The 72,089-nt window shown below is 44.6% G+C and overlaps 1 protein-coding gene, 1 long non-coding RNA gene and 1 pseudogene across 3 annotated transcripts; all 3 read left to right on the forward strand.

Moving 5' to 3' along the window:
• Window positions 1-18,799: 18,799 nt before the first annotated feature.
• Window positions 18,800-23,407, forward strand: LOC123100446 (monosaccharide-sensing protein 2). 2 transcript variants are annotated; one of them, XM_044522383.1, is made up of 8 exons: window positions 18,800-18,976; window positions 19,327-19,449; window positions 19,594-19,701; window positions 20,378-20,947; window positions 21,058-21,335; window positions 21,647-22,156; window positions 22,555-22,742; window positions 22,869-23,407. In XM_044522383.1, exons 2-8 carry the CDS (start codon window positions 19,356-19,358, stop codon window positions 23,341-23,343), a joined length of 2,223 nt encoding a protein of 740 aa, XP_044378318.1. In that variant the 5' UTR covers window positions 18,800-18,976; window positions 19,327-19,355; the 3' UTR covers window positions 23,344-23,407. The 2 variants fall into 2 exon arrangements, with proteins under 2 accessions (XP_044378318.1, XP_044378319.1); XM_044522384.1 differs by lacking the exon at window positions 18,800-18,976 and adding an exon at window positions 18,985-19,117.
• Window positions 23,408-28,162: 4,755 nt separating this feature from the next.
• LOC123100448 (uncharacterized) lies at window positions 28,163-29,924 on the forward strand. Its single transcript, XR_006448401.1, has 2 exons — window positions 28,163-28,597; window positions 29,043-29,924. It is a non-coding gene; the product is annotated as an uncharacterized lncRNA (long non-coding RNA).
• Window positions 29,925-31,489: 1,565 nt separating this feature from the next.
• Window positions 31,490-44,487, forward strand: LOC123098843 (MLO protein homolog 1-like; annotated as a pseudogene).
• The last annotated feature ends 27,602 nt before the right edge of the window (window positions 44,488-72,089 follow it).

The raw sequence follows: 72,089 nt of genomic DNA on the forward strand, positions 1-72,089 counted from the left end.
TACTCCCACCGGGAGTAGGACTCCTCCTTTCCTTGTGGGAGTAGGAGAAGGGAAGGGGGAAGGAGAAAGAAGGAAGGGTGCGCCCGCTTCCCTAGTCCAATTAGGACCAGACCATGGGGAGGGGTGCGGCCACCTTTTGAGGCCTTTCTCTCCTTTCCCGTATGGCCCATTAAGGCCCAATACGAATTCCCGTAACTCTCCGGTACTCCGAAAAATACCCGAATCACTCGGAACCTTTCCGAAGTCCGAATATAGTCGTCCAATATATCGATTTTTACGTCTCGACCATTTTGAGACTCCTCGTCATATCCCCGATCTCATCCGGGACTCCGAACTCCTTCGGTACATCAAAACTCAATAAAACCGTCATCGTAACGTTAAGCGTGCGGACCCTACGGGTTCGAGAACTATGTAGACATGACCGAGACACGTCTCCGGTCAATAACCAATAGCGGGACCTGGATGCCCATATTGGCTCCCACATATTCTACGAAGATCTTTATCGGTCAGACCGCATAACAACATACGTTGTTCCCTTTGTCACCGGTATGTTACTTGCCCGAGATTTGATCGTCGGTATCTCGATACCTAGTTCAATCTCGTTACCGGCAAGTCTCTTTACTCGTTCCGTAACACATCATCCCGCAACTAACTCATTAGTCACAATGCTTGCAAGGCTTATAGTGATGTGCATTACCGAGTGGGCCCAGAGATACCTCTCCGACAATTGGAGTGACAAATCCTAATCTCGAAATACGCCAACTCAACAAGTACCTTTGGAGACACCTGTAGAGCACCTTTATAATCACCCATTTACGTTGTGACGTTTGGTAGCACACAAAGTGTTCCTCCGGTAAACGGGAGTTGCATAATCTCATAGTCATAGGAACATGTATAAGTCATGAAGAAAGCAATAGCAACATACTAAACGATCGAGTGCTAAGCTAACGGAATGGGTCAAGTCAATCACGTCATTCTCCTAATGAGGTGATCTCGTTAATCAAATGACAACTTATGTCTATGGCTAGGAAACATAACCATCTTTGATTAACGAGCTAGTCAAGTAGAGGCATACTAGTGACACTCTGTTTGTCTATATATTCACACATGTATTATGTTTCCGGTTAATACAATTCTAGCATGAATAATAAACATTTATCCTGATACAAGGAAATAAATAATACTTTATTATTGCCTCAGTCTCCCACTTGCACTAGAGTCAATAATCTAGATTACACAGTAATGATTCTTACACCCATGGAGCCTTGGTGCTGATCATGTTTTGCTCGTGGAAGAGGCTTAGTCAACAGGTCTGCAACATTCAGATCCGTATGTATCTTGCAAATTTCTATGTCTCCCACCTGGACTAAATCCCGGATGGAATTGAAGCGTCTTTTGATGTGCTTGGTTCTCTTGTGAAATCTGGATTCCTTTACCAAGGCAATTGCACCAGTATTGTCACAAAAGATTTTCATAGGACCCGATGCACTAGGTATGACACCTAGATCGGATATGAACTCCTTCATCCAGACTCCTTCATTTGCTACTTCCGAAGCAGCTATGTACTCCGCTTCACATGTAGATCCCGCCATGACGCTTTGTTTAGAACTGCACCAACTGCCAGCTCCACCGTTCAATGTAAATACGTATCCGGTTTGCGATTTAGAATCGTCTGGATCAGTGTCAAAGCTTGCATCAATGTAACCATTTACGATGAGCTCTTTGTCACCTCCATATACGAGAAACATATCCTTAGTCCTTTTCAGGTATTTCAGGATGTTCTTGACCGTTGTCCAGTGATCCACTCCTGGATTACTTTGGTACCTTCCTGCTAGACTTATAGCAAGGCATACATCAGGTCTGGTACACATTGCATACATGATAGAGCCTATGGCTGAAGCATAGGGGACATCTTTCATCTTCTCTCTATCTTCTGCAGTGGTCGTGCATTGAGTCTTACTCAACTTCACACCTTGCAACACAGGCAAGAATCCTTTCTTTGCTTGATCCATTTTGAACTTCTTCAAAACTTTGTCAAGGTATGTGCTTTGTGAAAGTCCAATTAAGCGTCTTGATCTATCTCTATAGATCTTGATGCCCAATATATACGCAGCTTCACCGAGGTCTTTCATTGAAAAACTCTTATTCAAGTATCCCTTTATGCTATCCAGAAATTCTATATCATTTCCAATCAGTAATATGTCATCCACATATAATATCAGAAATACTACAGAGCTCCCACTCACTTTCTTGTAAATACAGGCTTCTCCAAAAGTCTGTATAAAACCAAATGCTTTGATCACACTATCAAAGCGTTTATTCCAACTCCGAGAGGCTTGCACCAGTCCATAAAAGGATCGCTGGAGCTTGCACACTTTGTTAGCTCCCTTTGGATCGACAAAACCTTCTGGTTGCATCATATACAACTCTTCTTCCAGAAATCCATTCAGGAATGCAGTTTTGACATCCATTTGCCAAATTTCATAATCATAAAATGCGGCAATTGCTAACATGATTCGAACAGACTTAAGCATCGCTACGGGTGAGAAGGTCTCATCGTAGTCAATCCCTTGAACTTGTCGAAAACCTTTCGCAACAAGTCGAGCTTTATAGACAGTAACATTACCATCAGCGTCAGTCTTCTTCTTGAAGATCCATTTATTCTAATGGCTTGCCGATCATTGGGCAAGTCAACCAAAGTCCATACTTTGTTCTCATACATGGATCCCATTTCAGATTTCATGGCCTCAAGCCATTTTGCGGAATCTGGGCTCACCATCGCTTCTTCATAGTTCGTAGGTTCGTCATGGTCTAGTAACATAACTTCCAGAACAGGATTACCGTACCACTCTGGTGCGGATCTTACTCTGGTTGATCTACGAGGTTCAGTAATAACTTGATCTGAAGTTTCATGATCATCATCATTAACTTCCTCACTAATTGGTGTAGGTGTCTCAGAAACAGGTTTCTGTGATGAACTACTTTCCAATAAGGGAGCAGGTATAGTTACCTCATCAAGTTCTACTTTCCTCCCACTCACTTCTTTCGAGAGAAACTCCTTCTCTAGAAAATTTCCGAATTTAGCAACAAAAGTTTTGCCTTCGGATCTGTGATAGAAGGTATACCCAACAGTCTCCTTTGGGTATCCTATGAAGACACATTTCTCCGATTTGGGTTCGAGCTTATCAGGTTGAAGTTTCTTCACATAAGCATCGCAGCCCCAAACTTTAAGAAACGACAACTTTGGTTTCTTGCCAAACCACAGTTCATAAGGCGTCGTCTCAACGGATTTTGTTGGTGCCCTATTTAACGTGAATGCAGCCGTCTCTAAAGCATAACCCAAAAACGATAGCGGTAAATCAGTAAGAGACATCATAGATCGCACCATATCTAGTAAAGTGCGATTACGACGTTCGGACACACCATTACGCTGTGGTGTTCCGGGTGGTGTGAGTTGCGAAACTATTACGCATTGTTTCAAATGTAGACCAAACTCGTAACTCAAATATTATCCTCCACGATCTGATCGTAGAAACTTTTTTTCTTGTTACGATGATTTTCAACTTCACTCTGAAATTCTTTGAACTTTTCAAATGTTTCAGACTTATGTTTCATTAAGTAGATATACCCATATCTGCTTAAATCATCTGTGAAGGTGAGAAAATAACGATATCCGCCACGAGCCTCAACATTCATCGGACCACATACATCTGTATGTATGATTTCCAACAAATCTGTTGCTCTCTCCATAGTTCCGGAGAACGGTGTTTTAGTCATCTTGCCCATGAGGCACGGTTCGCAAGTACCAAGTGATTCATAATCAAGTGGTTCCAAAAGTCCATCAGCATGGAGTTTCTTCATGCGCTTTACACCGATATGACCTAAACGGCAGTGCCACAAATAAGTTGCACTATCATTATCAACTCTGCATCTTTTGGTTTCAATATTATGAATATGTGTATCACTACTATCGAGATTCAACAAAAATAGACCACTCTTCAAGGGTGCATGACCATAAAAGATATTACTCATATAAATAGAACAACCATTATTCTCTGATTTAAATGAATAACCGTCTTGCATCAAACAAGATCCAGATATAATGTTCATGCTCAACGCTGGCACCAAATAACAATTATTTAGGTCTAAAACTAATCCCGAAGGTAGATGTAGAGGTAGCGTGCCGACCACGATCACATCGACTTTGGAACCATTTCCCACGCGCATCGTCACCTCGTCCTTAGCCAATCTTCGCTTAATCCGTAGCCCCTGTTTCGAGTTGCAAATATTAGCAACAGAACCAGTCTCAAATACCCAGGTGCTACTGCGAGCATTAGTAAGGTACACATCAATAACATGTATATCACATATACCTTCGTTCATCTTGCCATCCTTCTTATCCGCCAAATACTTGGGGCAGTTCCGCTTCCAGTGGCCAGTCCCTTTGCAGTAGAAGCACTCAGTCTCAGGCTTAGGTCTAGACTTGGGTTTCTTCTCCTGAGCTGCAACTTGTTTGCCGTTCTTCTTGAAGTTCCCCTTCTTCTTCCCTTTACCCTTTTTCTTGAAACTGGTGGTCTTGTTGACCATCAACACTTGATGCTCCTTCTTGATTTCTACCTCCGCAGCCTTTAGCATGGCGAAGAGCTCGGGAATTGTCTTATCCATCCCTTGCATGTTATAGTTCATCACGAAGCTTTTGTGGCTTGGTGGCAGTGATTGAAGAATTCTGTCAATGACACTATCATCCGAAAGATTAACTCCCAGTTGAATCAAGTGATTGTTATACCCAGACATTTTGAGTATATGCTCACTGACAGAACTATTCTCTTCCATCTTGAAGCTGAAGAACTTATTGGAGACTTCATATCTCTCAATTTGGGCATTTGCTTGAAATATTAACTTCAACTCCTGGAACATCTCATATGCTCCATGACGTTCAAAACGTCGTTGAAGACCCGGTTCTAAGCCGTAAAGCATGGCACACTGAACTATCGAGTAGTCATCAGCTTTGCTCTGCCAGACGTTCATAACATCTGGTGTTGCTCCTGCAGCAGGCCTGGCACCCAGCGGTGCTTCCAGGACGTAATTCTTCTGTGCAGCAATGAGGATAATCCTCAAGTTACGGACCCAGTCCGTGTAATTGCTACCATCATCTTTCAACTTTGCTTTCTCAAGAAACGCATTAAAATTCAACGGAACAACAGCACGGGCCATCTATCTACAATTAACATAGACAAGCAAAATACTATCAGGTACTAAGTTCATGATAAATTCAAGTTTAATTAATCATATTACTTAAGAACTCCCACTTAGATAGACATCCCTCTAATCCTCTAAGTGATCACGTGATCCAAATCAACTAAACCATAACCGATCATCACGTGAGATGGAGTAGTTTTCAATGGTGAACATCACTATGTTGATCATATCTACTATATGATTCACGCTCGACCTTTCGGTCTCCATGTTCCGAGGCCATATCTGTTATATGCTAGGTTCGTCAAGTTTAACCTGAGTATTTCCGCGTGTGCAACTGTTTTGCACCCGTTGTATTTGAACGTAGAGCCTATCACACCCAATCATCACGTGGTGTCTCAGCACGAAGAACTTTCGCAACGGTGCATACTCAGGGAGAACACTTATACTTTGATAATTTAGTGAAGGATCATCTTATAATGCTACCGTCAAACAAAGCAAGATAAGATGCATAAAGGATTAACATCACATGCAATCAATATAAGTGATATGATATGGCCATCATCATCTTGTGCTTGTGATCTCCATCTCCGAAGCACCGTGCTTGTGATCTCCATCTCCGAAGCACCGTCATGATCACCATCGTCACCGGCGCGACACCTTGATCTCCATCGTAGCATCGTTGTCGTCTCGTCAATCTTATACTTCTACGACTATCGCTACCGCTTAGTGATAAAGTAAAGCATTACATGGCGATTGCATTGCATACAATAAAACGACAACCATATGGCTCCTGCCAGTTGCCGATAACTCGGTTACAAAACATGATCATCTCATACAACAAATTATATCACATCATGTCTTGACCATATCACATCACAACATGCCCTGCAAAAACAAGTTAGACGTCCTCTACTTTGTTGTTGCAAGTTTTACGTGGCTGCTACGGGCTTAGCAAGAACCATTCTTACCTACGCATCAAAACCACAACGATAGTTTGTCAAGTTGGTGCTGTTTTAACCTTCGCAAGGACCGGGCGTAGCCACACTCGGTTCAACTAAAGTGAGAGAGACAGACACCCGCCAGTCACCTTTAAGCAACGAGTGCTCGCAACGGTGAAACCAGTCTCGCGTAAGCGTACGCGTAATGTCGGTCCGGGCCGCTTCATCTCACAATACCGCTGAACCAAAGTATGACATGCTGGTAAGCAGTATGACTTATATCGCCCACAACTCACTTGTGTTCTACTCGTGCATAGCATCAACGCATAAAACCAGGCTCGGATGCCACTGTTGGGGAACGTAGTAATTTCAAAAAAATTCCTACGCACACGCAAGATCATGGTGATGCATAGCAACGAGAGGGGAGAGTGTTGTCCACGTACCCTCGTAGACTGACAGCGGAAGCGTTATCACAACGCGGTTGATGTAGTCGTACGTCTTCACGATCCGACCGATCAAGTATCGAACGTACGGCACCTCCGAGTTCTACACACGTTCAGCTCGATGACGTCCCTCGAACTCCGATCCAGCCGAGTGTTGAGGGAGAGTTTCGTCAACACGACGGCGTGGTGACGATGATGTTCCACCGACGCAGGGCTTCGCCTAAGCTCCGCAACGGTATTATCGAGGTGTAATATGGTGGAGGGGGGCACCGCACACGGCTAAGAGATCTCAAGGATCAATTGTTGTGTCTCTGGGGTGCCCCCTGCCCCCGTATATAAAGGAGCAAGGGGAAGGCAGCCGGCCAAGGGGAGAGGCGCGGCATAGGGGGGAGTCCTACTCCCACCGGGAGTAGGACTCCTCCTTTCCTTGTGGGAGTAGGAGAAGGGAAGGGGGAAGGAGAAAGAAGGAAGGGTGCACCCCCCTTCCCTAGTCCAATTCGGACCAGACCATGGGGAGTGGTGCGGCCACCTTTTGAGGCCTATCTCTCCTTTCCCGTATGGCCCATTAAGGCCCAATACGAATTCCCGTAACTCTCCGGTACTCCGAAAAATACCCGAATCACTCGGAACCTTTCCGAAGTCCGCATATAGTCGTCCAATATATCGATTTTTACGTCTCGACCATTTCGAGACTCCTCGTCATATCCCCGATCTCATCCGGGACTCCGAACTCCTTCGGTACATCAAAACTCAATAAAACTGTCATCGTAACGTTAAGCGTGCGGACCCTACGGGTTCGAGAACTATGTAGACATGACCGAGACACGTCTCCGGTCAATAACCAATAGCGGGACCTGGATGCCCATATTGGCTCCCACATATTCTACGAAGATCTTTATCGGTCAGACCGCATAACAACATACGTTGTTCCCTTTGTCACCGGTATGTTACTTGCCCGAGATTTGATCGTCGGTATCTCGATACCTAGTTCAATCTCGTTACCGGCAAGTCTCTTTACTCGTTCCGTAACACATCATCCCGCAACTAACTCATTAGTCACAATGCTTGCAAGGCTTATAGTGATGTGCATTACCGAGTGGGCCCAGAGATACCTCTCCGACAATTGGAGTGACAAATCCTAATCTCGAAATACGCCAACCCAACAAGTACCTTTGGAGACACCTGTAGAGCACCTTTATAATCACCCATTTACGTTGTGACGTTTGGTAGCACACAAAGTGTTCCTCCGGTAAACGGGAGTTGCATAATCTCATAGTCATAGGAACATGTATAAGTCATGAAGAAAGCAATAGCAACATACTAAACGATCGAGTGCTAAGCTAACGGAATGGGTCAAGTCAATCACGTCATTCTCCTAATGAGGTGATCTCGTTAATCAAATGACAACTTATGTCTATGGCTAGGAAACATAACCATCTTTGATTAACGAGCTAGTCAAGTAGAGGCATACTAGTGACACTCTGTTTGTCTATATATTCACACATGTATTATGTTTCCGGTTAATACAATTCTAGCATGAATAATAAACATTTATCATGATACAAGGAAATAAATAATACTTTATTATTGCCTCTAGGGCATATTTCCTTCACAAGGAGGCTAGCAATGATGGAAAGGTGAGAGTGCGTATAATCCATGGACTCAACATTAGTCATAAAGAACTCACATACTTATTGCAAAAATCTACAAGTCATCAAAAAACAAGCACTACGCGCATGCTCCTAGGGGGATAGATTGGTAGGAAAAGACCATCGCTCGTCCCCGACCGCCACTCATAAGGATGACAATCAAAGAACACCTCATGTTTCAAATTTGTTACACAACGTTTACCATACGTGCATGCTACGGGACTTGCAAACTTCAACACAAGTATTTCTCAAATTCACGATTACTCAACTAGCACAACTTTAATATCACTACCTCCATATCTCAAAACAATCATCAAGTATCAAACTTCTCTTAGTATTCAATGCACTTTATATGAAAGTTTTCATTATACTAATCTTGGATGCCTATCATATGAGGGCTAATTTTATAACCAAAGCAAATTACCATGCTGTTATAAGGAACTCTTAAAATAATATAAGTGAAGCATGAGAGATCAATAATTTCTATAAAATAAATTCACCACCGTGCTCTAAAAGATATAAGTGAAGCACTAGAGCAAAATTATCTAGCTCAAAAGATATAAGTGAAGCACATAGAGTATTCTAATAAATTCCAAATCATGTGTGTGTCTCCCAAAAGGTGTGTACAGCAAGGATGATTGTGGTGAACTAAAAAGCAAAGACTCAAATCATACAAGACGCTCCAAGCAAAACACATATCATGTGGTGAATAAAAATATAGCATCAAGTGAAGTTACCGATGGACGAAGACGAAAGAGGGGATGCCCCGGAAGCTTAGGCTTTTGGTTGTCCTTGGATTTTAACTTGGGGTGCCTTGGGAATCCCCAAGCTTAGGCTCTTGCCACTCCTTGTTCCATAATCCATCAAATCTTTACCCAAAAACTTGAAAACTTCACAACACAAAACTCAACAGAAAATCTCATGAGTTCCGTTAGCGAAATAAAACAAACCACCACTTCAAGGTACTGTAATGAACTCATTCTTTATTTATATTGGTGTTAAACCTACTGTATTCCAACTTATCTATGGTTCATAACCTCCATTACTAGCCATAGATTCATCAAAATAAGCAAACAACACACGAAAAAAAGAATCTGTCAAAAACAGAACAGTCTGTAGTAATCTGTATCTAACACAAACTTCCAGTAACTCAAAAATTATACAAAAACAGGAAGACCTAGATAATTTGTTTATTGATCTACTGCAATTGGAATCAGTATTTTATCACGTGCTGGTGATTTTCAACAATTGTTTTCGTGAACAGAAAGTTTCTGACTTTTTGCAGCAAGATCAAATAACTATCATCCAAGAAGATCCTATAGGTTTTAATTGGCACAAACACTAATTAAAACAAAAAACCACATCTAACCAGAGGCTAGATCAAATATTTATTGCTAGACAGGAACAAAGAACAAAATAAAATTGGGTTGCCTCCCAACAAGCGCTATCGTTTAACGCCCCTAGCTAGGCATAAAAGCAAGGATAGATCTAGGTATTATCATCTTTGGTATGCAATCCATAAGTGGCTCTCATAATAGAATCATAAGGTAATTTAATTTTCTTTCTAGGGAAGTGTTCCATGCCTTTCCTTAACGGAAATTGGAATCTAATATTCCCTTCCTTCATATCGATAATCGCACCAATCGTTCTAAGGAAAGGTCTACCAAAAATAATAGGCGATGAAGGATTGCAATCTATATCAAGAACAATGAAATCTACGGGCACATAATTCCTATTTGCAACAATAAGAACATCATTAATTCTTCCCAAAGGTTTCTTAATGGTGAAATCCGCAAGGTGCAAGTTTAATGAACAATCATCAAATTCACGGAATCCTAACACATCACACAAAGTTTTTGGAATCGTCGAAACACTAGCACCCAAATCACACAAAGCATAGCATTCATGATCCTTAATTTTAATTTTAATAGTAGGTTCCCACTCATCATAAAGTTTTCTAGGGATAGAAACTTCTAATTCAAGCTTTTCTTCATAAGATTGCATTAAAGCATCAACGATATGTTTGGTAAAAGCTTTATTTTGACTATAAGCATGAGGAGAATTTAGCACGGATTGCAACATGGAAATACAATCTATTAAAGAACAATTATCATAATTAAATTCCTTGAAATCCAAAATAGTGTGTTCATTGCTATCTAAAGTTTTAACCTCTTCAATCCCACTTTTACCAATTTTTGCATCAAGATCTAAAAACTCCGAATCATTGGGACGCCTTTTAACTAAAGTTGACTCATCTCCAGTCCCATCATTATCAAGATTAATATTGCAAAACAAATATTTAATAGGAGACACATCAATCACTTTTAGATCTTCATCCTTATTATCATGAAAACTAGAAGAACACGCTTTCACAAAGCAATCTTTTTTAGCACGCATCCTAGCGGTTCTTTCTTTGCACTCATCAATGGAAATTCTCATGGCTTTGAGAGACTCATTTATATCATGCTTAGATGGAATAGATCTAAGTTTCAAAGAATCGACATCAAGAGAAAATATCCACGTTCCTAGCCAACTCATCAACTTTAAGCTATTTTTCTTCAAGGAAGGCATTGAAATTCTTTTGAGAGATCATAAATTCTTTAACACTAGTCTCAAAATCAGAGGGCAACTTATTAAAATTTCCATAAGAATTGTTGTAGGAATTACCATAATTATTAGAGGAATTACTAGGGAACGGCCTAGGATTAAAGTTTCCTCTATAAGCGTTGTTACCAAAATTGTTCCTACCAACAAAATTCACATCCATAGATTCATTATTATTCTCAATCAAAGTGGACAAAGGCATATCATTAGGATCGGAAGAAACACTCTTATTAGCAAACAATTTCATGAGCACATCCATCTTTCCACTCAAAACATTAATTTCTTCAATTGCATGAACCTTTTTACTAGTAGATCTTTCTGTGTGCCATTGCGAATAATTAACCATAATATTATCTAGGAGTTTAGTAGCTTATCCTAAAGTGATTTCCATAAAAGTGCCTCCCGCGGCCGAATCTAAAAGATTTCTAGAAGCAAAATTCAATTCGGCATAATTTTTTGTATAATCATCCATAAATTCAAACCATGTGTAGGGCAATTACATATCATTAATTTCATCCTCTCCCAAGCTTGTGCAACATGTTCATGATCAAGTTGCTTAAAATTCATAATATCGTTTCTAAGAGAGATGATTTTAGCGGGAGGAAAATACTTAGAGATAAAAGCATCTTTGCACTTATTCCATGAATCAATACTATTTTTAGGCAAAGACGAAAACCAAGTTTTAGCACGATCTCTAAGCGAAAAAGGAAATAGCTTCAATTTAATAATATCATTATCCACATCTTTCTTCTTTTGCATATCAGACAAATCAACAAAGCTGTTTAGATGAGTAGCGGCATCTTCACTAGGAAGGCCGGCAAATTGATCTTTCATGACAAGATTCAACAAGGCAGCATTAATTTCACAAGATTCAGCATCGGTAAGAGGAGCAATTGGAGTGCTAAGAAAATCATTGTTGTTGGTATTGGAAAAGTCACACAATTTAGTATTATCTTGAGCCATCATGACAAGCAAGCAATCCAACACACAAACACACAAGAAGCAAGCGAAAAAGAGGCGAACGAAAGATAGGGCGAATAAAACGGCAAGGGTGAAGTGAGGGAGAGGAAAACGAGAGGCAGCTGGCAAATAATCTAATGCGAGGGATACGAGTTTGTGATGGGTACTTGGTATGTGACTTGTGCGTACACTCCCCGGCAACGGCGCCAGAAATCCTTCTTGCTACCTCTTGAGCACTGCGTTGGTTTTTCCCTTGAAGAGGAAAGGGTGATGCAGCAAAGTAGCGTAAGTATTTCCCTCAGTTTTTGAGAACCAAGGTATCAATCCAGTAGGAGACCACACGCGAGTCCCTCGTACCTACACAAACAAATAAGAACCTTGCAACCAACGCGATAAAGGGGTTGTCAATCCCTTCACGGCCACTTGCAAAAGTGAGATCTGATAGAGATGATAAGATAATATTTTTGGTATTTTTATGATAAAGATTGAAAGTAAAGATTGCAAAATAAAATAGATTGGAAACTTATATGATGGAGAATAGACCCGGGGGCCATAGGTTTCACTAGTGGCTTCTCTCAAGATAGCATAAGTATTACGGTGGGTGAACAAATTACTGTCGAGCAATTGATAGAATAGTGCATAGTTATGAGAATATCTAGACATGATCATGTATATAGGCATCACATCCGCGACAAGTAGACCGAAACCATTCTGCATCTACTACTATTACTCCACACATCGACCGCTATCCAGCATGCATCTAGAGTATTAAGTTCATAAGAACAGAGTAACGCATTAGGCAAGATGACATGATGTAGAGGGATAAACTCAAGCAATATGATATAAACCCCATCTTTTTATCCTCGGTGGCAACAATACAATACGTGTCGTTTCCCCTTCTATCACTGGGATCGAGCACCGCATGATTGAACCCAAAGCTAAGCACTTCTCACATTGCAAGAAAGATCAATCTAGTAGGCCAAAGCAAACTGATAATTCGAAGAGACTTGCAAAGATATCAAATCATACATAAAAGAATTCAGAGGAGATTCAAATATTGTTCATAGATAATCTTGATCATAAACCCACAATTCATCGGATCTTGACAAACACACCGCAAAAAGAGTTACATCGAATAGATCTCCAAGAAGATCGAGGAGAACTTTGTATTGAGATCCAAAGAGAGAGAAGAAGCCATCTAGCCAATAACTATGGAACCGAAGGTCTGAGGTAAACTACTCACACATCATCGGAAAGGCTATGGTGTTGATGTAGAAGCCCTCCGTGATCGATGCCCCCTCCGGCGGAGCGCCGGAAAAGGCCCCAAGATGGGATCTCACGGGTACAGAAGGTTGTGGTGGTGGAAATAGGGTTTCATGGTGCTCCTCGATGTTTTTGGGGTACAAGAGTATATATAGGCGAAGGAAGTCGGTCAGGAGAGCCACGAGGGTGGGGGCGCGCCCAGGGGGGCAGGCGCGCGTCCCTGCCTCGTGGCCTCCTCGTATGTTTCTTGACGTCCACTCCAAGTCCTCTGGATCCCGTTTGTTCCAAAGATCACGCTCCCGAAGGTTTCATTCCGTTTGATATTTCTTTTCTGCGAAACACTGAAATAGGCAAAAAAACAGCAATTTGCACTGGGCCTTGGGTTAGTAGGTTAGTCCCAAAAATAATATAAAAGTGTATAATAAAGCCCATTAAACATCCAAAACAGAATATATAATAGCATGGAACAATCAAAAATTATAGATACGTTGGAGACGTATCAGAGTGAATTGCAGAAGATCACCACATTGAAGCCTTGGTTTGCAGTAAACACTACTACGAATTTCTGCCAGAAAGCACTGATTTTGAGCTTAATCTTTTGCGAAAAACATTGATCGGTCACTTCGGATATTTTAACCACGATTATGACATGTGGATCCCACATTTGATGATGTGGCATAACAGTTCACGTTAGAGGAGGAATTTTCTAGATTTACAAAATAGTCCTTGTCATTTTACAGGGACACCCTTTAGTCAAAAAAAAAAGCAATCAGCCCGAAGCATCCGAGCAGAGCAGCAGCACGCCATGGGTCTCGTCGGCAGGAGCAGAAGAAGAGGGTACGGGCACAAGCGGGTGGGTTGTGCCTCGTCCCGCGAGAGGAACTCGGACGGGTCGGAGCTCTCCATCGACTCCGGCGTGCCACAGAACGCCTCCATGTCGAAGTGAAACGGGTCCAAGCGCGCGGCTGCTGCGTCAGTCGGCGACGGAGCTAGGCGCGCGGCTGCCTCGTCCCCGCGCTTCGCGTGATGCCTCCGCCCTGCCGCCGCGGCTCAGCACCGCCCGAACACCACCAACTGTCGGCTGCCATTCCCCTCGCGGACCAACGCCGTGACACAGCAGGTACCTCGTCCCCATCCACACTCCACAACCGCCTGCCGCACCGCCGCGGCCCACCACCGGAGGACGACCTGCAACTCCCTCGTCCCCATTCCTCCGCGACCGCAACTCCCTCGTCCCCATCCTCCGCCACCGGAAATCCCTCGTCCCCATCCTCCGCCGCCGCAACTCCCTTGCCAGGCTCAAGATTCTTGGTGGACTGCCGCGGCGCCGCAGCCCACCACCGAAGGACGACCTGCACGCTCCAAGATCCATGTGGTGGTCAGACTCGTGCGCGCACGCCACCGGTGATGAAATTAGGGAGTAGGGAAGGGCAGTGGTAGGGGAGAGAGATTTGTTGTTGGGAGGGAGGTTTTTCTGAAAAAAGACCAATCTAACATCATCTAGCCTGAACCATTACGCCACGTCATAAAAAAGGGCCCCATCTGTCATAATTGTGCTTAAAATAGCCTAGGCCACCGATCAGTGTTTTCTGCAAAAAATTAAGCTCAAAATCAGTGCTTTCTGGTAGAAATTCGTAGAAGAGTGTTTACTGCAAACCTAGGCTTCAATGTGGTGGTTTTCTGCAATTCACTCTCCTGGCCAGGCTCGTCGAACATCTTCTCACACTCGGCCTTTAGGCAGGCAAGCTTGTGGCGCTTGCCTCGCTCTGCTCCTTGGCGCGCTCGGCCATGACTTGCGCCACGACCAAGCATTGGTCCTTCTCCTCAGCTCAAGGGATGCCGAGGCGACATCAACGGGGAAGTTGAGCTTCTCCTGGATCCCAAAGAAAGCGGAGTGCCATGGCGTTGTAGCGTGTGTCGCCTCCTTCACAACGGCGAACATGCCAAGCCACACACATGCATTCATGTCTGGGTTACGGATCTCAGTCGCCCACTTTCCCCATAGCTGAAGCCTCATGCCCCGGTACTTCGGCGGCGGTGATGGTTGCGACGTGTTGGCCGGTGGGATGCACGGGACGCCGCGGTGTGGTGAGGAGCTCAGGGCGGCACGACATGAACGTGGATCTCAAGAGCAGATCCACCGGTGGGGGAGCGGCGGGGCTCAGGGCTGCTGTGGGAGTGGCGACGGCGACGATCGCCATGGAGGCGGATGGGACGGCGGGGAAGTTTCATGTAGCGACAATTGCCGTTCTCTTGACCGATTTTGGTCTTTTGGGTGGCGTGATAGGCTGGATCAAAAAATGGGTCTTGCTAACAAAATTTGGATCACTACCCAAATTGGTTGGCTCCATTCAAAATTGTGTCTGAGCCTGTTTTTGGGGAAATAACACAAAATTTCAGTTTTGGGGTTTCAAGGTATTTTTGGGGTCTATTATTGGAGATACTCTGGCCCAAGTCATGCACCTATTGCAACCGTGACTCGCTCCGCGAACTGATTGTAGCTCAAAGGTTAGGTTCCTTGTGGTTGAACCAATCCACTAAGGTTTAAATCCTACACTTAACTTTTTTTTTTGAAAAGGAGGATATACCCCTGCCTTTGCATTTGGATGATGCATGCAACCATTTTATTAATTATTCACAAAGACCTTACAAAGGTAATACATCAGTAAGTCTGAAGCCACCATCTTGGCAACGCCTGTCGCTACTCCTATCCTCTTGATGAAGGAGTGCCGGATGTCCGAGCCTAATACCAAGCAGGCATCGCACCAAAGCCTAACATCTAAAGCCGGATGCCCCATCCAAGCCACTATCTGGACTGGGCCACACACCGGTACGACGCACTCCCAGTGAGCAACACATGCGCAAGTAGCAAGGGTCATCACCTCCATCTTCCATCGATCCATCCTCAGAGCAGAACCGCTGCATCGACCTTGCCAGGCCTCTCTGTCATCGACGCCACCACATCCTACACTTGACACTGATGCTCGTATTTTTCTGTATTTATTTCAGGCTTTCTGGGGGCGTTCGTTTAGTGGCAGGAGACATTCCCGTCGGCTACGAGGCATATGTGGTAACTTCGTCAATCTCAAGATGTTTTGCCGACTTAGTATCTCGAAGATGCTCATATAGGTAGAATGTGCGTGCATTCATAAAGGTGTACATGCGTATTTGTGGGTATGTGGGATTTTACTTTGTTAAAAAAATTGTGACGCACTCCTCTCCCCCGGGACCGTCCCCTTGACTAAAGCACCCTGGTCACGGGCCGACCCAATAATGTTGTTAGCTCGATTTGTTTTTTGTTCGTTCTCTTCGCTCATTTTTTTAATATAATTTCAGAAAATTCTATAATATATAAATTTCACAAAGAATTTCTTCAGTTTTGATTTTTTTTTCTTCTTTTTAGTGTTAAAAATATTGGCACAACTACTAAAAGATGCTTCAACACGTAATTGAATATTTTTAATATATTTTTGATTTTTTAAAACATGTGCTTAAAAAATGTTGATCATGTATTTGAAAATTTTCAAAGGTATATCAAATAAATGTTTCAGTTGTATATAAAAAATATACAATGTGTCTGACAAAAAGTAGATGCCAAAACATGTTTTTGGAAAAATATATTAATCATGTATTTATTAATTTTTTACTCATGTAATTGAAAAGTATTAAACATGTATAAGAAAAATGTTTTTTATGTATATAAAAATGTGCAATCTGTAAGAAAAAGTAGACATCAAAACATATATTTGAAAAAATGTTAAATGTGTATAAGAAAAATATTTCTTATGTATTAAAAAATACATAATTTGTATGAAAAAAGCACACATCAAAACACACACACACACACACACACACACACACATATATATATATATGAAAAAATGCTAAACTATTATAAAATAAATGTTTGTACTGTATAGGGAAAATATAAAATCTATATGAAAAAATAGACATAAAACATATATTTTAAAAATATTTATCATGTATTTTAAAAATGATAAACATATATGTTGTATACAAAAAATATACAATGTATATGAAAAAGGTAAGAAAAGTCCAAAGAAGGCCGAAAGAAACTAAGGAAACTGAAGAGAAAAAGAAAAAGGCCGAAAAGAACAATGGAAAATAGTGAGAAATAAAGAATCCAAAGAACTAAGAAAGAAAGAATTAAAACTGAAGCATAAAAAAGAAAAACAAAAGGGAAAAACCAAAAGAAACCAACATAAAACAGTGGAACAATGTGAAATCAAAAAAAGAAACAAAGAAAATGGAAAAAAAGTAAAAGGAAAACCAAAAAACGCCAAAAAGAACGATGCAGAAAAGTGAACGCCGTAAATAATGATGCTACAGTAATTGTCCGACCAAGTACTGTATGTATGGTATCGTCAAATGCTTCAGGCGTGACATGCATACACGCTGCTTTAAGCGAGATATAGCTCTCACGGTCCAAAGGCAGGCACACTTTTTTCTTCAGTCTAACTAGGGATTTTATTCAAGGTTCAAATCGAAAGGGATACAAGCAACATCCCCATAAAATCCCTAGCCACAGATGTCGAGAGCAACTAGTTAAAGAGCGCTCCTTCGGGTGGCTCGCAACGATCAGCGCCACTTGGTGCACTCTCGGCCGCCCGCCATGTGTCGCGCTCTGGGCGCTCCCTCCGGATTTTGTTTTTTTTTCGCATGCGTTTTCGGCTTTTTAAACGGTTTTTTTCGACATTTTGGTTTTCCACCGGTCTTCCATAACTTTTGGGAAAAAAATTCCGAAAGGAAAAAAAATTTGCTCGAAAAAACGCGTTTTTCTTTTTCGCCTGAGTCACGATTTTGCTTTCGGAAAGGGAAAAAACGTGTTTTTTTTCTTCCACAAGAGGCACGGTTTGGTTTCGGCCGTGCCTCTCGAAAACGAAAAAAGACACGTTTTCAGTTTTTTTTTCCATTTCAAGAGAGGCACGGTTTTGGTTCCATGAGAGGCACGGTTGTGCTTTCACGAGAGGCACGGCCGTGCCTCTCGGAAATGAAAAAAAAACTTGTTTTCTGTTTTTTTTTCGTGAGAGGCACGGTTTTGCTTCCGCGAGAGGCATGGTTGTACTTTCGCCAGAGGCACGGCCTTTTTTTCTTTTTTTTTCCTTCCGCGAGAGGCACGGTTGTGATTCCACGAGAGGCACGGGCGTGCCTCTTTCGAAAAGGGAAAAACCCTGTGCTCCCGGTTCGGTTTTTCCGTCCGGTTTTTTTCATGAAAAAAAGTTTGTCAAACCTACCAACATGGGATCTAGTTTTGAAGATCTCGATGAAAGAAATCCAACGGTGAAAACGGTTCGAGATTTGGACGCACGGGTTAAGAGATAAAACGTTTTGAATAAACGAATCTACGAAAAAGGGAAAACTCTCATGTTGCGACAAGTGACGCACATGCAGCGCGCCACTTATCGCAACCTGAGAAAGTGGGAGTGATCTTTGCAACGAGTACTCCTTAACTAGTGATTTCGACAGATGGCACACTTTTATTTATACGTTTCGCCGCTTGACTGGGCCGTCTTCTGGCTAGCTGGACCGTGCCGCACACCGCTGCAGAATGGGCCGGCTTCTGTGGGTAACAGAAATTTGTTTGGTTGGAACAGAACGAAAGGAGGCTATCGATCGCGCTTCCTGGTAGAAGAGAAGGAATCTGAGGGGAACAATCCCTCAAAAAAAAAATATCTGAGGGGAGCAAGGAACGAGTTTCCAAACGGAAACACCAACCGAGAGAAAAAAAACGTGCTAAATAAGTGGACTCGCCAACCTCCCAACGCGAATATAGACTCCTAAGGATACGTACTCTGGAGACCAAAGAAGGGCAGCCAGATCCTGCAAACCAAGTCGCCGAGATCAGCATACCACGGCAGGCAGCGATCGAGGACGGAACGGAAGCCCGATCGCCCCTCGGGTGAGCACTTCTTCTCTACCCCTCTCCTCTCTCCCATCGCATGCAATGCAACCCCCTGACGCCGTTTGATTTGTTCTGGAGAATCTGCTTGTAATTTGCTGGGTTTTGGCGTCTGTGCTTTGGGTCTGGGTCTGCGTGGGAGTAAGAATCTGCTTCACCCTCTGGTCTCGATGCTAAGATTGAATCATATTTTCTTTTGCGAATAAAGATTAAATCATATGACGGCTCTTTGTTCCATCATCAAATCAATAGGAACTCAACGGGCGGCGGCTAGCTAGCTGCTGCATGCACACGAGCGATTTCTTTTCTCTCCCCGGTACCTAATTAACCAACAAATCTTCTCAATGCAGGCGCATCGGGTGTCTCTCTGGATTCGACCATGGAAGATTTAACGCGTCCTCTTGTGAGAGATTCGGAGGCTAATCTTCATGCCAAGCTCGCTCCCTCCGGCTCCGGATCTGGACTGCAACAAGGTAGTAATTGAAAGAAAACGATCGACTTGCTTGTGGTTTCAATGGCTTCACGACCGGCCAGCTTTAAGATCGATTCTACTAGTACTTCGCATGGATGATGACTTCTTTTCATGTCTTCTTCTTCTTCTTCTTCTCTGTGCGCAGCGTGTAAGAAGTTGCGTGATTTGACGACCGTTGATCGCGCGGTTCTTGTCGCGTTCGTGGCATCCATCGGCAACCTGCTCCAAGGCTGGGACAATGCGAGCATTGCAGGTGAAGAAACTCTATTCCTTGATTGTTTTACATTGCGTATACCGACCATCACATGTAGTTTCTTTGAGTTTATTCATAGGATTTTTGAGATCTAGCTAGTTGACAGGTTTTTGTTAAACATATTGACACACATTTGAAGTGGCGGGTGCTACACACATGCATGTTTGTGTGCCAAGCGACATCACAACTTAATGCAAAAAATAGTATTAGCTTCGTGTATGTGTGTCAATATTTTTAATACTTTAAGATATATGGTGGATTGACATCACGTACAGGTTGCCAATTCTAGCACCGCCAAACATTTTTAGGTAGCGCAGAGTCATTGCAGTTAGCAAATTCCACAAGGGTACCAAAAATTATTCTATGCACGGATGTAAATGTGCCGATCCACCGTGAACACGTAGCAGCTGTGCGTGCATGCACATCTATCTGCATATGCCCTCCAGATACAATTGCTTTTGTTGCGCCTTTCGCTTGCATGCATTCGGCCACCTGGCTTCTAATTATTTTCTTCTTCCGATTATTATGCATGACTAATACACGCTTACATAGTAACACTCCGATCATGATAAATATGGTGTATCATTGTGCTTTTTCCTAGTTTGAATTTTCTTCGAGAGGGGCTCAAAGTTGTAAAGTTTCACTAATTGGTTATGAACTTTTGTATGATCACCAGGTGCTATGTTTTACATAAAGGATGAGTTTAAACTAGATAGCATGCTAATGATTGAGGGGTGTATTATGGCCATGGCACTTTTTGGGGCAACAATAATCACAACACTATCTGGAATGCTATCTGATAAATTTGGTAGGTGGGCGATGCTACTTACCTCGGCGGTGTTGTCCTTTGTTAGTGCAGTATTGGTCATATTTTGGTCCCAACATGTGTATATGCTGCTATTCGCGAGGCTTATTCAGGGATTTAGCATTGGTTTGGCAGTTACACTTGTGCCATTATATATAGTTGAGACCGCGCCTCCTGATATGAGAGGAAAATTAAGCACATTTCCCCAGTTAAGTGGTTCAGTTGGTATGTTCTTGTCTTACTGCATGGTGTTTTGGATGTCCATGCTGCCAAAGGTTAGTTGGCGGATCATGCTTGGGATACAACTGATACCCTCACTAATATACTCAATTTTAACTATCTTCTATCTACCCGAGACTCCGAGTTGGCTTGTGAGCCAAGGAAGGGTGGATGAAGCCAAGATGGTTTTACAAAAACTACGAAGAAAGGAAGATGTCTCAGGTATATCTTAGATTCAATTACTTGAAATCAAGTCATCTTTTTTGCTCTCTTTATATGATGATTTGAAGTTTTTAGTTAGCATTGAATGTTATACATGGCTTTTATTACAGGTGAAATGGCAAGTCTTTTGGAGGGTACACAAGTTGGTGATACTCCGTCTATTGAGGAGTACCTAATTAGCACTAATGAAAGTATGTTAAGGGAAAAAGTGATTGGCAATGATGAAATAATAAAATTATATGGACTTCCGGAAGATTTGCATTGTGTTGCCTATCCATTGAAGAGAACAAACACAGAAGAAAGTGCCATTGGTCATTCTGTGAGTCGTGGAGCATCGTTCTATGACCCAGTTGTCAACATTATTGGGAGTATGCACGGGCTCCCTGAGGTAATGTAATCATTAACAAAGTTTCAATATTTCATCTAGTTAGCATTGGAGCTTTATATTTTACTTTCCTGGTTTGCAATTTTCAATACATGTGTACATACATGCTCAGCCATATTAATTTTTTAGTTACTTTATGATCTTCTTTTAAGAATGAATTGGGTCATAACGCATCATGTAATGAAATATTTATATTGCTCTATTATTTTACAAATGATTTGGATATTTAATGCTTCTCACTAATTCAAAAGTTTCTATTGGTTTCGCCTTCAATTTACTATTTTAACTAAGTACACTTCATTTTCATAAAACAGGTTGCCCACGGCATATTCAATGAATTAGAACAACAAGGTCCAATTGAAGGGGACGAAGAGAATCAGGAAGAGACCAAAGAGCATGAGCTAGAACACAACCGAGATGATACCTATGATAGCGAGCATGATTATCTTATTCAACCCAAACCTACGAATATAAATGATTTTGTTGTATGTCGCAAAAGCGGCCATATTGGTGGAGGTTGGCAATTGGCTTGGAAAATGTCATCAGGATATCATTTGGATGGGCAAATGGAAGGTGGCATGGAACGGGTATATTTGCATGAAGGAGGTGTACCAAGTTCTGAAAACCTACTAGATGCTCCAATAGACGGGAATTTCATTCAAGCGACTGCTTTGGTCAACAAATCGGTTTTTCATAAGTCTGGACACAATATTGGTATTCATTCACCTAATAAAGATTATAGAAGTACAAAATGGAAGGATCTGTTAGAACCTGGTGTAAAACGTGCATTGGTCGTGGGTGTTGGAATACAAGTACTTCAACAGGTAAAAATTTTAGGAGTGAGAACTAATTACTATGAGCCTATTTTAAAACAAAAGTATTGTGGCACTTAAATATCACATTACATCTTTTAGTTAGGTTGTCCTGACCGTCATTTTATTCTCCTATTTTTGGTGACTATATATAAACTTTGACTTGCATGTTGAATTTATACGTCTCATAACTAATATATGATATATGTATATAACCAAAGAAACATTTAGCCATATAAAGTAGGTGCACATTAATGATTCAGAACACTGTCTTTTATGACAATGCTATTTTTTTTGTGAGAACTCATCGAGCCCACAAGGTTTTATTAAAGTATTAATTTAATTTAATTTCTTATTTATTTTGTTCAATCTAAATTGTACACGATTTATTTTTCAATATTTTTTTGCAGTTTGCTGGCATCAATGGCATTCTTTATTACACTCCACAAATACTTGAGCAAGCTGGTGTTGGGGTTCTTCTCTCAAAGTTTGGCATCAACTCTTCTTCAGTGTCGATTCTTATGAGCGCTCTCACAACTTTATTGATGCTTCCTTTTATTTGCATAGCCATGTGGCTTATGGACCGCTCTGGAAGAAGGTATCCGTATTTGTTTACTACCACAAGTTACAAATAATTATTGCTAAAATTTAAGATTTACATCCAAATTTATTATTTCCAAAATAAAATAACAGCATAATAATTTCTTTTCACTGGCTCGTGCAGAAGGATACTACTTGTGACAATACCCATCTTGGTTGTGTCCCTCATTGTTTTGGTAACAGTCAACATTGTGAATCTGAGTGCTGAACTACACGCACTGCTCTCAACAATGAGTGTTGGAATCTATTTCTGCATATTTGTCATGGGTTTTGGTCCAATACCAAATATATTCTGCTCGGAGATTTTCCCCAACAAAGTTCGTGCTATTTGCTTGGCCATATGTAGCCTTATCTTTTGGATTTGTGACATCATTGTGACATATACCCTCCCTGTATTGTTGAGGTATATAGGTCTTGCGGGTGTTTTTGGAGTTTATGCCATTGTTTGTGTGCTGGCTTTTGTTTTCGTTTGTTTAAAGGTCCCGGAAACAAAGAATATACCTATTGAGGTCATAGCAGAGTTCTATGCACTTGGCGGGTCAGGTACCCAAATCATCCAAGAGAGGCAGAAAGAAAATTCAGAGAAATTATTAGCGTGACAATTAGGTTCATTAATATCTGTATTTTTATGGTGGCTTTAATATAATGGTTTCCGTGTGGTTTTATTACAATTAAATTTCCATTTCAATATAGTATTTCTTATTCTGTTAATCTTTTTAGGAGTAGCATAATACAAAATTTTGAATGCAAATCCGTGGAGGAGCAAGAAACTTTTAGTTTGGTGTTCAATTATACATATTTCACGTAGAGCAACGACTCACAAAATGGAGAAGTTAAAATTGATGACTTGGTGAAATATCGACATTAACTTCTTCTTTTGTTTAAAAGTGCACAACAGACATAAGAAACCACTGAGTTCTTATAATAGGCTGCCACCATATGATTAGCAAATCATGACATGACAAGGACTTCTCTAGAATCATCAGGTGGTAACTAATGTTACATTTCTTAGACATGTTATACAAATGACGGCAATGTCGAGAATCTTATGAAAAACTTCTCTAGAGTTTTTAAACTTTTAGGACACATTGCCTATCCAGGAAACAAGTGCACAAAATTACTCGTGTCAACTGCGAACATCTGGCAGACTATGTCAAGGCCAAAACTTGGAGATCCCTGCTCGTCGTCATCGATGCTTTGTGGGGGAGGGCGCCTTCTCCATGGCTCCGCACCTGCAGCACTGCTTGGGCTCGGGGGTGCCGTGTCCACGGCCATCACCACATCATCACCTATATACAACCTCGCAGCTATGGAGTGACGTACTTCCTCCGTTCTGAAATACAAGTCCTTTTAGAGATTCCATTATATATACAAAGCAAAATACACGAACTTATATTCTAGAAGACGTCTATATACATCCGAATGTAGTTTTTATAGTAAAATCTGTAGAAAGACTTGTATTTAGAAACGGAGGAAGTACGTGCTTACGATGGTCACTTGACTTTGATACGATCGCGACATGCTACAGTGTACCGGACCCGACCATTATCCTACTAGTTATTAAGTCGAGTTCCCAAAAGAAATCTGGTTAGAGCTAGCTATCGTGAGAGCAAACCAACTAGCGACTTGACCCCGTCTGTGTTAAGCGTGTACATGCTCACTAGTCACATGGATAAAGCGCTGGTAAGGCCTAATTCTTTGGTGGCTTAAAAGCTCACTCATCTTCTTTTCGACTTCTCTCATAAGCCTCCTTCCCATTCGATATGACTTCTAAATTAGTTATGGGGTACACATCAGCTCCAACAAATAGAGACGACAACTTATGCGAGGAGTTTTTTTTTCTTAACACCCAAACCATAGAACAACCATTCTACGGTATTTTCTATTAGAGTATTACCAATAAAATATTTACATGAAGAAAAGAAAAAGGAAAAGTAACAAAAGGGCTGCATAATACCACGACTCAGCGCCTGCATATAATAGCTGTATTGGCTCTCACAAGCGACAACAAATGCCTCAACCCTAGCTGCCTCTGGCCCGACCCTTCCCAAACCCCGTCCTCTGCCCCGCACCCACCCCTCGACATCGCTGGCGGCAAGCCTCTCCCCTTGCATGTGTGGTAAAGCTATAGTTCTTTTGACCTCGTCCCTCATCCGCTGGCACCAGATGTTCTCCGCATCAGCGCCAGATAGTGCTAAGCCTTCTCCCACCGTTCCTACGAGTTCCTCCCTTCTCTGCGAGAAGTGGTGCTCACGCGTCGCATTGTCGTGGCTCCGTATTTGATCACAAAATGAGATGCATATTTCGTGTCCTCCGACGGGTGGAGGTGAATATGGTGGGTGGTTTGCATCCTCCTTCATAACATCATGTTTGACATGGATGGAAGTTGGGGACTGTGCACCCCTTATGTCCCAGATCTGACCGCTTCCACTCAAGGTTGGACGGTTTCTCTCCCAGATCCACCATTGTTGTGAGAGTAGGGTGCGTAGAAGTAGTTGTCTTGCCTTCGACGGTGGTCGGCCATGACGATATGCGGTGATATGGGGGCGAGGGATCTTGGATGTCGAGGCAGCGGCCCTGGAAGGTGGACTGTGTGGCCTGGTTTCCGACGGGTTTTGTGGCGGCGGTGTTGGTTACCCCCTTGGATGTGTACATGATAGGGGCCAAGCGGATGGTGGTCTTTGGTGTGGCTGCTACCAGTGGTGGCAGACAGTCCCTGATTCGATTTGTAGGCCCTGATTTGCTATGGTGACCTCTTCTCATAGTGGACTCAATTGCTAGTGTTCCGCGGCAATGTGTGAGGGACGTTTCAAGCGAAACCTCAAGTTATTAGATGAATATAGATAAATGATTTTACCTAGGTTCGGTTCCTCGTGATGCGACGAACAACCCTAGTCCTGATTGTCTGAAATTATATATATATCGGTGAGTACAATGTGGGATCCATCGACTTGTACACTAAGTTGATGGGATATGTGGAGGTTGATCTCAGTGGGATGCCCAAGATCGGATCTAATCTATGTATAAATTAGGGCTTCGCTTCCATCATCTTGGTTATCAGATTATAAGTTGTCCGCTCCTTTGTCTTGGTCCCTCAGTCTTTCTACTCGACTTTGAGTAGGCTGGACGCATCCTTTCCCGGTCTCCTGGTTGCAAACTCTTTGGTCCTTCCAATCCTGATCTTTGGATCATGGGTGTTTCCTCCTCTGTCTCATGTGGTCAGTGGACTCCTTGCATAATCCTTGAAGCCAAGTCTGGATGAGGAGCTTGCTATCGAGGCCCTTCTCAACTGACTTGGGCCCTCCCTTCCAAGAGACGGGCATGTGGGCTGAGGGACTTCGTCCGATACCTTTCATGTTGCAATACAAAAAAGTTCCACTTTCCATCCTCAAGCTCCACATCAGCGGTATGAAGGAGGAACCCCTTGCTTCTCCCTGAAGTTGTTCATGTGGCCTCCGTGAATTCTTTTCTCCTTTCCCCCTTGTTTTTCAAAGGGCCATCGTTTCCCTTTGCCATTTCTACTTCACACGTAGTCCATGTGTCAGGGATTCCCTTATATTCACTATGGACGATGATGTGACCGCACTTATACCTGCACCATGCATGGTCGGGTTCCTGATGCTTGGTTTGCTGGAGAAATACCCGACGATGTCTCCATGACGGTTCAATTTTTGGGACCAGGTGGCAGGCCTGACGGTCCTGCTCCTCTTCCGGGTCGTAAAAGGCAAGCCCGCGGTGAGTAGAGTACATTATGCTTATCTTCTTTCGTATCCCTCGCACCCTTGTCGCTTCCGTCTCTCTTCCGCTTTCTCGATCTATTGTTAAGAGGAGACAACACAGATCACTAGTTCCAGTTGCAACACCGATGTGGTCCCCGTCATGGGTCATCGACCATTTCTTTGCCGAGAGCGCCTCACAGGGGTGGACCCGGCCTACCTGACCCCATATGCCCTTCTGGGATTGTTCCTCGATCTCGCGAGGGGAAAACCTTAATTCTGCTTGGTCATTTGTCGAGCGGATTGGGCTTTTCTCTTTCTCCCTTCGCGAGAGGGGTTATTGGGTTACTATGGGGTCCAGCTCGTGCATCTCAAACCCTTGCCCTTAACCTTCTTGGCTTTCTTCGTACATTTGTGTGAGGTTTTGCTGCAGAGGTGTCCAGAGCTTGTCGTATTTCATTACATCTTAGAGCTTCACACGTTAGATGGGGGTAACGGCCTTGTGGTTGCTCGGTCTTCCAACGCTGATCTAAGAGCATACCCAATAGGTGCCCTATAATAGGGCACCAAATTATGGTCGGAGCAGAATATGCAGCACATAAAAGTGTACAATACCCGGAAACATCCAACTCTAATAAATGCTCTAAATAGGTGTTGCAAAATATATCACGGTTGTGTTTTTGTGGATGCCCTATTTAAGGCACCTATCAGAGCAACAGAGTGATGTAAACAACACTTGGTGTTGCAAATTTGGGTGCCCCCTACCCTAATTTTTTTGCTCCAACCACCCAAGTGTTGCAACTTTGCAACACTTGGTGTTGTAATTTTGGAGTATTTTTTTTGCATACATGGCACCTATTGAACCAACATTTTCCCCCCTCATAATGTAAAAAGTGGTCCTACCCTATTTAGGGCACCTATTAGAGATGTTCTAAGGATTTTTCTCGACACCCCCGTGCAGGTCAGGGATGACGCAATGAAGTGGTGGTTTTATCACATTTTTCAAAGCTTCATTGCCTCTTTGTTAGTGTAAGGTAGGGGGTGGCCTATTTTTTCTAGGAAAAATAGTATTAGTTGCCCAATAACCAATCTCTTGAACCATTTGTTTTACGCATCAGCTATTTCTCAGTTGACCAAATTTATGAATTGTGTAAGTCGATTTTGCATAAGAGAGGAGTAAAGCCCCGAGCCATAGATAGGGTGGCCACTATCGGCCGCAACAGCAGGTCATCGACGTAGGGAGGCAACACGTTCATAAGTGCGAGTTCAAGCTTCGAAGTGAAAGCTAGGACCGCGACGACACGATGGAGGCGACAACGAATGCAGAGAGTGCCTGCAAGATCCGGGTGGTAAAACCGCTGACTATGGGTGTGGTAGCAGGCAGTTTAGCCGACACTAGTTTGGTGATCGTAGAAGGGCGAATAAGGTATGCGGGAGGAGGAAGATAAAGTCGCAACAATTCGGTTTCCAACTACCAGGAAAAAAATGCACTGAATGGAAAATATCCCACAAAATTGATGTTTAGACCGTTTATTGTTTTATGGCGCGTGCTATGCATCAATAGACAGATTTCCTGGGGTAATCATCTGGGTCGACAAACATCCGATTCAGGTGTCACCAACCATTGGATCTCAGGCTGCAAGTGGACACGGGCCGTCCACGGCGCCCACTTAAAAGCCCACATAATTTACGTTCATGGACGCCCAAGTAATCTGCGACATGAGAAGTGAGATAAGTGGGCTAGCCCACGGACGCCACATAACCCACTTATCCTAGTTCCCCTCTTCCTTCCTCGTTCCTCTTCGCTTTGCCAGGGATGCTAGGGTACGCCGCCGCATAGCGCCGCCGTCCGCCTTCCCTTGGCCGGCCTAGGACAGCCATCCACCCATTCCATGGACGCCACAGCGCCGCCATCCATCATCTCAATGGACGCTGCAGCGCCGTCTTCCACCTCCATCATCGCCACACCAGCGCCGCCGTTCACTTCCCCCACGGCTGCACCAGCGACGCCGTCCAACTCCCCCACGGCCGGACCAGCGCAGTCGTCCGTATCCTCCATGCCCGCCCCAACGCCGCCGTCAACCTCCACCATGGCCATCACCACATAGGTTAAGAAGAAAAGAGAGCCTGTGCTAGGGTAAATTGACTCTCTGTTCTGGAGTTTTCTTTAAACTTTAATCACCTCTTCTTCAAATGATTGCACATGTATTCAACAAGGAAACCCCTTTCCAACTCGTAGCATGTCAAATGATAATCAAGATTTTTAGCTTACCAATACAGTAGTCCAATTCAGTTCTGTTAACTGAAAACATCTCCCTTAACTCCCATCAGTTCAGTTTAGCTGTAACTCAATCGATGCAGCATGTAGCAGTTTTTATTTTGTGTAATGGCTCTATGTAGTTAATGTCTTCTCTGGTATAAATATGGTGTTTGTTCTATATATATTTTTGACATATCCAGTCATTTACCCTTCTGTCAGATTGTGCACTTTAGTACATCTTTGCCTAAAAGTGTTTCTCTATGTTGTATTTTCAGAATTTTGGCAAGTTCCGAGTGCTAATTCTTCTCTTTTTGGTAACTAGCTTGTACTTTGAGTTGAAGAAGCAAGTGTTCACCCCTTGGTCTTTGCACTGCTGCTGGAGTTGTGATGATGATCCTTCAGGGTGGATTCTCTGACTTTCAGTTCTTATAGAATTATTTTGAATGGTTGAGTAAGAGGTGCGCATTTGATATGGAAACTAACACTGTGAAGATGATTTGATCTGCAGAATTTTCTTCTCTTTGTTTTCTTGGTTTAATAAATCATGGCGTCTTTCACTATTTCTTTCAGTAGTAGGTCGCGGATTACAGATTATTGTTTCTCTTGATCAGCATCTGAATAAAGGCTGTCCTTACTAATTGTATTCTACTTGTCAACTTTGTTGCCCAAATACTTAAATGTTAGCTTAAGTGATGGAACAAAGAATTCTTGTTGCTGGTATGAACTCTGAACATGCAAATGCTGTCTATGATGATCTGATTCATGTGAATTTTCTAGTCCATAATGGTCATCAAATAGTAGCATCCAACTGCTAGCTCTAGCTTGTCAATGACATTGTATTCTGTTTTTTGTTATTAGCGTATCCTCGGTTGTCAACCAGCACCGACGGTTGAGTTGAAGACCACCTTCAAGTTCTAATGGACCTTCAGACTGTTTAATCTTGACAAGAAATATGAGCTGCTAATTCTTGAAGAAAAGGTGTAGCCTATGTACTGCAATTGAACATCTTGAATAAATGACAAAAGTTCATCTAGGCTGTAGTCTATGTACTGCAATTGATGTATTGATACAGATGGAAGCAGAGTATGTTATGTGTTGCTTATAACTAAGTTATGTGCTGTTATTGCCTCTGTACATGTGCGATTATGTGTTGTCATTGCCTATGAACATGTGGGATCACGTATTGTTATTGCCTCTGGATATACTTAGCTGACAATTTCATGTATGAATTATGTGGGCATGCAGTAGCCCACATAATACCACTTATATTATGTGGGTAGCCCACTTAGTCCCACTTAATTACGTGGGCTAATGCGGCAGGATGTGGGACGCCTGCAGGTCGTCCCACTTGCAGGCTGAATTGGATCAGGGACCGGGTCAACGCAGCAAGTTCCTTCTTCACGTCACATAAACACATCGCCGCATGTATGCCATGCAAGCATCACCCCGCCACTGCAGCACCATTGGACTCCTCGCAGTGTCACCGGCGTTGCAATCGCCGCCGCGCAACAACACCGGTGTTGTGGTCATATCCACGAAAACATCACCAATGTTGCGGTCGTATCCACGAAAACATGACCGACGTTGTAGCGGGAACATGGCCACCACAACATTACCGGTATTATTATCGTTGCCACGTAACATCCTTGTCGACTGTCGTCGCCATGGGAACATCGATGGCTTTGCACAGTGCACATCACCTTCGCAACATCATTGGTGTTGATGTCATCGCCATCGCAACACCAGCGATTCCATGCAGCAGAGGCCATACTACGAGCCGGCAAGCTCTCCCACCATTGCAGCAGCTGTCGCGCCGCTTGAAGCACATGCAGAATGCCGTGTGGCCCCGTTGCAGCGCCTTACAGGACCGTGGGGAGGGGGTTCTTGCGGTAGCTCACACATGAACGATGGGTCGGCCTGCAGCACTAGAGCCGACCACGGTGGCTCGCGTGCAGCGGCGGCCATCCCCTCCCAGCACGGTTGTCGTCGATCGCAACAGGCTGCATGACGAGCTTCGCCGGCCGGCGATGGGAGAGGGGCGGGGAGAGAACAGGAGGGGGCTCTCGGGATTTGCCGCTCGATGGCGGAACCGGGCGGTGCTTCAGTGCAGGAGGAGGGGGGCGGAGATAGCTGCCGGAGGGGCCCACGCGGCACGTGTCAATTGTCTGAGGCGGCCAGTCAACGCGTCAGCTGTTTTCGGTCTGTGTGTTCCTAGCGTTTCCGTTGTTTTGCTTTTTTTTTCGCACGACACAGTACGAGTTCCGCCTCTTTTTTTTCATTGATTGATAAATTTGGTGAGAGAGTCAGAGTCTGCGAGCGCCGAGCGTCAACGCGAGCCCAGTCCTCGGACATGACACAACCATGCACGTGTTTACTCCTTTCCCTCTTCTTTTCTGAAGAGCAGCCTCGCATTTCTCAGCCCTTTCGTCGCCGGTCCCGACTCCCGACACCGTACCCCGGCCGGGCGTTGATCACACGGCAGTGCTTTGTCTGCAACCACCAGCATGGGCGCGCCATGGCAACGAAACTGCGGTCACATGCATGCATGGATGCATACTCCGCCACCAAACTCTCCCAGTACTAGCACAGTAGCACCCACGGGCTCGCCGTGCATGGACCGCCCGGTGCCGAAACCGCAGCGCCCCTGCCACCCCGGCGGCGCCGACGCGCCGTTGACGACGACCACGCCCGCCCGCCCGCCCGCGCGCTCACTGCTCACCCATAAAAACCTGGACAGACTAGTACCAGTCCCGCCACACACCACACCTCAGCTTGCCACACCACGCACACCTGCTTCGCCTACTACCGGATCCTTCTTCGGACGATCGGTGGTCGTGCGTGCGTCTGGCTCATCGCCGGTCGCTTGCTCGGTGCCAAAGAAAAGGCTGCGTCATTGCGTGCCGGCGGTACGTACTTGGGCTATAGCCGGAGCGCTTGGTCGATGGCGGGGCCGGCGGGAGGGCGGGAGCTGCCGGACACGCCGACGTGGGCGGTGGCGCTCGTCTGCACCGTCATGATACTCGTCTCCGTCGCCATGGAGCACGCCCTCCACAACCTCGGACACGTACGTTTTTTCTACTAAAAGAACGACACTTATACATAGTGTCGTGGCACCGTTTGGTTGGATTAGATGCCACGGTGTTTTTAAGCTGCACGAAATGTTTGTTTGTTCTTGAGTTGAAGGTGGATCAGTTGGAGATTAGGGATCAGTTTGTCTAATTCATATCTAGATGTTATTTAAGGATGTCACATCTAAGTTCTCACATGACTAGGACATATCTAGATGTGACATAATTATGTCACATCTAAGATGATATCATTCATGTTTGTTGCCCTTTCATTGACAATTTTCTCTACCTGTTTTGTTGTTTCTTCTTTGTTTTTTTATTTGATTGTCCAGCTTGCCGCATACAGCGCAGGGCTTCACCACTGGGCCGGCCCATTGTACGCACCCAAGAGTGTTGTGTTTGAGTATGCGAAGTCATAAAAAATGCACCGCGTAAAGCTTATGAGTACCCTGCGTGCCACTTTCTTCATCAAACATGACAAACTAAGAAACGTACGCGAGATGCCTGGGTTTAGAAACGAATGTAGTCAAGGTGAGAGCTTGTACTTTAGTCCAGTACGTGTAAAGCTCAAGAGATGATTAGCATTTGTGAACAAATTTTAAAAAGGGAACTTTTTTTTAAACATTTGAACTTTTTTTTAAAACAAGATCATTTTCCTAAACTTGTGAGCATTTTTTGAAAAATGTGTACTTATTTTGATATTTTTGACAAAATAGCTTTGGAAAAAACAAAAGAGTTTTTCAAATTCCAAATACTTTTTGAAATAGGAAAACAAATAGGAAAAAGGAAATTACAAATTTGTTTTTTAAATGAAAAAAAGTAAAATGGAAACGGAATCATGTGAAGAAAAAAAAGGGAAAAGGAATAAATGAGGAAAACCATGAAGAGAACAAACAAACAAACATACGCCCCTAGTTGCGAATCGATGGTTAACATGCAACTAGGGCCACTACAAAAAGTACGATGCGTCCTAGTTGCGAGTCGATGGTTGACTTGCAACTGGGGTCCTACAACATACACCCCCCTAGTTATGAATTGATGGTTGACTTGCAACATGCCCCCCCTACAAACATACGCCCTCCGTAGTTGCGAGTCGATGGTTGACATGCAACTGGGGACACTACAAAAAAGTACAATGCGTCCTAGTTGCGAGTCGATGATTGACTTGCAACTGGGCCCCTACAAACATACGCCCCTAGTTGCAAGTCGATGGTTGACTTGCAACTGGGGCCCTACAAACATACACCCCCCTAGTTATGAATTGATGGTTGACTTGCAACATGCCCCCCCTACAAACATACGCCCTCCGTAGTTGCGAGTCGATGGTTGACATGCAACTGGGGACACTACAAAAAAGTACAATGCGTCCTAGTTGCGAGTCGATGATTGACTTGCAACTGGGCCCCTACAAACATACGCCCCTAGTTGCAAGTCGATGGTTGACTTGCAACTGGGGCCCTACAAACATACACCCCCCTAGTTATGAATTGATGGTTGACTTGCAACATGCCCCCCTACAAACATACGCCCTCCGTAGTTGCGAGTCGATGGTTGACATGCAACTGGGGACACTACAAAAAAGTACAATGCGTCCTAGTTGCGAGTCGATGATTGACTTGCAACTGGGCCCCTACAAACATACGCCCCTAGTTGCAAGTCGATGGTTGACTTGCAACTGGGGCCCTACAAACATACACCCCCCTAGTTGTGAATTGATGGTTGACTTGCAACAGGCCCCCCTACAAACATACGCCCTCCGTAGTTGCGAGTCGATGGTTGACATGCAACTCAGGACACTACAAAAAAGTACAATGCATCCTAGTTGCGAGTCGATGGTTGACTTGCAATTGGCCCCCTACAAATATACATCCCCTAGTTGCGAGCCGATGGTTGACTTGCAACTAGCCCCCCTACAAACATATGTCCCCCAAGTTGTGAGTTGATGGTTGACTTGCAACTCGGTCCCCTACAAACATACTGCTCCCTAGTTGCGTGTCAATGGTTCACTTGCAACTGTGGCCCTACCAACATACGCCCCGCCTAGTTGCGAGTCGATGGTTGACATGCAATCCCCCCCCCCTACAAACATACATCCCCCTGGTTGCGAGTTGATGGTTGACATGCAACTGGGGCCACTACAAAAAAGTACGAGACGTCCTAGTTGAGAGTCGATGGTTGACTTGCAACTTGCCCCCCTACAAACATACGCCCCCTAGTTGCGAGTCGATGGTTGAATTGCAACTGCCCCCCTACAAACATATGCACCCCCTAATTGAGAGTCGATGGTTTACTTGCAGCCGGGCCCCTACAAACATACGCCCTCCTAGTTGCAAGTCAATGGTTGAGTTGCAACTCGGCACGTAAAAACCCAAAAACATATGTCCCCCCTAGTTGCAATTCGATGTTGACATGCAAATGGGGCCACTACAAAAAAGTACGACGTGTCCCAGTTGCGAGTCGATGGCTGACCTGCAACTGGGGCCGGTACAAACATACGCCTCCCTAGTTGCGAGTCGATGGTTGACTTGCAACTGGGGCAAGTACAAAAAGTACGACGCGTCTCAGTTGCGAGCCGATGATTGATTTGCAATTGTGCCCCTACAAACATGCGCCCCCCTTAGTTGCGAGTCGATGGTTGACTTGCAACTAGGGTTCCTACAAACATATGCCCCCCAGTTGCGAGTCGATGGTTGACATGCAACTGGGGTACTACAAAAAAGTACGAGGCGTCCTAGTTGAGAGTCGATGCTTGACTTGCAACTGCCCCCCCCCTAGAAACATACGCCCCTGGTTGCGAGTCGATGGTTGACTTGCAACTGCCCCCCTACAAACATATGCACCTCCTAATTGCGAGTCGACGATTGACTTGCAACTGGCCCCTACAAACATACGCCCCCTAGTTGCGAGTCGATGGCTGACTTGCAACTGGGCCCCTACAAACATATGTCTCCCCTAGTTGCAATTCGATGGTTGACATGCAATTGGGGCCACTACAAAAAAGTACAATGTGTCCTAGTTGCGAGTCGATGGCTTACCTGCAACTAGGGCCGCTACAAACATACGCCCCCTAGTTGCGAGTCGATGATTGACTTGCAATTGGGACAACTACAAAAAAGTACGACGCGTCCCAATTGCGAGTTGATGGTTGACTTGCAATTGGGCCCCTACAAATATACGCCCCGCTTAGTTGCGAGTCGAGGGTTGACCTGCAATTGGGCACCTACAAACGTACGTCCCCCTTAGTTGCGAGTCGATGGTTGACTTACAACTGAGCACCTACAAACATATGCCCCCTAGTTTTGAGTCGATGGTTGACTTACAATTGGGATAAAACAAGTCGAGCCAAACTAGTGACAAAAAAAAGTCGGGCCAAACTGCATGTTAATAGTGGACTTGCAACTGAGTCAAAAAAATACTTATTCCTAAAGTTGCAACTAGGGCAAAAAAGACATCGCACACAAAAAGGTGTCAGCTATAATAAAAGGGAAAGGAAAAATAAAGTGAGGATAAATGGGGAGAGGCAAAATAGCGGTGGAATGGAGGTGATCAAAGAGGCAGCGAATATAGCACTATGTCTCTTCTGCTTCTACATAGCATGCCAATAACAAAAACAACAAACAGAGCCCATGAAAATTATCAAAAAAAAACAAAACAAAGGCTAAGCAAAAAAAAGTCCTAACGAAAACCGGCGAACAACTGGACATCGCGGCAATGCGGGATGCACACGACAAATGAAACAAATTCAAGTTTGCGCTATGATTACAATAAAATATATCGGACAAGCCACACCTTAGATAAGACACTGTTAAAATCTGCATGATATTTAACAAATCGGATTAGAAAAATATTAAAAAAATAAATGTTCATGATTTTTTTTAAAAACATAAGTTACAATAAGTGTTCACAAAAATAAAACATCCGAATTTTAATAATGTTTGCACAGTTTAAAAAGTGTTTTCTGTACTAAAAACAAATCATGAACGGGACAAAAAATCATGAACAGCACCGATCAGTATTATACACATTATATGGGCCAAAAATAGATAGCCTCTTTTTTTTTTGAGACAACACAGCGTAGAAAAGACACAAAAAAACAGCCGGCCCATGCACGAGAGGCTGGACCAAGCAACTCCCGAGCGAGCGAAAGCGACGTGCACGATTAGCGCCGAGGGCCACGCACAGTGCAAATTTAAGTCTGCACGAGATTTATAGTGTAATAGATCCAATGGTTACAAACTTAGATGTGACATTTTTAAAAAACATCTAGACGTTACTTAGCATTCCGATGTATAATGCAACAACAAGAAATAGAAAAAAACTAAAAAGAAAAACTAGACCACAAACAAAGTGGACATCAGTTTAGATGTGACATAACTGTGTCACATCTAGATGTGTCCTAGACAGACCCATTAGGGATAGGGAATCCGTAATTGATTTCCCTTAGGTGTGCCTTTTTTGATGATTTTGTCTACTTATTACTCATGCTGCATGCTGTGCAGTGGTTCCGCAAGCGCCACAAGAAGGCCCTGGGGGAGGCGCTGGAGAAGATGAAAGCAGAGCTCATGCTGGTGGGCTTCATATCCCTGCTCCTCACCGTGGCGCAGACGCCCATCTCTAAGATATGCATCTCCAAGGAGGCCTGCAGCATGATGCTCCCTTGCAAGCTGCCCGCAGCTTACGGCGGCTTCGGTGGTGGCGGCCACGGCAAGGACAATCACCGGAGGCTTCTATGGCTCCAAGGCGAGACCCACCGCCGGTTCCTGGCCGCCCCGGCCGGAGAGGACGTCTGCGCCAAACAGGTGAGCATCTAGCGGCTAGTGAGCATGAAGATGAGTACCGAATTTCTTCTCTTGCTTGACTTAATAAGTGTTTGCAGGGCAAGGTGGCGCTCATGTAGGCGGGGAGCATGCACCAGCTGCACATATTCATCTTCGTGCTCGCCGTCTTCCACGTCCTGTACAGCGTCGTCAACCAGATGTAGTTTCTGCGACCAACACGAATCAATCAAACATCTCTTTCTGAATTGTTCTCTGGCAAAATTTTATGACGGTCGGTTTACATAGCTTTTTTTTGTGAATTTTCAGGGGGGGGGGCCTCCGCCAGCTGAATATATTACGTAAAGAGGCACAGCCCCTGAGGTCAGATTACAGAGAGATGGAGAGAGTTACAGGGAGATGGGGAGAAACTACATCAGACAAACTCACTCACGAGTTCTAAGCACCGACAACCAGACATCAATGTGGGAGCGATCAGCAGCTTTCAGCCGAGCACGCCATAGCACCGCATCATCCCTACAGGCCTTCAACGTAGCAACAAGGGACTGCGAATCCTCCTTGAAGACGACAGCATTTCGCCGCTTCCAGAGCCTCCAGCAGCAGAGGAGGACGAAGGCGGCCGGCGAGGCAGCACCGACTGCCGGAGAAACGTCCAGGAGGTGAAGAGACCCAACCACAGCCCCGTTCGGCGACACGCCGACGCTCCGCCAAAACCGCACCGCGAACGGGCTGCCAAAAATGAGGTGGTCGGCGGTCTCCAGCACAGCATCACAGCAAGGGCACCCGGCCTCCGCAGCCGTGAGGATGGTTTTTCGGCAGAGCACATCCCGCGTATGAATGCGAGACATGAAGAGCAACCATCCGAAGAACTTGACTCGCGACGGCGCCCGAGACGACCAGAGGAAGGACGCCGACGGCGACTCCACCCCACCGAACTGTGAGAGGGCGTACACACCACGGGGCGAGAGACCTCCTCCGGGGGCAGCGCACAGCGCGGCGATCCGGCGGGGGGGGGGGGGGGGGGGGGGGGGGCATTCATCCATCAGGAGTTGGACGGCAGCGCACTCCCCCACGGCCCGGGGGGTGAGCCGGGGCACGAGCATGGCACGCACCCCCTGTCTACGCGCCGACCACACCGAGACTTCAGAGCAGGCCGCATGAGTGTAGAGAGCAGGGAAGGCAACCCGGAGCGCCCCACAAGCGAGCCAGTCGTCGTGCCAGAACGAGGTCGCCCTCCCGTCCCCCACGGCGACCTTTGTGAGGGCCCGATAGACGGGCAGCAGACCCAGGAGGGCACTCCAGTGCTCACCCTGGAGAGGGGAGCGGCCGCGCCCGAGGAGGGCCCTGCCGTCCAGCTGGCCCCAAACCCAGGAGGCCCACCGGGACGGCACGCCGGAGTGAAGGCGATGAAGCAGACTGAGGAGAAGGCAATCGTTCTGGACCCCAAGTGCCCGGACTCCGAGCCCGCCCTCCGCCTTGGCCCGACAGACGCGGTCCCAGGCAACGAGGCACTGAGCACCAGAGGCTCGATCCGCAACATTCCACAGGAACGCTCGGCGTAGCCCGTCCAGCTTGGTCACGACGGCCGGCGGAAAACGCGTGGCAGCCATGGCGTAAGTGGGGATGGAGTCCAGGACCGCGTTGATGAGCACCAAGTGCCCCGCGAGGGATAGCAGCCTCGCCCGCCACCCCGCCAAATATCGGTCTACCTTAGCGAGCATGGGGGCAAAGTCGTCGATCTTGAGCTTGTCGCAGGAGAGCGGCAACCCCAGGTAAGTTTGCGGGAAGGAGCCGACCGTGCACTCGAAGGCGGCCACCACGGCCTCGAGCACCTCCGGGGCCACATGCATGGGGACGAGAGTGTTTTTGGCGAAGTTGATGACGAGCCCCGTCGCGGTGGTGAAAAGGTCGAGGATGACACGTAGCCGAGTCGCCCCATCTGGACAGGCGCGCATGATGATCAGCGTGTCGTCAGCGTACTGGAGCACCACCGGCGGCGCCCCCTCGCATAGCGGGTGCCGAAGAGCTCCGTCCGCCCGGATCATGCGCTGGAGCACGTCGGCGACCAGGAGAAACAGGTATGGGGAGACGGGGTCCCCCTGCCGCAGCCCCTTGCGGACCGCGAACCACCTCCCAGGCACCCCGTTCAGCAGGACAGCAGCTTTCGAGGACTTGAGGATGAGATCCATCCAATCACACCAAGCGGCCGGGAACCCCCGCACCTCCATGATCCGCCGAAGGCTGGGCCAGGCAATGGAGTCGAAGGCTTTGGCGAAGTCGAGCTTGAACACCAGCGTCGGGGCCCCCCGCTTGCAGCAGCACTGCACGAGCTCCGCCGCATAGACGAAGTTCTCCGAGATACTGCGGCCGGACAGGAAGCCGGACTGATCCGCGTCGATGAGGTCGCCGATCTGACGCTGGAGTCGCGTAGTCAGCCCCCGACAGAGGATCTTAACGTCGCCGTTCTGCAGTGAGACGGGACGGAAATCACCAGGGGTTGGCACGCCCTCCTTCTTGGGCAGCAGAGCGATGAGGGCCCTGTTTACCCCGTCGAGGCACGCGGTGCCATGCACATCGTCGAAGAAGCGCTGTAGGTCTCCCGAGACCGCCGGCCAAGCGGCCTGGTAGAAGGCGGGCCCGAGCCCGTCCGGGCTAGGGGCGCTAGTCCGGTCTAGCGCGAAGACAGCGGCTCGGATCTCCGCCCTGGAGAAAGGCGCCACCAGCGGCGCACCGTCGACCATTGGCGCGCCGGCGTAGAGGGCCGCCAAGTCGAACCCCCAGGAGGTGCGGGGCCCGGCCCAGCAGGTTGGAGTAGAACCGCCGCAGCGCCGCCTCCTTAGCGTTGTGAGCAACCAGCTCAACGCCGTCGACAGCGAGCACCCGGATGGCATTCCCCCGACGCCGTTGGGACGCCCGGGCATGGAAGTAGCCGGTGTTCTCGTCCCCCTCCGCGACGGCTCGGCACTTCCCTCGCTGCCGCCAGTAGGCGGCTTGCCGCGCTACAGAGCCTGCCAACGCGAGGCGGGCATCACTCCGCAGCGCAGTTTCGGCCGGGGAGAGCCGCCGGTGCTCGTCCAGGTAATCTAACAGGTCAATCAAGAATTTGCAGTTGTTATCAAAAACAGGAATGAACTTGTGTTGTCGTTTCCAAACCTTGGCCGCAGACCTGAGACATTTCTTCTGGCGAGCAAGGCGAGTCGCAGCACAGGGAGAGCTAGGGACGCGCGACCAGGATGGCAAAACCGCAGGGAGGAACATGGGGTCCAGCAGCCAGGAGTTTTCAAAAAAGGAACGCCCCGCCGAAGGGATGCGGGTAGAGACGGAGACTACCAGGGGGACGTGGTCGGATGTGGTTCTGGGGCGAGAAGCAAGCGTCGAGTCAGGGAAGAGGGAATCCCAGGCTGCGTCAAAAAAAGCCCGGTCGAGCCGGGCGAGAGTAGGGGGATCACGCTTGCTAGACCACGTGTACAACCGATCAGAGAGAGGGAGTTCCAGCCATGCCAAAGCGTTGATCATGGCGTTGAAAGCGGACGCGCGGCCGGCGTCAAAACGATCGTTGTTTTTCTCCCGCGGCAAGCGGATGAGATTAAAGTCCCCCACGATCAGTCTTGCCCCGTCAATGGAAGGCGATAAGGAGAGCATATCGTCCACAAAAGCCGTAGTAAGAGAGTGGTCAGCCGGGGCATAAACGTTAGTAAGGGAGAAGGAGAGGTCGGAGACCGTGGAGGCAAGCTTAGTGGTAAGTGAGAACCTCGATCTAGCACAACTGACGAGGGACAGCTTGCGGGGATCCCAAGCAGTAACCACCCCCCCACGCGACCCGTCGGCGTCCTTAGTGACAAACTCAGAGAGATAAGGGGGAAGGAAGGATCGAGCCTTGAGCACATCGAGAGACGCGAGCTTGGATTCTTGGAGACACACAACATCGGGGGACGCAGACGAGATAGAGTTACGAACGAGATCGCACTTATCAGGCTCCCCAAGGCCTTGGACATTCCAGAAAAAGAAAGACATGCATTGAACGCAACTAACCATGGACACCGGCAGGCACCCAAGGGGGGCTACAAACGCACACGCCACAACGGAAGTAAGATACATAGTCACCCAAACTGACGGGGAAAAGAGAAGAACGAGGCAGGAACAAGCCCCGGGCAACACAACCGGGGGCAGACACACCTAGGACGCTAATCATGGAGAGGAGCCGGCACCGATGAGGACTTGACAGCAGCGGCAGCACGCAGCCCCGCCACGGACGCAGAAGACAGTGGCTGCACCACCGCATCGATGACGCGGTCGCGCGCCGCCTTAGCCTGGAGACGGGGAGAACACCCAATCAGCGCGTCCTTAAGAGCACGACGCTTGGCCGCCTTGTCCGCAATCGGACGCAGAGGGCAGGACTGGGGGCGGGGGGCTGGGGCAGAAGGGGATAACAGCGCGGTGCGATATGGGCTCCTGTCACCATCCCCGGGAGCAGGAGTGGGCGAGGTAGGGCAGAGGGCCCCCACATTCAACGCGCCATTAAACGCGCCATTACTGGCGAGGACGGGCGACGCGGCGCGAAACAGCTCTCCCCCCTCCTGGGCAGAGGCAGCCGGGTCACCCGCTCCCCCTCCAGCGACCGCAGTAATACCACCAAGCGGGGCATCGGCGGGGGCAGGGCAATCCTTGGGCGAAACGTGGCAAGCGATGGGACGGGGCAGAAGGGCAGGAAGGCACGACCTAGGAGGAGGCAAGCGGCCTCGTGCCGAAAGGCTACGACGACGCCCATGCGCATTAACAGGCTGCATGAATGCGGCAGGTGGAGCGGACGCGCGGGACTCAAGGACAAGCGAAGCCGCAGCACGCGCGTCGCCCACCGACAGGCACAGCCGGAGCTGCACCGCCGCCGACTCACCGACGCCGGACTCGACCATGAGCTTGGCGACAGCCTCACTAGCCACCTGGACGGAGAAGATCAAGGGCTCAACTTTCACCGCGACGAGGCGAGCGGGACGCGCGCAGAAGAGGATCGAGGCGAGGGTGGAGAGGGAGACAGCGGAAAGAGGGGGTCCCGTCGCGGGGACGACGATCCACACCGTCCCGGGCCGGAGAGCCGAGCCAGGACGGGGGTTGAAGACGACGCTGGACCGAAGGGAGGAGAAAACATGATCCTGGAAGGCTTTACCTGGAAAACTCTCCCCGTAGCTTGGGACCTCTTGCTGCCGTCGGAGTCACCAGGTCGACTGCCAAGAGCCGGAGCAGACGGCGTGGTGGGTAGCGAGGTGTGTGGCGGTGGGCGGGTTTGAGGTGGGAGGGGCGGCGGAGGGGCGTCGGCGGTGAGTCGCATTGGCCGTCGGCACGGGGAATTCGCTCTCACAGCCGCATTGGCGAGGCATCCACGGCCGAGGCTTCGCTCGGCTCTACCGGCGTCGTCGCTCGCGCTCCCGCAACGCGCAGGTGAGTGAGCGACCCCGTTCACATAGCTTTTAACATTACTCCACCGAATTCTATCAACACGTTATTTGGGACGTGGCTTGATGGGATACATTACGATACAGCGAGACACATTCGTGTAGGAGTGTGTGATTTATTATGAGCAGTCTGGATTGCAGAAATGATTTGGTCTTTAACAGAACAACAAATATTCACTTTTTGCAGGTTATCTTCAGAACCACTGCGTTGATCTGTATGTGGTCGCTACTCACTCCGACGGAGACCAGGGAGCATTTGGTCACTGGGTCTACCCGATGAGAAATGATACCACGGGATATTTTCAACCGGTTTGGATGGCGGTCATGTAATAGGTTAGGCATGTAGTGCTCTTATCTTCTTATGCCAGCCGGTTGTGGCTCTTCCTTTTTACTGTTTAGCTCTTGCTGAGCTTTTTTTCGTTCGTTGTTCAAGACTTGGAGACTTATGTTAGATATTTTGCTTATTAATAATATTGGCCATATGCATCATTCAGATGCAGAGGCTGGGGCATACCCCCCTTCTCGAAAAAATGGCTCTCAGCCGTCTCAAAGTGAGTTCCTCTGGACAAGCGTATTTTCATCCTTGGTTTCCACTGCAACGCTGTTACTGATCCTAGTCTGCATGCCGTGCTCCGGGGCATTGTCCTTGATTTCCCGCAGATGAAGCAATGGAAGAAGTGGGCGTCAGAGACCACCTCGCTCAAGTATCAGTTCGCCAATGGTCAGGAACTCAGGATCTATCTACCACTACGTTTTCCTTCTGAAACTAGCTGATGCATTTGTAAACGCACGCACTCGCCACGCATGATCATCAGATGAACTGAACTGATATGTTGAAATGACTGAATCCTCGCAGGTCCTTCACGGTGCCGGTTCACGCACCAGACCACGTTCGTGAGGCGGCACTTAGGACTCTCCAGCACCCCTGGTGTCAGATGGATCGTGAGTTTCTTCCTTCCTCTACGCTCATCACTTTTCTTGTCTTTTGACTTATCTGTGGTGTTTGATGTGGATCAGGTGGCTTTCTTCAGGCAGTTCTTCACGTCGGTGACCAAGGTGGACTACCTGACGCTGCGCCAGGGCTTCATCAATGCACATTTGTCGCACAACAGCAGGTTCGACTTCCACAAGTACATCAAGAGGTCCATGCAGAACGACTTCAAGGTTGTCGTCGGCATCAGGTAGGTTCACTTCCTGTCTCTACACTAATATATAGTCCAATACACACACACCCATAGATAGGTAGATAAATAGACTACATAATTGCCGTTAGATTCCGTATGATCATGACACATTTGTCATTTTGTCGCAGCCTCAAGCTCTGGTTCGTGGCGGTCCTTACCCTCTTCCTTGATATCAAGGGTAGACGTCGCATCGCCCTCCTCGCCTTCACCCTTTCTTTTCCCGGGATCAATTAATATCAGCAATAATGCACAATGAACCAAATTACAACTATAGAACCATAACACATTCGAACCCGAATGAACAAAATGTTGAATAAATCTCTATGAATTTGTCATGTGACCACCGTCATCTTCTCGTAGGGATCGGCACGCTCCTTTGGATCTCTTTCGCCCCACTCGTCGTAAGTGCATCCAAATTTCTTTTCTCCATCTCGGCTGTAATGTAACTTTCCAAACATATTCCAGAATACATGCGGTTGTCTTCTTTGTCTCAACAGATCCTCTTGTGGGTTGGAACCAAGCTAGATATGGTGATCATGGAGATGGCACTGGAGATCCAGGACCGGACAAGCGTCGTCAAGGGTACTCCCGTCGTCGAGCCGAGCAACAAGTACTTCTAGTTCAACCGGCCTGACTGGGTCCTCTTCCTCATACACCTGACACTCTTCCAGAATGCGTTTCAGATGGCACATTTCGTGTGGACAGTGGTACGTACAAATACTTGTCACTTCAGTTATGGATGTAACGCACCTGACACTCTTGTCGCTGATGAACTGGATGTAAGACAAATTAAGAGCTGATGTTTCATCGCAGGCCACGCCTGGCTTGAAGCGATGCTACCATGAGAAAATGGGAGTGAGCATCGCCAAGGTGGTCCTGGGGGTAGCTGTGCAGATCATGTGCAGCTACATCACCTTCCCCCTCTACGCGCTCGTCACACAGATGGGCTCACACATGAAGAGAACCATCTTCAACGAGCAGACAGCCAGGGCGCTGTCCAACTGGCGAAAGATAGCAAAGGAGAAGAAGAAGGCCCGAGACGCGGATATGCTGAGGGCGCAGATGAGTCTAGGCTCGTCGCCAGTGCACCTGCTCCACAAGGCAGAGCTGCGGTCCGACGATCCCCGGAGTGGACCGAGGGCGGAGAAGGAGGGCGGGGACATACAGTATCTCGTTGTGGCGCATCCGATGCACAGGGTACATCCTTGTGACGGGTGGAGGTCAGCCTCGTTGCCGACCCTCCATACTGACATCCCCAGTGCAAAATTTTGCTTCAGCACGCAACGTTAATCAACCAGACAAGCTCCTCCATTGATCTAGTCCAGTTTATAGCATAACTAGGAGCCGATGATTCATGCAACGAAACTTTTAAAACTATCAGAGGGGGTTTTGCTCAAGTTTGCTACTCCCTCTGTTTTAAAATAAGTGTCGTGGTTTTAGTTTAAATTTAATCACAGTACTTATTTTGAAACGAAGGGCGTACTTGAGATCCTTTAATAAATGGATGTGTCCATCAAATGATGTGGAGGCCGGAGTTTTCCTCCTTTTCCAAAAGAAATTTAGATAGGTTTTTGATGGTCATCACCTTAAGGTCGCCTTTAGAAGAAACTTTGACAATTAGCTCATGGAGCAATGGTTTCAACTTGTTGAAATAGCTGATAGTGTAACTTACTCTTGTGATAGTGACAACTGGATAGCAAAGCACAATATTCTAGCAGCTCTTTGCATCATGTCATTAACTTTAGAGGACTTCAGCCCATATAAGCACATTTATTCATGTTGTTTGGACCTTGGAGCCTAGCTGTTCCCCCAAACCTTTTGACTGTGTTTTTTTTCTCTGAGGAGGAATCTATCACTCATATTATGTTTGACTCTGTAGTGGCTAAAGTTGCCTGCTTATGATAAGTGAACATTTTGGGGTGAACTTAGGTTGACTACCATTCAATTGCTAGATTCTGTGTTTCCAATAAGAAGAAACTATGATCTTAGTATTGTTTGTGGTGCAACACTTTGGTGTTTGTTGAAATTTAGAATTCCATGATATTCAATAACACCAGTTGGGTACCTTTGAAGCAGGTGCTAGGGAATATAATGAGAACTGTCAAAAATTGGATGATTTTGTCTTCGTAACAGGTGAGAAGGAGCCTGGAATAATTGTGGCTGACATTCTTTATCATTGTGAATGACGTTCTTCAATAATAATTACTCTTTGGGAATCCTGTGCCGGGAGCCTTTTGTCACTCTCTTGTGGATAACCTTCTTTGCCCGTCCTTGAATATGCCAACGGCAATGCAACACATCATTGGATGATAATTTTTAGCATCAAACACCATGTTCAAGTAAGGAATTACAGAATTTATGGATTTATGGTCCACTATAGAGAGGGTGGAGATGGCGATAGGGATGGTGGTGATGTCGGTGAAGACAATGGAGATGATGGCAGTAATGATGGTTCCCCTGAAGGCACTCCGGTGCCACCGAAAGATACGGTGAGAGAGGCCCCCTCCTTCTCCTTGTTTGGCCTTATCCTGAGGTTGGAGAAGGTTTCCCACTCTGATCCTTAGTGTTCATGGTCCCCGGAGGTTGAGAGTCCCTTCCAACATAGGATCTCGCCTCGGGCAGTATTTTTTGGTATACTGAAATCTGAATCCCCTCTCTGTTTCATCGACCACGGGATTTCATAACTCAAACAAATTTGAAAAATAGTGGTGTGGCGAAACTTCCGAAGCAATTTTGCTGCCAAAGGGAGTAATCGGGAGGCGTGTGATGACCCAAAAGTATAGGGGATCACAACAGTTTTAGAGGAAAGTATTTCAACCCAAATTTATTGATTCAACAGAAGGGGAGCCAATAAATATTTATATGCTTTAGAAGTTGAGTTGTCAATTCAACCACACCTTGATAGATAACTTGTTTGGCACCATTTATTAGTAGCAAAGTGATTTGATAACAATAGTAGTGAAATAGTAATATTAACAGTAGTACTAACGGTATTGCACTTAAGTAACTGATTGCAGCAGCAGTAATTGTAAAGAGACCAACAATAGTAGAAAAGTGTAGGCATGGAAGTAGATAATGGGTTTTGGTCAGATGAGAGCACTTATGCAAAAGTCATAACATAGAGTGATAGAAAACTAGCTCAATTCATCAATCATATTAGGCATGTATTCAATATGTAGTTGTACGTGTTTGCGGTAGGAACTTGAACAACATCTTTTATCCTAGCCTTCTGTTTCATCGGGATCCGAACGGAAATTAAGGGTAATTAATGTTCTCCTTTTATAGAGAACCAGATCAAAGCATTAACAATCAATGAATGTACTCCTCAAGGTAAAGTCACCCCATTGATATCCTAATTATTGTCACCTTGGTTCCAGGATTCAGAACATTAACATACGCATACAACTTGCAGGTATGATCTAAAACACAAATATATTCATGAAAACATATCGGGCTCAGATATAAAACCATGGCACACGGGCCCTAGTGTCAAGAATTAAGAATAGTAAAGTCATATCAATATCAATCTCAAAATATAGTGGATATTAGGAATCACGCCCTAACAAATCTGACATCGATTACATAAGAATTACATCCAATTCTCATATACCTCCATGTCCTTACAGATGAATTACTCACACATGGGTGGAAACATCATAAGATTGTTGTTGGAGAAGGGTTGGTGATGACGATGGTGACGAATCCCCTCTCTAGAGCCCAAAACAGACACTAGGTCGGATCTCTAGTGGAATAACAGAGATGGCGGCGGCTCTGTATCGTAAAATATGTCAGAGATTTTCTGTGATTTTTATGTGAAATATGTGATTTATAGATGAAAGAATCATCGTAAGGCGGTGTCCGATGGGTCCACGCGGCCAGGGGCATGTGGCTCTGGCGCCCCCTCCCCCTCTAGCACATCTTCGGTCCTCCGGTCTTCTTATTTTCTAGAAAATTCATCAAAAATCCCATGCAATTTTTGAAGGAAATATGCCCTAGAGGCAATAATAAAGTTATTATTTATTTCCTTATATCATGATAAATGTTTATTATTCATGCTATAATTGTATTAACAGGAAACATAATACATGTGTAAATACATAGACAAACAGAGTGTCGCTAGTATGCCTCTACTTGACTAGCTCGTTTATCAAAGATGGTTAAGTTTCCTAAACCATAGACATGAGTTGTCATTTGATAAACGGGATCACATTATTAGGAGAATGATGTGATTGACTTGACCCATTCTGTTAGCTTAGCACTTGATCGTTTTAGTTTACTGCTATTGCTTTCTTCATGACTTATACATGTTCCTATGACTATGAGATTATGCAACTCCCGATTACCGGAGGAACACTTTGTGTGCTACCAAACATCACAACATAACTGGGTGATTATAAAGGTGCTCTACAGGTGTCTCCGATGGTACTTGTTGAGTTGGCATAGATCGAGACTAGGATTTGTCACTCCGATTGTCAGAGAGGTATCTCTGGGCCCTCTCGGTAATGCACATCACTATAAGCCTTGCAAGCAATGAAACTAATGAGTTAGTTGCGGGATGATGTATTACGAAACAAGTAAAGAGACTTGCCGGTAACGAGATTGAGCTAGGTATGAGGATACCGACGATCGAATCTCGGGAAAGTAACATACCGATGACAAAGGGAACAACGTATGTTGTTATGCGGTTTGACCGATAAAGATCTTCGTAGAATATGTAGGAACCAATATGAGCATCCAGGTTCCGCTATTGATTATTGACCGGAGACGAGTCTCGGTCATGTCTACATAGTTCTCGAACCCGTAGGGTCCGCACGCTTAACGTTCGATGATGATCGGTATTATGAGTTTATGTGATTTGATGTACCAAAGGTAGTTCGGAGTCCCGGATGTGATCACGGACATGACGAGGAGTCTCGAAATGTTCAAGACGTAAAGATTGATATATTGGACGGCCATATTCGGACACCGGAAGTGTTCCGGGTGGTTTCGGAGAAAACCGGAGTGCCGGAGGGGTTACCGGAACCCCCCGGGGAAGTATTGGGCCTTAGTGGGCCTGAGGGGAGAGAGCGGGCAGCAGCCCAGGAGGTGGCGCCCCCCCTCCCATGAGGAGTCCGAATTGGACTAGGGGAGGGGGCGCGGCCCCTCTTTCCCTCTCCCTCTCCCTCTCTTTCCTTCCCCCTTCCCTCTTCCTAGTTGGACTAGGAAAGGGGAGTCCTACTCCTACTAGGAGGAGGACTCCCCCCTCCTTGGCGCGCCCCAAGGGCCGGCCGGCCTCCCCCCTTGCTCCTTTATATACGGGGGCAGGGGGCACCCTAGAACACACAAGTTGATTGTTCCAAGCCGTGTGCGGTGCCCCCCTCCACCATAATCCACCTCGGACATATAGTAGCGGTGCTTAGGCGAAGCCCTGCGTCGGTAGCAACATCATCACCGTCATCACACCGTCGTGCTGACGAAACTCTCCTGCAAAGCTCTGCTGATCGGAGTTCGTGGGACGTCATCGAGCTGAACGTGTGCTGAACTCGGAGGTGCCGTGCGTTCGGTACTTGGATCGATCGGATCATGAAGACGTACGACTACATCAACCACGTTGTCATAACGCTTCCGCTTATGGTCTACGAGGGTACGTGGACAACACTCTCCCCTCTCGTTGCTATGCATCACCATGATCTTGCATGTGCGTAGGAATTTTTTTGAAATTACTACGTTCCCCAATAGTGGTATCAGAGCCAGGTTTATGCGTAGATGTTATATGCACGAGTAGAACACAAGTGAGTTGTGGGTGATACTAGTCATACTGCTTACCGGCATGTCATACTTTGATTCTGCGGTATTGTTGGATGAAGCGGCCCGGATCGACATTACGCGTACGCTTACGCGAGACTGGTTCTACCGACGTGTTTCGCACACAGGTGGCTGGCGGGTGTCAGTTTCTCTAACTTTAGTTGAATCGAGTGTGGCTACGCCCGGTCCTTGTGAAGGTTAACACAACACTAACTTGACGAAATATCGTTGTGGTTTTGATGCGTAGGTAAGAACGGTTCTTGCTCAGCCCGTAGCAGCCACGTAAAACTTGCAACAACGAAGTAGAGGACGTCTAACTTGTTTTTGCAGGGCATGCTATGATGTGATATGGTCAAGACATGATGCTAAATTTTATTGTATGAGATGATAATGTTTTGTAACAAAGTTATCGGCAACTGGCAGGAGCCATATGGTTGTCGCTTTATTGTATGAAATACAATCGCCATGTAATTGCTTTACTTTATCACTAAGCGGTAGTGATAGTCGTAGAAGCAATAGTTGGCAAGATGACAACGATGCTACGATGGAGATCAAGGTGTCGGCGCCGGTGACAATGGTGATCATGACGGTGCTTTGAAGATGGAGATCAAAGGCACAAGATGATGATGGCCATATCATATCACTTATATTTATTGCATGTGATGTTTATCTTTTATGCATCTTATTCTGCTTTGATTGACGGTAGCATTATAAGATGATCTGTCACTAAATTTCAAGGTACAAGTGTTCTCCCTGAGTATGCACCGTTGCAAAAGTTCATCGTGCCGAGACACCACGTGATGATCGGGTGTGATAAGCTCCACGTTCATATACAATGGGTGCAAGCCAGTTTTGCACACGCAGAAATACTCGGGTTAAACTTGATGAGCCTAGCATATGCAGATATGGCCTCGGAACACTGAGACCGAAAGGTCGAGCGTGAATCATATAGTAGATATGATCAACATAATGATGTTCACCATTGAAAACTACTCCATCTCACGTGATGATCGGACATGGTTTAGTTGATATGGATCACGTGATCACTTAGATGATTAGAGGGATGTCTATCTAGGTGGGAGTTCCTAAGTAATTTGATTAATTGAAGTTTAATTTATCATGAACTTAGTACCTGATAGTATTTTGCATGTCTATGTTGTTGTAGATAGATGGCCCGTGTTGTTGTTCCGTTGAATTTTAATGCGTTCCTTGAGAAAGCAAAGTTGAAAGATGATGGTAGCAATTACACGGACTGGGTCCGTAACTTGAGGATTATCCTCATTGCTGCACAGAAGAATTACGTCCTGGAAGCACCGTTGGGTGCCAAATCCGCTGCAGGAGCAACGCCAGATGTTATGAACGTCTGGCAGAGCAAAGCTGATGAGTACTCGATAGTTCAGTGTGCCATGCTTTACGGCTTAGAACCGGGACTTCAACGACGTTTTGAACGTCATGGAGCATATGAGATGTTCCAGGAGTTGAAGTTAATATTTCAAGCAAATGCCCGGATTGAGAGATATGAAGTCTCCAATAAGTTCTACAGCTGCAAGATGGAGGAGAATAGTTCTGTCAGTGAGCATATACTCAAAATGTCTGGGTATAACAATCACTTGATTCAACTGGGAGTTAATCTTTCGGATGATAGTGTCATTGACAGAATTCTTCAATCACTGCCACCAAGCCACAAAAGCTTCGTGATGAACTATAACATGCAAGGGATGGATAAGACAATTCCCGAGCTCTTCGCCATGCTAAAGGCTGCGCAGGTAGAAATCAAGAAGGAGCATCAAGTGTTGATGGTCAACAAGACCACCAGTTTCAAGAAAAAGGGTAAAGGGAAGAAGAAGGGGAACTTCAAGAAGAACGGCAAACAAGTTGCAGCTCAGGAGAAGAAACCCAAGTCTGGACCTAAGCCTGAGACTGAGTGCTTCTACTGCAAAGGGACTGGCCACTGGAAGCGGAACTGCCCCAAGTATTTGGCGGATAAGAAGGATGGCAAGATGAACAAAGGTATATGTGATATACATGTTATTGTTGTGTACCTTACTAAAGCTCGCAGTAGCACCTGGGTATTTGATACTGGTTCTGTTGCTAATATTTGCAACTCGAAACAGGGACTACGGATTAAGCGAAGATTGGCTAAGGACGAGGTGACGATGCGCATGGGAAATGGTTCCAAAGTCGATGTGATCGCGGTCGGCACGCTACCTCTACATCTACCTTCGGGATTAGTTTTAGACCTGAATAATTGTTATTTGGTGCCAGCGTTGAGCATGAACATTATATCTGGATCTTGTTTGATGCGAGATGGTTATTCATTTAAACATCAGAATAATGGTTGTTCTATTTATACGAGTAATATCTTTTATGGTCATGCACCCTTGAAGAGTGGTCTATTTTTGATGAATCTCGATAGTAGTAATACACATATTCATAATGTTGAAGCCAAAAGATGCAGAGTTGATAATGATAGTGCAACTTATTTGTGGCACTGCCGTTTAGGTCATATTGGTGTAAAGCGCATGAAGAAACTCCATTCTGATGGACTTTTGGAATCACTTGATTATGAATCACTTGGTACTTGCGAACCATGCCTCATGGGCAAGATGACTAAAACGCCGTTCTCCGGAACAATGGAGCGAGCAACAGATTTGTTGGAAATCATACATACTGATGTATGTGGTCCGATGAATGTTGAGGCTCGCGGTGGGTATCGTTATTTTCTCACCTTCACAGATGATTTTAGCAGATATGGGTATATCTACTTGATGAAACATAAGTCTGAAACATTTGAAAAGTTCAAAGAATTTCAGAGTGAAGTGAAAAATCATCGTAACAAGAAAATAAAGTTTCTACGATCTGATCATGGAGGAGAATATTTGAGTTACGAGTTTGGTCTTCATTTGAAACAATGCGGAATAGTTTCGCAACTCACGCCACCCGAAACACCACAGCGTAATGGTGTGTCCGAACGTCGTAATCGTACTTTACTAGATATGGTGCGATCTATGATGTCTCTTACTGATTTACCACTATCATTTTGGGGTTATGCTTTAGAGACGGTTGCATTCACGTTAAATAGGGCACCATCTAAAACCGTTGAGACGACGCCTTATGAACTATGGTTTGGCAAGAAACCAAAGTTGTCGTTTCTTGGGGCTGCGATGCTTATGTGAAAAAGCTTCAACCTGATAAGCTCGAACCCAAATCGGAGAAATGTGTCTTCATAGGATACCCAAAGGAGACAGTTGGGTACACCTTCTATCACAGATCCGAAGGCAAGACATTCGTTGCTAAGAATGGATCCTTTCTAGAGAAGGAGTTTCTCTCGAAAGAAGTGAGTGGGAAGAAAGTAGAACTTGATGAGGTATCTGTACCTGCTCCCTTATTGGAAAGTAGTTCATCGCAGAAACCAGTTTATGTGACGCCTATACCAATTAGTGAGGAAGTTAATGATGATGATCATGGAACTTCAGATCAAGTTATTACTGAACCTCGTAGGTCAACCAGAGTAAGATCCGCACCAGAGTGGTACGGTAATCCTGTTCTAGAGGTCATGTTACTACGCCATGATGAACCTACGAACTATGAGGAAGTGATGATGAGCCTAGATTCCACAAAATGGCTTGAGGCCATGCAATCTGAGATGGGATACATGTATGAGAACAAAGTGTGGACTTTGGTTGACTTGCCCGATGATCGGCAAGCCATCGAGAATAAATGGATCTTCAAGAAGAAGACTGACGCTGACGGTAATGTTACTGTCTACAAAGCTCGACTTGTTGCGAAAGGTTTTTGACAAGTTCAAGGAGTTGACTACGATGAGACTTTCTCACCCGTAGCGATGCTTAAGTCCGCCCGAATCATGTTAGCAATTGCCACATTTTATGATTATGAAATTTGGCAAATGGATGTAAAGACTGCATTCCTGAATGGATTTCTGGAAAAAGAGTTGTATATGATACAACCTGAAAGTTTTACTGATCCAAATGGTGCTAACAAAGTGTGCAAGCTCTAGCGATCCATCTATGGACTAGTGCAAGCATCTCGGAGTTGGAATAAACGTTTTGATAGTGTGATCAAAGCATATGGTTTTATACAGACTTTTGGTGAAGCCTGTATTTACAAGAAAGTGAGTGGGAGCTCTGTAGCATTTCTAATATTATATGCGGATGACATATTGTTGATTGGAAATGATATAGAATTTCTGGATAGCATAAAAGGATACTTGAATAAGAGTTTTTCAATGAAAGACCTCGGTGAAGCTGCTTATATATTGGGCATCAAAATCTATAGAGATAGATCAAGAAGCCTAATTGGACTTGCACAAAGCACATAGCTTGATAAAGTTTTGAAGAAGTTCAAAATGGATCAAGCAAAGAAAGGGTTCTTGCCTGTGTTACAAGGTGTGAAGTTGAGTCAGACTCAATGCCCGACCACTGCAGAAGATAGAGAGAAAATGAAAGATGTTCCCTATGCTTCAGCCATAGGCTCTATCATGTATGCAATGATGTGTACCAGACCTGATGTGTGCCTTGCTATTAGTTTAGCAGGGAGGTACCAAAGCAATCCAGGAGTGGATCACTGGACCGCGGTCAAGAACATCCTGAAATACCTGAAAAGGACTAAGGATATGTTTCTCGTTTATGGAGGTGACAAAGAGCTCGTCGTAAATGGTTACGTCGATGCAAGCTTTGACACTGATCCAGATGATTCTAAGTCACAAACCGTATACATATTTATATTGAACGGTGGAGCTGTCAGTTGGTGCAGTTCTAAGCAAAGAGTCATGGCGGGATCTACGTGAAGCAGAGTACATAGCTGGTTTCAGAAGCAGCAAATGAAGGAGTCTGGATGAAGGAGTTCATATCCGATCTAGGTGTCATACCTAGTGCATCGGGTCCAATGAAAATCTGTTGTGACAATACTGGTGCAATTGCCTTGGCAAAGGAATCCAGATTTCACAAGAGAACCAAGCACATCAAGAGACGCTTCAATTCCATCCGCGATCAAGTCCAGGTGGGAGATATAGAGATTTGCAAGATACATACGGATCTGAATGTTGCAGACCCGTTGACTAAGCCTCTCTCACGAGCAAAACATGATCAGCACCAAGACTCCATGGGTGTTAGAATCATTACTGTGTAATCTAGATTATTGACTCTAGTGCAAGTGGGAGACTGAAGGAAATATGCCCAGAGGCAATAATAAAGTTATTATTTATTTCCTTATATCATGGTAAATGTTTATTATTCATGCTAGAATTGTATTAACCGGAAACATAATACATGTGTGAATACATAGACAAACAGAGTGTCACTAGTATGCCTCTACTTGACTAGCTCGTTTATCAAAGATGGTTAAGTTTCCTAAACCATAGACATGAGTTGTCATTTGATAAACGGGGTCACATTATTAGGAGAATGATGTGATTGACTTGACCCATTCCGTTAGCTTAGCACTTGATCGTTTTAGTTTACTACTATTGCTTTCTTCATGACTTATACATGTTCCTATGACTATGAGATTATGCAACTCCCGATTACCGGAGGAACACTTTGTGTGCTACCAAACGTCACAACGTAACTGGGTGATTATAAAGGTGCTCTACAGGTGTCTCTGATGGTACTTGTTGAGTTGGCATAGATCGAGACTAGGATTTGTCACTCCGATTGTCGGAGAGGTATCTCTGGGCCCTCTCGGTAATGCACATCACTATAAGACTTGCAAGCAATGCAACTAATGAGTTAGTTGTGGGATGATGTATTACGAAACGAGTAAAGAGACTTGCCGGTAACGAGATTGAGCTAGGTATGAGGATACCGACGATCGAATCTCGGGCAAGTAACATACCGATGACAAAGGAAACAACGTCGGTCCGGGCCGCTTCATCCAACAATACCGCCGAACCAAAGTATGACATGCTGGTAAGCAATATGACTTATATCACCCACAACTCACTTGTGATCTACTCGTGCATATGACATCTACGCATAAAATCAGGCTCTGATACCATGTTGGGGAACGTAGTAATTTCAAAAAAAATTCTACGCACACGCAAGATCATGGTGATGCATAGCAACGAGAGGGGAGAGTGTTGTCCACGTACCCTCGTAGACCGAAAGCGGAAGCGTTTACAACAACGCAGTTGATGTAGTCGTACGTCTTCACGATCCGACCGATCAAGTACCGAACGCACGGCACCTCCGAGTTCAGCACACGTTCAGCTCGGTGACGTCCCTCGAACTCCGATCCAGCCGAGTGTTGAGGGAGAGTTTCGTCAGCACGACGGCGTGGTGACGATGATGATGTTCTACCGACGCAGGGCTTCGCCTAAGCACCGCTACGATATTATCGAGGTGTAATATGGTGGAGGGGGCAACGCACACGGCTAAGAGATCAATGGTCAATTGTTGTGTCTATGGGGTGCCCCCTGCCCCCGTATATAAAGGATCAAAGGGGGGAGGTGCGGCCAGCCTTGGGGGAAAGAGGAGAGGGAGAAGAAGGAAGGGGGGCGCCGCCCCCTTCTCCTTGTCCTATTCGGACTAGGGGGGAGGGGCGCGCGGCCCAGACCTAGCCGCCTCTCCTCTCTTCCACCTAGGCCCACTAAGGCCCATTATGTTGCCGGGGGGTTCCGGTAACCTCCCGGTACTCCGGTAAAATCCCGATTTCACCCGGAACACTTCTGATATCCAAACATAGGCTTCCAATATATCAATCTTTATGTCTCGACCATTTCGAGACTCCTCGTCATTTCCGTGATCACATCCGGGACTCCGAACAACCTTCGGTACATCAAAACATATAAACTCATAATATAACTGTCATCGAAACGTTAAGCGTGCGGACCCTACGGGTTCGAGAACTATGTAGACATGACCGAGACACGTCTCTGGTCAATAACCAATAGCGGAACCTGGATGCTCATATTGGCTCCCACATATTCTACGAAGATCTTTATCGGTCAGACCGCATAACAACATACGTTGTTCCCTTTGTCATCGGTATGTTACTTGCCCGAGATTCGATCGTCGGTATCTCAATACCTACTTCAATCTCGTTACCGGCAAGTCTCTTTACTCGTTCCGTAATACATCATCTCGCAACAAACTCATTAGTTTCAATGCTTGCAAGGCTTAAGTGATGTGCATTACCGAGAGGGCCCAGAGATACCTCTCCGACAATCGGAGTGACAAATCCTAATCTCGAAATACGCCAACCCAACAAGAACCTTCGGAGACACTTGTAGAGCACCTTTATAATCACCCAGTTACGTTGTGACGTTTGGTAGCACACAAAGTGTTCCTCCGGTAAACGGGAGTTGCATAATCTCATAGTCATAGGAACATGTATAAGTCATAAAGAAAGCAATAGCAACATACTAAACGATCGAGTGCTAAGCTAACGAAATGGGTCAAGTCAATCACATCATTCTCCTAATGATGTGATCCCGTTAATCAAATGACAACTCATGTCAATGGCTAGGAAACATAACCATCTTTGATCAACGAGCTAGTCAAGTAGAGGCATACTAGTGACACTTTGTTTGTCTATGTATTCACACAAGTATTATGTTTCCGGTTAATACAATTCTAGCATGAATAATAAACATTTATCATGATATAAGGAAATAAATAATAACTTTATTATTGCCTCTAGGGCATATTTCCTTCAACCGGAACCCCCCGGGGAGTATGGGCCTAATGGGCCCTAGTGGGAGAAGAGGAGGGGTGGCCAGGGCAGCCGCGCGCCCCCTCCCCCTCTAGTCCGAATTGGACAAGGAGGGGTGCGGCGCCCCCCTTTTCCTTCTCTTCTTCTCTCCCTTCCTTCCCTTCTACTACTCCTACTAGGAAAGGAGTCCTACTCCCGGTGGGAGTAGGACTCCCCCCCTTGGCGCGCCCTCCTCCTGGCCGGCCGCCTCCCCCCTAGCTCCTTTATATACGGGGGCAGGGGGCACCCCAAAGACACAACAATTGATCATTGATCTTTTAGCCATGTGCGGTGCCCCCCTCCACCATAATCCACCTCGGTCATATCGTAGCAGTGTGCTACCTCTTGAGCACTGCGTTGGTTTTCCCTTGAAGAGGAAAGGGTGATGCAGTAAAGCAGCGTAAGTATTTCCCTCGGTTTTTGAGAACCAAGGTATCAATCCAGTAGGAGGCCACGCACGAGTCCCTCGCACCTACACAAACAAATAAATCCTGGCAACCAACGCAATAAAGGGGTTGTCAATCCCTTCACGGTCGCTTACGAGAGTGAGATCTGATAGATATGATAAGATAATATTTTTGGTATTTTTATGATAAAGATGCAAAGTAAAAAAAAGCAATAAAAATAGCTAAGTGTTGGAAGATTAATATGATGGAAGATAGACCCGGGGGCCATAGGTTTCACTAGTGGCTTCTCTCGAGAGCATAAGTATTACGGTGGGTGAACAAATTACTATTGAGCAATTGACAGAATTGAGCATAGTTATGAGAATATCTAGGTATGATCATGTATATAGGCATCACGTCCGCGACAAGTAGACCGACTCCTGCATGCATCTACTACTATTACTCCACACATCGACCGCTATCCAGCATGCATCTAGAGTATTAAGTTCATAAGAACAGATTAACGCTTTAAGTAAGATGACATGATGTAGAGGGATAAACTCATGCAATATGATATAAATCCCATCTTGTTATCCTCGATTGCAACAATACAATACGTGCCTTGCTACCCCTACTGTCACTGGGAAAGGACACCGCAAGATTGAACCCAAAGCTAAGCACTTCTCCCATTGCAAGAAAGATCAATCTAGTAGGCCAAACCAAACTGATAATTCGAAGAGACTTGCAAAGATAACCAATCATACATAAAAGAATTCAGAGAAGATTCAAATATTGTTCATAGATAAACTTGATCATAAACCCACAATTCATCAGTCTCAACAAACACACCGCAAAAGAAGATTACATCGAATAGATCTCCACAAGAATCATGGAGAACTTTGTATTGAGATCCAAAGAGAGAGAAGAAGCCATGTAGCTAATAACTATGGACCCGAAGGTCTGAGATAAACTACTCACACATCATCGGAGAGGCTATGGTGTTGATGTAGAAGCCCTCCGTGATCGATGCCCCCTCCGGCGGAGCTCCAGAAAAGGCCCCAAGATGGGATCTCACAGGTACAGAAGGTTGCGGCGGTGGAATTAGGTTTTTGGCTCCGTATCTGGTAGTTTGGGGGTACGTAGGTATATATAGGAGGAATAAGTATGTCGGTGGAGCAACATGGGGCCCACGAGGGTGGACGGCGCGCCTGGGGGGGGGGGGGGGGGTAGGCGCGCCCCCCTACCTCGTGCCTTCCTGGTTGATGTCTTGACATAGGGTCCAAGTCCTCTGGATCACGTTCGTTCCGAAAATCACGTTCCCGAAGGTTTCATTCCGTTTGGACTCCGTTTGATATTCTTTTTCTGTGAAACTCTGAAATAGGCAAAAACAACAATTCTGGGCCGGGCCTCCGATTAATAGGTTAGTCCCAAAAATAATATAAAAGTGTATAATAAAGCTCATTAATGTCCAAAACAGAATATAATATAGCATGGAACAATAAAAAATTATAGATACGTTTGAGACGTATCAAGCATCCCGAAGCTTAATTCTTGCTCGTCCTCGAGTAGGTAAATGATAAAAACAGAATTTTTGATGTGGAATGCTACTTGGCATAATTTCAATGTAATTCTCTTAATTGTGGTATGAATATTCAGATCCGAAAGATTCAAGACAAAAGTTCGATATTGACATAAAAGTAATAATACTTCAAGCATACTAACTAAGCAATCATGTCCTCTCAAAATAACATGGCCAAAGAAAGTTCATCCCTACAAAATCTTATAGTTTAGTCTTGCTCCATTTTCGTCACACAAGAATGCTCTCATCATGCACAACCCCGATGACAAGCCAAGCAATTGGTTCATACTTTAGTAGTCTCAAACTTTTTCAACCTTCACGCAATACATGAGCGTGAGCCATGGATATAGCACTATGGGTGGAATAGAATATAATGATGGGGGTTATGTGGAGAAGACAAAAAAGGAGAAAGTCTCACATCAACGCGGCTAATCAATGAGCTATGGAGATGCCCATCGATTGATGTTAATGCAAGGAGTAGGGATTGCCATGCAACAGATGCACTAGAGCTATAAATGCATGAAAGCTCAACAAAAGAAACTAAGTGGGTGTGCATCCAACTTGCTTGCTCACGAAGACCTAGGGCATTTGAGGAAGCCCATTGTTGGAATATACAAGCCAAGTTCTATAATGAAAAATTCTCACTAGTATATGAAAGTGACAAAACAAGAGACTCTCTACCATGAAGATCATGGTGCTACTTTGAAGCACAAGTGTGGAAAAAGGATAGTAGCATTGTCCCCCCTTTTTTTTGGCCTTCTTTTTTTATTTGGCCTTTCTCTCTTTTTTATTGGGACAATGCTCTATGAATGATGATCATCACACTTCTATTTATTTACAACTCAATGATTACAACTCGATACTAAAACAAAGTATGACTCTATATGAATGCCTCCGGCGGTATACCAGGATAGCAATGAATCAAGAGTGACATGTATGAAAAAAAATTATGACCAGTGGCTTTGCCACAAATACGCTGTCAACTACATGATCATGTAAAGCAATATGACAATGATGAACGTGTCATGATAAACGGAACGGTGGAAAGTTGCATGGAAATATATCTTGGAATGGCTATGGAAATGCCATAATAGGTAGGTATGGTAGTTGTTTTGAGGAGGATATAAGGAGGTTTATGTGTGAAAGAGCGTATCATATCACGGGGTTTGGATGCACCGGCGAAGTTTGCACCAACTCTCAATGTGAGAAAGGGCAATGCACGGTACCGAAGAGGCTAGCAATGATGGAAGGGTAAGAGTGCGTATAATCCATGGACTCAACATTAGTCATAAAGAACTCACATACTTATTGCAAAAATCCACAAGTCATCAAAAACCAAACACTACGCGCATGCTCCTAGGGGGATAGATTGGTAGGAAAAGACCATCGCTCGTCCCCGATCGCCACTCATAAGGAGGACAATCAAAGAACACCTCATGTTTCAAATTTGTTACATAACGTTTACCATACGTGCATGCTACGGGACTTGCAAACTTCAACACAAGTATTTCTCAAATTCACAACTACTCAACTAGCACAACTTTAATATCACTACCTCCATATCTCAAAACAACCATGAAGCATCAAACTTCTCTTAGCATTCGGCACACTCATAAGAAAGTTCTTTACTAGTCTTGAATACCTAACATATTAGGATCAATTTCCCAATTAAAGCAAATTACCATGCTGTTTAAGACTCTCAAAATAATATAAGTGAAGCATGAGAGAATAATAGTGTCTATAAAACAAAACCACCGTCGTGCTCTAAAAGATATAAGTGAAGCACTAGAGCAAAAACTATATAGCTCAAAAGATATAAGTGAAGCGCATAGAGTATTCTAATAAATTCCGAATCATGTGTGTCTCTCTCAAAAGGTGTGTACAGCAAAGATGATTGTGGTAAACTAAAAATCAAAGACTCAAATCATACAAGATGCTCCAAGCAAAACACATATCATGTGGTGAATAAAAATATAGCTCCAAGTAAAGTTACCGATGGAAGTAGACGAAAGAGGGGATGCCTTCCGGGGCATCCCCAAGCTTTGGCTTTTTGGTGTCCTTGGATTATCTTGGAGTGCCATGGGCATCCCCAAGCTTAGGCTCTTGCCACTCCTTGTTCCATAATCCATCAAATCTTTTACTAAAAACTTGAAAACTTCACAACACAAAACTTAACAGAAAATCTCGTGAGCTCCGTTAGCGAAAGAAAACAAAACACCACTTCAAGGTACTGTAATGAACTCATTCTTTATTTATATTGGTGTTAAACCTACTGTATTCCAACTTCTCTATGGTTTATAAACCATAGATTCATCAAAATAAGCAAACAACACACGAAAAACAGAATCTGTCAAAAACAGAAAAGTCTGTAGTAATCTGTAACTAACGCAAACTTCTGGAACTCCAAAAATTCAGCCAAAATAGGACGACCTAGAAAATTTGTTGATTGATCAGCAGCAATTGGAATCAATATTTTATCACGTTCTGGTGATTTTTAACAATTGTTTTCATGAACAGAATGTTTCTGGAATTTTCAGCAAGATCAAATAACTATCATCCAAGAAGATCCTATAGGTTAAACTTGGCACAAACACTAATTAAAAAATAAAAACACATCTAACCAGAGGCTAGATCAAATATTTATTCCTAAACAGAAGAAAAAGGCAAAAAACTAAAAATAAAATTGGGTTGCCTCCCAACAAGCGCTATCGTTTAACGCCCCTAGCTAGGCATAAAGATTTCAATGATGCTCACATGAAAGACAAGAATTGAAGCACAAAGAGAGCATCATAAAATACGTGACAAACACATCTAAGTCTAACATACTTCCTATGCATAGGCATCTTATAGGCAAACAAATTATCAAGGCAAGCAAAAACTAGCATATGCAAGGAAGCGGAAAGAAACAAAAGCAATCTCAACATAACGAGAGGTAATTTAGTAACATGAAAATTTCTACAACCCTATTTTCCTCTCTCATAATAATTACATGTAGTATCATAAGCAAATTCAACAATATAGCTATCACAAAACGTATGCTTAACACGATCCACATGTATGCAAAGTTGACACTCTTCCAAACTAGTGGGATTAACATTAGCTAAAGTCATGACCTTTCCAACCCCACTTTTATCAAAAACTTCATAAGATTGATCAAAATCCAAATATGTGGGATCTAAAGTTGACACTCTTCCAAACCCACTTTCAATATTATTGCAAACACTGTTATCAATATCATATTCATCATGAGGCTTAAATAAATTTTCAAGATCATAAGAAGAATCACCCCAATCATTATCATTGCAACAAGTAGTAGACATAGCAAAACTAGCATCCCCAAGCTTGGGGTTTTGCATATTATTAGCACAATTGACATTAAGAAAATTTATAGTAAAATTATTGCAATCATGCTTTTCATCGAAGGAACTACCAAGTATGGGTGCCATCGCAACGATCTCATGTTTAACGTAAGGAACTATAGCAAATTCATCTTCATAAATATTGGCATCATGGCCACAAGGATAGCAAGCATCATGTTCATCAAGGGATATTTCAATCAAATCATCGGAATCATAATTATCTATAGATTCGTTCATATCATTATTTTCTTTAGAAGCAACGGTCATTCTTTCAATAAATTCTTTGACGAAGACATTATGAGCATAGTTTTCATAGCAATATTCAAGTATGTCAAGATTTTCAGATTCGTAAAGAGTAGTATCATACTTTTCAATCAAAGAAGCAACTTCATAAGAACCCTTAAAAGCAACAAATTCTTCAATTTGTTCGATATCATAGTAGCTATAAACACCCTTTGCATAAGAAGATACGATTTTAGTTTCATTAAACTCACATAGGTAGGGAAGGTGCTTTTAGGGTTCTTAGAAGAGTTTCACAAAGATTCCAAGCACAACACAGCAATTTGTTTATTTGATTCCAGAAGAGTTTCCCTTTTTCAGACAAACGGTGACGCACAAAATGAGCATGCTCATCTAAAGATTTCCCATCAACTAGGCTAGTTGGGGTTTCAGCACGAGCGCATAAGGATCGAAGATGATCCAAGTAGAACACTTTAAGTGGATCCATATCAATAGATTTTTAGCAAGCAAAGATGCAAGCAAATAGAAGGCACATGGAAACACAAACAAAAGGACATACTGGAAGAAGGCGAAGAAAAGGCGAATAAAATGGCAAGGGTGAAGTGGGAGAGAGGAAAACGAGAGGCACATGGCAAATAATGTAATGCGGGAGATAAGGGTTTGTGATGGGTACTTGGTATGTTGACTTTTGCGCAGACTCCCCGGCAACGGCGCCAGAAATCCTTGTTGCTACCTCTTGAGCACTGCGTTGGTTTTCCCTTGAAGAGGAAAGGGTGATGCAGTAAAGCAACGTAAGTATTTCCCTCAGTTTTTGAGAACCAAGGTATAAATCCAGTAGGAGGCCACGCACGAGTCCCTCGCACCTACACAAACAAATAAATCCTCGCAACCAACGCAATAAAGGGGTTGTCAATCCCTTCACGGTCGCTTACGAGAGTGAGATCTGATAGATATGATAAGATAATATTTTTGGTATTTTTATGATAAAGATGCAAAGTAAAATAAAAGGCAATAAAAATAGCTAAGTGTTGGAAGATTAATATGATGGAAGATAGACCCGGGGGCCATAGGTTTCACTCGTGGCTTCTCTCGAGAGCATAAGTAATACGGTGGGTGAACAAATTACTGTTGAGCAATTGACAGAATTGAGCATAGTTATGAGAATATCTAGGTATGATCATGTATATAGGCATCACGTCTGCGACAAGTAGACCGACTTCTGCCTGCATCTACTACTATTACTCCACACATCGACCGCTATCCAGCATGCATCTAGAGTATTAAGTTCATAAGAACAGAGTAACGCTTTAAGTAAGATGACATGATGTAGAGGGATAAACTCATGCAATATGATATAAACCCCATCTTGTTATCCTCGATGGCAACAACACAAAACGTGCCTTGCTGCCCCTACTGTCACTGGGAAAGGACACCGCAAGATTGAACCCAAAGCTAAGCACTTCTCCCATTGCAAGAAAGATCAATCTAGTAGGCCAAACCAAACTGATAATTCAAAGAGACTTGCAAAGATAACCAATCATGCATAAAAGAATTCAGAGAAGATTCAAATATTGTTCATAGATAAACTTGATCATAAACCCACAATTCATCAGTCTCAACAAACACACCGCAAAAGAAGATTACATCGAATAGATCTCCACGAGAATCATGGAGAACATTGTATTGAGATCCAAAGAGAGAGAAGAAGCCATCTAGCTAATAACTATGGACCTGAAGGTCTGAGGTAAACTACTCACACATCATCGGAGAGGCTATGGTGTTGATGTAGAAGCCCTCCGTGATCGATGCTCCCTCCGGCGGAGCTCCGGAAAAGGCCCCAAGATGGGATCTCACAGGTACAGAAGGTTGCGGCGGTGGAATTAGGTTTTTGGCTCCGTATCTGGTAGTTTGGGGGTACGTAGGCATATATAGGAGGAATAAGTATGTCGGTGGAGCAACATGGGGCCCACGAGGGTGGAGGGCGCGCCTGGGGGGGGGGGTAGGCGCGCCCCCCTACCTCGTGCCTTCCTGGTTGATGTCTAGACGTAGGGTCCAAGTCCTCTGGATCACGTTCGTTCCGAAAAACACGTTCCCGAAGGTTTCATTCCGTTTGGACTCCCTTTGATATTCTTTTTCTGCGAAACTCTGAAATAGGCAAAAAACAACAATTCTGGGCCGCGCCTCCGGTTAATAGGTTAGTCCCAAAAATAATATAAAAGTGTATAATAAAGCCCATTAATATCCAAAACAGAATATAATATAGCATGGAACAATAAAAAATTATAGATACGTTGGAGACGTATCACGGTGCTTGGGCGAAGCCCTACGTCGGTAGCATCATCATCACCGTCATCACGCCGTCGTGCTGACGGAACTATCCCTCGAAGCTCTGCTGGATTCGAGTTTGTGGGACGTCATCGAGCTGAACGTGTGCCGAACTCGGAGGTGTCGTACGTTCGGTACTTGGATCGATCGGATCGTGAAGACGTACGACTACATCAACCGCGTTGTTCTAACGCTTCCGCTTTCGGTCTACGAGGGTACATGGACACACTCTCCCCTCTCATTGCGATGCATCACCATGATCTTGCGTGTTCATAGGAATTTTTTTGAATTTACTACGTTCCCCAACAATGGCATCCGAGCCAGGTTTATGCGTAGATGTAATATGCACGAGTAGAACACAAGTGAGTTGTGGGCGATACAAGTCATACTTCTTACCAGCATGTCATACTTGCTCAGCCCGTAGCAGCCACGTAAAACTTGCAACAACAAAGTAGAGGATGTCTAACTTGTTTTTGCAGGGCATGCTATGATGTGATATGGTCAAGACATGATGCTAAATTTTATTGTATGAGATGATCATGTTTTGTAACCAAGTTATCGGCAACTGGCAGGAGCCATATGGTTGTCGCTTTATTGTATGAAATACAATCGCCATGTAATTGCTTTACTTTATCACTAAGCGGTAGCGATAGTCGTAGAAGCAATAGTTGGCAAGACGACAGCGATGCTACGATGGAGATCAAGGTGTCGCGCCGGTGACGATGGTGATCATGACGGTGCTTTGGAGATGGAGATCAAAGGCACAAGATGATGATGGCCATATCATATCACTTATATTGATTGCATGTGATGTTTATCCTTTATGAATCTTATTCTGCTTTGTTTGACGGTAGCACTATAAGATGATCTCTCACTAAATTTCAAGGTAAAAGTGTTCTCCCTGAGTATGCACCGTTGCCAAAGTTCGTCGTGCCGAGACACCACGTGATGATCGAGTGTGATAAGCTCAACGTTCATCTACAACGGACGTAAGACAGTTTTGCACACGTAGAATACTCGGGTTAAACTTGACGAGCCTAGCATATGCAGATGTGGCCTCGGAACACTGAGACCGAAAGGTCGAGCGTGAACCATATAGTAGATATGATCAACATAGTGATGTTCACCATTGAAAACTACTCCGTCTCTGGTTTAGTTGATATGGATCACGTGATCACTTAGATGATTAGAGGGATGTCTATCTAAGTGGGAGTTCTTAAGTAATATGATTAATTGGACTTAAATTTATCATGAACTTAGTACCTGATAGTATTTTGCTTGTCTATGTTGTTGTAGATAGATGGCCCGTGGTGTTGTTCCGTTGAATTTTAATGCGTTCCTTGAGAAAGCAAAGTTGAAAGATGATGGTAGCAATTACACGGACTGGGTCCGTAACTTGAGGATTATCCTCATTGCTGCACAGAAAAATTACGTCCTGGAAGCACCGCTGGGTGCCAGGCCTGCTGCAGATGCAACTAACGACGTTAAGAACGTCTGGCAGAGCAAAGCTGATGACTACTCGATAGTTCAGTGTGCCATGCTTTACGGCTTAGAACCGATACTTCAACGATGTTTTGAACGTCATGGAACATATGAGATGTTCCAGGAGTTGAAGTTAATATTTCAAGCAAATGCCCGGATTGTGAGATATGAAGTCTCCAATAAGTTCTACAGCTGCAAAATGGAGGAGAATAGTTCTGTCAGTGAACATATACTCAAAATGTCTGGGTATAACAATCACTTGATTCAACTGGGAGTTAATCTTCCGGATGATAGTGTCATTGACAGAATTCTTCAATCACTGCCACCAAGCTACAAGAGCTTCATGATGAACTATAATATGCAAGGGATGGATAAGACAATTCCCGAGCTCTTTGCAATGCTAAAGGCTGCGGAGGTAGAAATCAAGAAGGAGCATCAAGTGTTGATGGTCAACAAGACCACCAGTTTCAAGAAAAAGGGTAAAGGGAAGAAGAAGGGGAACTTCAAGAAGAACGGCTAGCAATTTGCTGCTCAGGAGAAGAAACCCAAGTCTGGACCTAAGCCCTGAGTGCTTCTACTGCAAACAGACTGGTCACTAGAAGCGGAACTGCCCCAAGTATTTGGCGGATAAGAAGGATGGCAAGGTGAACAAAGGTATATGTGATATACATGTTATTGATGTGTACCTTACTAGAGCTCGCAGTAGCACCTGGGTATTTGATATTGGTTCTGTTGCTAATATTTGCAACTCAAAACAGGGACTACGGATTAAGCGAAGACTTGCTAAGGACGAGGTGACGATGCGCGTGGGAAATGGTTCCAAAGTCGATGTGATCGCCGTCGACACGCTACCTCTACATCTACCTTCGGGATTAGTTTTAGACCTGAATAATTGTTATTTGGTGCCAGCGTTAAGCATGAACATTATATCTGGATCTTGTTTGATGCGAGATGGTTATTCATTTAAATCTGAGAATAATGGTTGTTCTATTTATATGAGTAATATCTTTTATGGTCATGCACCCTTGAAGAGTGGTCTATTTGTATTGAATCTCGATAGTAGTGATACACATATTCATAATGTTGAAGCCAAAAGATGCAGAGTTGATAATGATAGTGCAACTTATTTGTGGCACTGCCGTTTGGGTCATATTGGTGTAAAGCGCATGAAGAAACTCCATACAGATGGACTTCTGGAGTCACTTGATTATGAACCACTAGGTACTTGCGAACCATGCATCATGGACAAGATGACTAAAACGCCGTTCTCCGGAACAATGGAGCGAGCAACAGATTTACCGGAAATCATACATACTGATGTATGTGGTCCGATGAATATTGAGTCTCGTGGCGGGTATCGTTATTTTCTCACCTTCATAGATGATTTGAGCAGATATGGGTACCCAAAGGAAACTATTGGGTACACCTTCTATCACAGATCCGAAGGCAAGACATTTGTTGCTAAGAATGGATCCTTTCTAGAGAAGGAGTTCCTCTCAAAAGAAGTGAGTGGGAGGAAAGTAGAACTTGATGAGGTAACTGTACCTGCTCCCTTATTGGAAAGTAGTTCATCACCGAAATAGGTTCCTGTGACACCTACACCAATTAGTGAGGAAGCTAATGATATTGATCATGAAACTTCAGATCAAGTTACTACTGAACCTCGTAGGTCAACCAGAGTAAGATCCGCACCAGAGTGGTACGGTAATCCTATTCTGGAGGTCATGTTACTTGAACAAGGCGAACCTACGAACTATGAAGAAGCGATGGTGAGCCCAGATGCCGCAAAATGGCTTGAGGCCATGAAATCTGAGATGGGATCCATGTATGAGAACAAAGTGTGGACTTTGGTTGACTTTCCGAATGATCGGCAAGCCATAGAGAATAAATGGATCTTCAAGAAGAAGACTGACGCTGACGGTAATGTTACTGTCTACAAAGCTTGACTTGTTGCGAAAGGTTTTCGACAGGTTCAAGGGGTTGACTACAATGAGACTTTCTCACCCGTAGCGATGCTTAAGTCTGTCCGAATCATGTTAGCAATTGCCGCATTTTATGATTATGAAATTTGGCAAATGGATGTCAAAACTGCATTCCTGAATGAATTTCTGGAAGAAGAGTTGTATATGATGCAACCAGAAGGTTTTGTCGATCCAAAGGGAGCTAACAAAGTGTGCAAGCTTGATACGTCTCCAACGTATCTATAATTTTTGATTGCTCCATGCTATATTATCTTCTGTTTTGGATATTATTGGGCTTTATTATTCACTTTGATATTATTTTTGGGACTAACCTATTAACCGGAGGCCCAGCCCAGAATTGTTGTTTTTTTGCCTATTTCAGAGTTTCGCAGAAAAAGAATATCAAACGGAGTCCAAACGGAATGAAACCTTCGGGAGCATGATTTTTGGAACGAACAAGATCCAGGAGACTTGGACCCTACGTAAGAGAAGCTTCCAGGAGGCCACGAGGTAGGGGGCGCGCCTACCCCCCAGGGCGCGCCCTCCACCCTCGTGGCCCCCTGTTGCTCCACCGACGTACTCCTTCCTCCTATATATACCTACGTACCCCCAAACGATCAGGACAGGAGCCAAAAACCTAATCCCACCGCCGCAACCTTCTGTACCCACGAGATCCCATCTTGGGGCCTGTTCCGGAGCTCCGTCGGAGGGGGCATCCATCACGGAGGGTCCATAGTTAGTAGCTAGATGGCTTCTTCTCTCTTTTTGGACCCCAATACAATGTTCTCCCCCTCTCTCGTGGAGATCTATTCGATGTAATCTTCTTTTTGCGGTGTGTTTGTTGAGACCGATGAATTGTGGGTTTATGATCAAGATTATCTATGAACAATATTTGAATCTTCTCTGAATTCTTTTATGTATGATTGGTTATCTTTGCAAGTCTCTTTGAATTATCAGTTTGGTTTGGCCTACTAGATTGATCTTTCTTGCAATGGGAGAAGTGCTTAGCTTTGGGTTCAATCTTGCGGTGTCCTTTCCCAGTGACAGTAGGGGCAGCAAGGCACGTATTGTATTGTTGCCATCGAGGATAACAAGATGGGGTTTTTATCATATTGCATGAATTTATCCCTCTACATCATGTCATCTTGCTTAAGGCGTTACTCTGTTTTCATGAACTTAATACTCTAGATGCATGCTGGATAGCGGTCGATGAGTGGAGTAATAGTAGTAGATGCAGGCAGGAGTCGGTCTACTTGTCTCGGACGTGACGCCTATATACATGATCATACCTAGATATTCTCATAACTATATTCAATTCTGTCAATTGCTCAACAGTAATTCGTTCACCAACCGTAAAATACTTATGCTCTTGAGAGAAGCCACTAGTGAAACCTATGGCCCCCGGGTCTATCTTCATCATATTAATATTCCAACACTTATTTATTTCCTTTGCTTTTTCCTTTGCTTTTATTTTTACTTTGCATCTTTATCATAAAAATACCAAAAATATTATCTTATCATATCTATCAGATCTCACTCTCGTAAGCGACCGTGAAGGGATTGACAACCCCTTTATTGCGTTGGTTGCGAGGATTTATTTGTTTGTGTAGGTGCGAGGGACTCGTGCGTGGCCTCCTACTGGATTTATACCTTGGTTCTCAAAAACTGAGGGAAATACTTACGTTGCTTTACTGCATCACCCTTTCCTCTTCAAGGGAAAACCAACGCAGTGCTCAAGAGGTAGCAACAAGGATTTCTGGCGGCGTTGCCGGGGAGGTCTACGCAAAAGTCAACATACCAAGTACCCATCACAATCCCTTATCTCCCGCATTACATTATTTGCCATTTGCCTCTCGTTTTCCTCTCCCCCACTTCACCCTTGCCGTTTTATTCGCCCTCTCTTTTCCGTTCGCCTCTTTTTCGCTTGCTTTTTGTTTGCTCGTGTGTTGGATTGCTTGTTTGTCACGATGGCTCTACCTAGATTTGGTGATCTTCACCTTAAAAGATTAGAAGAGATCGAAAGCAACGTTAGGAGTTTTATGGTTTTGCAATTTGAGCATAATAATTTCTTCATAAATGAGCTTAAGGAACAAAAAAGCTTTATGAGTTATATGAATAAAGAACTTGATGATATGTCTAAAGAATTTGATGGTTTGAGATCCCAAATTGCTCGTCTTGAGAAGTTGATAGCTGAAATATCGGATAAGCAGGCTACCTTAGTTAATAAGATGGCCGCTAAACCGGATTTCTATGAAAATAAAGATGAAGATCTAAAAGTTATTGATGTGTCCCCTATTAAATCTTTGTTTTGCAATATGAATCTTAATAATGATGGGACTGAATATGATCCACCTTTACCTAGAAGGCATTCCAAAAATTTGGAGTTTTTAGATCTAGATGCTAAAATTGACAAAAGTGGGATTAAAGAAATCAAAACCCTAGATGTTAAACCCACTATTTTGGATTTCAAGGAATTTAATTATGAAAATTGCTCTTTGATAGATTGTATTTCCTTGTTGAAATCCGTGCTAAATTCTCCTCATGCTTATAGTCAAAATAAAGCGTTTACTAAACATATCGTTGATGCCTTGATGCAATCTTATGAAGAAAAACTTGAGTTGGAAGTCTCTATCCCTAGAAAACTTTATGATGAGTGGGAACCAACTATTAAAATTAAGATTAAGGATCATGAGTTCTATGCTTTATGTGATTTGGGTGCTAGTGTTTCCACTATTCCCAAAACTTTGTGTGATTTGCTAGATTTCCGTGATTTTGATGATTGCTCTCTAAACTTGCACCTTGCAGATTCCACTATTAAGAAACCTATGGGAAGAATTAATGATGTTCTTATTGTTTCAAATAGGAATTATGTGCCCGTAGATTTTATCGTTCTTGATATAGATTGCAATCCTTCATATCCTATTATTCTTGGTAGACCTTTCCTTAGAACGATTGGTGCAATCATTGATATGAAGGAATGGAATATTAGATTTCAATTTCCATTACAGAAAGGCATGGAACACTTCCCTAGGAATAAAATAAAATTACCATATGAATCTATCATGAGAGCCACTTATGGATTGCCCACCAAAGATGGCAATACCTAGATCTATCCTTGCTTTTATGCCTAGTTAGGGGCGTTAAACGATAGTGCTTGTTGGGAGGCAACCCAATTTTATTTTTAGTTTTTTAATTTTGCTTCTGTTTAGGAATAAATATTTGTTCTAGCCTCTGGTTAGATGTGTTTTTATGTTTTAATTAGTGTTTGTGCCAAGTTAACCTATAGGATCTTCTTGGATGATAGTTATTTCATCTTGCAGAAATTTCTAGAAACTTTCTGTTCACGAAAACAATTGTTAAAAATCACCATAACGTGACAAAATACTGATTCCAATTTCTGCTGATCAATAAACAAATTTTCTAGGTCGTCCTATGTTGGCTGATTTTTTGGAGTTCCAGAAGTTTGCGTTAGTTACAGATTACTACAGACTGTTCTGTTTTTGACAGATTCTGTTTTTCGTGTGTTGTTTGCTTATTTTCATGAATCTATGGCTAATAAAATAGTTTATAAACCATAGAGAAGTTGGAATACAGTAGGTTTAACATCAATATAAATAAATAATGAGTTCATTACAGTACCTTGAAGTGGTCTTTTGTTTTCTTTCGCTAACGGAGCTCACGAGATTTTTCTGTTAAGTTTTGTGTTGTGAAGTTTTCAAGTTTTTAGTAAAAGATTTGATGGATTATGGAACAAGGAGTGGCAAGAGCCTAAGCTTGGGGATGCCCATGGCACCCCCAAGATAATCTAAGGACACCAAAAATCCAAAGCTTGGGGATGCCCCGGAAGGCATCCCCTCTTTCGTCTACTTCCATCGGTAACTTTACTTGGAGCTATATTTTTATTCACCACGTGATATGTGTTTTGCTTGGAGCGTCTTGTATGATTTGAGTCTTTTATTTTTAGTTTACCACAATCATCCTTGCTGTAGACACCTTTTGAGAGAGCCATACATGATTTGGAAATTATTAGAATACTCTATGTGCTTCACTTATATCTTTTGAGTTA

The sequence above is a fragment of the Triticum aestivum genome, chromosome 4D, assembly GCF_018294505.1.
Source record: "Triticum aestivum cultivar Chinese Spring chromosome 4D, IWGSC CS RefSeq v2.1, whole genome shotgun sequence".
Lineage (NCBI taxonomy): Eukaryota > Viridiplantae > Streptophyta > Magnoliopsida > Poales > Poaceae > Triticum > Triticum aestivum.

Coding starts and splice junctions, on each gene's coding strand:
- LOC123100446 (XM_044522383.1), top strand. CDS start 19,356: ATGGAAGATTTAACGCGTCCTCTTGTGAGAGATTCGGAGGCTAATCTT. Junction 19,450..19,593: donor CGGATCTGGACTGCAACAAG/GTAGTAATTGAA, acceptor CTCTGTGCGCAG/CGTGTAAGAAGTTGCGTGAT. Junction 21,336..21,646: donor GTATGCACGGGCTCCCTGAG/GTAATGTAATCA, acceptor TTCATAAAACAG/GTTGCCCACGGCATATTCAA.